The sequence below is a fragment of the Miscanthus floridulus genome, chromosome 16, assembly GCF_019320115.1.
Source record: "Miscanthus floridulus cultivar M001 chromosome 16, ASM1932011v1, whole genome shotgun sequence".
Taxonomy (NCBI): domain Eukaryota; kingdom Viridiplantae; phylum Streptophyta; class Magnoliopsida; order Poales; family Poaceae; genus Miscanthus; species Miscanthus floridulus.
The window spans coordinates 22,317,975-22,390,063 of NC_089595.1; the positions used below are offsets into that span (position 1 = coordinate 22,317,975).

The following is a 72,089-nucleotide window of genomic DNA, read 5'->3' on the forward strand; positions in this document are numbered from 1 at the left end:
ATTCCAGGAGCTTTCATGCAAAGCAAACAATACTACAGTTAGAACAGTACACTAGCAGTATAGAAAACAAATTAAAATGTTTATGAAAAGAATCTACGTCTCGCTACGATCACGGCAACGCGAAGTTCACGAAAAACGGAGCTAATACGCGAAAGTTATGATTTAAACGGGATTTCCTATAGCAATTTATTTAATTAAATCTAACCATGAAATTTAAAAGTTGCAAACATGATTAACAGTGGTACTAACACGTAGATTATGAAATTAGAAAACTAACGCAATTTGAACGGGTCAATTCAGAGCTAAAACGAAGTTTTTATGAGCAAAACAAATATAGTGGCATTTCTATAAATACTGAAAACGTATTTTGGACTAAAACAGTATACTTTACATTTTCAAAATGAGAAAGCGTACTCGGGGAACGTGCTTTGGACTGCAGGTTAGGACTTAGAAAAACTCAGGGTCTCTTAAGCAAAACTGCCAGGGCGAAAGGGTATCGGCCATCGGTGGCCGTTGGATCAAGAATGGACGGCTCGGATTAGAGACGGGAAGAGAGAGAAAGGGAGGCGCCGGCTAGAACAGTGCGGCAGCGGCGGCGCTCCATGGCCGGCGGTGAGGTGGTCACCGGTGTGCGTGGAACTCGGCCCACAGGCCACGGTTCGAAGAATCAAGGGCACCAGGAGAAAGAGGGGGAGCAGGGGAACTCGGCCAGGCCGACGCGGCGGCTAGAGGACGTGGCCGAGGCGACGGTCGCCATGGCCGGCGACATGAAGCTATCGGGTGCACGCGAATAGGGCTCAAACGGCCATGAAACATGAAATTGAGAGCACGGGGGGAAAGGAGGGGAGCAAGGGGTCTCACCGCAGAGCAAAACAGGGACGGAGGTGGCTCGTGGACGGCGGTTTGCGCGGAGGGGCGGACGGCGGATCGCGGCGCTCCTCTGTGCGGTGGTTATGGCTTCCTCTGCGCCTAGCGAATGCGAAGAAGGAGCGAGGAGGCAGTAGGGGTGCGCGCGGGGGTCACGGCTCGCTTTTAAATGACACCGAGGAGCGGGCGACGTGCCCATGTCGCGAGGAGCGGGCATGGGGCGGCGGTTCTGGCTAACGCGCATGGTGCGGTTGCGGGAGGAGGGGGACGGCGTGCTAGGCCGGGCAGGCCGAGGCAGTTGCGGCCGAGCTGGGCCAGCCCACGAAGGGAAGAGGGAAGGGTGAGCGGGCCACGGGGAGCTAGACCAGCAGGCCGAAATGAGAGAGGGGAGGGAGTGAGAAGGATTTTGCCTTTTCTTTTTCCAAATAGATTTTCCAAACTCATTTTCAATTTGAATTTGAATTCAATTCAAATTTTAGTCAAAGCTAATCATTACAAAAACAAATGTGCAGTAGCATGAATGCATCAACATGTTTCTATCCTTATATTTACTTTTAATTTCATAAAAATATTATTTCCTAAATTTGAAAATGCACATATAATTGCATAATTAAATCAATTTTTTCTTACTTCTAAAGACTGAAATTTTTGGGTGTTATAATTCTACCCCCCTTAAGATGAATCTTGTCCTCGAGATTCGGGTGATTGCTTACTCAAATAGTTGGGGATAAGACTTTCTCAGATCCTCTTCTCTTTCTCAAGTAGCCTCATCCTCTGAATATCGATTACATTGCACCTTGCACATCTTTATAGTTTGGCTTCTTGTAACTCTTTCTGTAGTTTCCAAGATCTTTATCGGATACTCTTCATATGTAAGATCTTCCTTAACAGTAAGATCTTCCAAAGGAATCTGCTCTTCTGGTACTCTCAAGCACTTTTTCAATTGAGAAACATGGAACACATCATGCACACCTGATAAACTTTCAGGCAGTTCCAATTGATAGGGCACTTCTCCACGTCTCTCTATAATCCGGAAAGGTCCAATATACCTCAGTGCTAGCTTACCCTTCATATTGAATCTTCTCACACTTCTCATTGGTGACACCTTTAGGTACACATAATCACCAACTTCGAAAGTCAGCTCTTTTCTGCGAGTATCAGCGTAACTCTTCTGTCAGGACTGAGCCACTCTCAAGTTGTCTCTAATCATTCTCACTTGTTCTTCTACGTCTCTAAGGACATCAGGTCCAAACACTTGAGTTTAACCAGCGTTCTACATTTACGTCCATACAACGCCTCAAAAGGTGCTATTTTGAGACTCTTCTGGTAACTGTTGTTGTACGAGAACTCTGCGTATGGCATACTCTTATCCCAACTATTACCATAATGTAGTGCACAAGCTCTCAACATATCTTCCAAAATCTGGTTAATCCTTTTAGTCTGTCCATTAGTTTGTGGGTGGTAAGCAGAACTGAAATTTAACTTTGTCTCTAAAGATCTATGTACTTTCTGCCAGAATTGCGATGTAAACTAAGTGCCTCTATCCGACACAATTTTCTTGGGAACACCATATAAGCACACTATTCTTTCCATGTACAACTCTGCTAGCCTTGGACCCGTATAGGTAGTCTTGACTGGTAAAAAGTGAGCAACCTTGGTGAGTCGATCCACTATTACCCATATTGAATCATAACCTCTTTGAGTGCGAGGCATACCTACGATAAAATCTATACCAACTTCTTCCCATTTCCATTCAAGAATCTTCATTGGTTGTAACAACCCTATAGGTCTTTGATGCTCAGCTTTCACTCTTTGACAAGTGTCACACAAAGCCACATACTCTACCATATCTCTCTTCAAGCCATACCACTAATACTTCTCCTTGAGATCCAAATACATCTTGGTACTTCCGGGATGTATGGAATAGGCAGATTCATGTGCCTCTTGTAGAATTGCATCACGGATAGCCTTCACTTTAGGTACACATATCCTTTTCCTGAACCAAAGAGTACCATTCTCATCCATCCTGAATCTTGGTGCCTTTCCAAGCACTACATTCTCCGCTATCTCTTTTAGTTTCTCATCCTCCAATTGACCTTTGCGTATCTCTTGCTCTAATGTAGGCTCTATCACCAATTCCATTGCATTAGTGACAAGACTCAAGTTGAGATACTCCATTTTAGCACACAACTCTACTAACATAAATGCCATTCCAAGTCCATTAGCATAACACTTCCTGCTAAGTGCATCAGTTACGACATTTGCCTTTCCCGGATGATAATGCACTTCCAAATCATAGTCTTTGATCAATTCTAACCAACGATGTTGTCTCAGATTCAGATCTGATTGGGTAAAGATATACTTCAAACTCTTGTGATCTATATAGATATCACTCTTATGCCCAATTAGATAATGTCTCAAGATTTTCAAAGCATGAACCACAGCTGCCAATTCCAAGTCATGAGTAGGGTAATTCAACTCATGTTTCCTCAATTGTCTAGATGCATATGCCACCACTCTTCCTTCTTGCATAAGCACACATCCAAGGCCCAAACGGGATGCATCACAATATATAGAGAAGTTCTTGCTTAAGTCGGGCAAAATCAATACTAGAGTTGTAGTCAATCTCTTCTTTAGCTCATCAAAGTTTGCCTGGCATTTATCCAACCATACATATTTAGCATTATTTTCCAACAGAGCTATCATAGGCTTAGCAAGTTTGGAAAAACCTTCAATGAATCTCCTGTAGTATCCAGCCAATCCCAAAAAACTACGGACCTCACTTACATTGGTTGGTGGTTTCCAATTCAATACATCTTGCACTTTGCCTGGATCCACTGCTATTCCACCATTGGAGACAACATGACCCAGAAAACAGACCTCCTTCAACCAAAACTCACACTTGCTCCGCTTAGCGTACAACTTATGTTCTCTAAGCTTTTGTAAGACCAACCTTATATGTTCAGCATGTTCTTCTTCAGTCTTGGAGAATATTAGTATGTCATCAATGAATACCACCACAAATTTATCAAAAAACTCCATGAACACCTTATTCATCAGATATATAAAGTATGCAGGTGCATTGGTCAATCCAAAAGACATAATGGTATACTCATACAAGCCATACCGTATAGTGAATGCTATCTTGGGTATGTCCGAGTTTCAAATCTTAAGCTGATGATAACCTGAGCGTAGATCAATCTTGGAGAACACATAGGCTCCTCTCAACTGATCAAACAAATCATCAATCCTAGGCAAAGGGTATTTATTCTTGATTGTAACCTCATTAAGTGAATGGTAATCCACACACATCCGTTGACTACCATTCTTCTTATCCACAAAGATCACAGGTGCCCCCCATGGGGAAGAACTGAGGCATATGAAACCTTTTTCTTGCAACTCTTTTAGTTGTTTCTTAAGCTCTTCTAATTCATTAACCCCCATTCTATATGGACGTTTAGCTATTGGTATAGTTCCAGGTAATAATTAAATAATGAATTCAATGTCTCAGTCAGGTGGCATACCTGGAAAGTCATCGGGGAAGACATCCAGGAACTCCTCCACAACATGATCTTGTTTATGGGTATCACCATCCAGCTGGTTCACTGTGGCTGTAGGCTGAGCTTGCACTATCACTTCTACACAGATTCTATTTTCATTGAGTGATGTCACAACCACAGATTTCTCCTGACACTGAATCACTACCCGGTGTTGTTTCATCCAATCCATTCCCAGAATAAGATCAATTCCCGCTGTTCTCAACACAATAGGTTTCACTTTGAAGTCTACCCCCTTAAGGAAATGCTAGTTGAGGGACTCCAATAAGAAGCAGGCATACTACCTCCTAGTGAATTTACTAGGATGGGGTTTTTCATGGCACACAAGGGTATGCTATGCATCCTAACAAAAGCTTGGGAAATAAATGAATGTGAAGCACCGGAATCAAAAAGTATTATAGCAGAGATAGAGTTGACACTGAACATACCCAACATGACCTTGGGCGTCTCCTGAGCTGCATCAGATGACACATAGTTCACCTTCGCAGTGTGAGGTGGTCGGGCATTGAACTTCTGATTGCTAGTCTGGTTCTGAGGAGTCTGCTGGTTCTGCTTCTTTGGACACTGATGAGCATAGTTACCTACTTCTCCACAGCGGTAGCATGCATTGGGGTTATTGGGTGCACCACTCTTCACAGGTGCATTGTTGGGCATTCCCTGGCGTGTTGCCGGATTGTCGGTCCGTTGCGGGGGACGCTGATTACCATACTGTTACTGGTACTGAGGGCATTGCTGGAACTGGTTACGCTGAGGATACTGACCACAGTTTCCCTAGTTAGATGGTCCTTGATTCCTCTACTGAAAACCCTGCTGGGGATAGGCACGTGGGCGGGTGTTGCTTCCAGAAGCTTGCCCTTGAAGCCTCCTCTCCTTGGCTTCCATCTCTTTGCGCTTATCATCAATCACAATAGCGTGGTTCACCAAGGACTAAAAGTTAGGGTAGGTGTTGGACATCAGCTGGAGCTGCAGGCCATCATAAAGTCCCTTGAGGAAATGATGTTGCTTCTCCTTATCCTCAACTACATCATTTGGAGCATAACGTGACAGTTGAGCAAACTTGTCATGATACTCCACCACAGTCATGGATCCTTGCTTAAGGGATCTGAATTCCTCTTGCTTCAATTCCACCAGTCCATCGGGGATATGATATGACCAAAAGTTATCCTTGAATTCTTGCCAGGTGATAGCAAGAGCATTGTTGGGGCGTCCATATCAGAAAGAATCCCACCAATCCTGAGCTGCTCCCTAGAGTTGACCAGAAGCATACAACACCTTCTCAAGATCATTGCATTGTGCTATGTTAAGTTGCTTCTCCACAGCACGCAACCAATCATCTGCCTCCATAGGGTCTGAGGCATGGGTTAACACTGGTGGGCAACCCTTCATAAACTCTCCACGCTTATCTCTGACTTGAACAGGCGGTGGTCCTCTTGCAGGTTCGTTATCCAAGCGTTGCATCATAGCTTGCATCAATTGCGCTTGCATTCCCATCAATTGTTCTATAGTCACTGGTGGAGGTGGTGGTGGATTTATGAGAGCATCACGTCCACGAACACGGCCTCTGCCTCTTCCTCCTCTTGCGGCCATCTACTTTCCAACAAATGCGCAAAATTTTAGAGATTTCCAATTTATAGAGAGCTTATAAAGATAAGGAACAATGCTGAAAATTTTTTGGACAAGATTCAAATACAGCAGTTCAGTAAATCTGTTATAACTCAAGTTTTATAGGTCCAACAGAGGTGTACCAAGAACGGTTGGAAAGCTTAGGAGATCAGCTACAACTTTTATTTAGATCACTTTTACAGATTCTGACATACACATGGTCATAAATAGAGCTAAACCAAATCTATTCTGGGTTCCAGTCAGCGTAGGAACATCAACTTGTTACAGCTAGATATCACAAACCTGAATAGATATTGATGTGATTCTAGAGACATTGGAAAGGTACAAAAGTCTAGATATCTCCACAAAAATTTCAGAATTTTTGACAGCCCAGATTTCGAGATACAAAATAAAGATCACAGGCTGCTCTAGAAAACAGTACAGCAGAGATAAGATAAAGCAAACTCATCTACATTAAGAACATCATCTAAACTTAAGGTTCAAACCTAAGGAAATTGTGGACATGCCCACAAACCTCCAGCAATCAAACAAACTCCAAATCATCCAAGTTCACAATTAAAATATCTAATCATTAAAGTTCATAAGACCAAATAAGACTAGACATGACTCACGAACTAGCAACGTTGTAACATTAAGCAAGGCACCTAACACCTATGGGGCGGTGTCAACCATGATGAACGACCGGCGCTTCTTCTTGTAGATCAGTGGCTGCCCAAGTTGAGCACGTAGTTTATCAACTTGCTTTTGGAGACGTCTCTCGGCCCTCTGTGATGCACGCAGCTCTCCCTTGACTTCTTCATCCACCCCCTACATGGCATGGACATGCTGCACTATTGCTTCCAGGGTTGGATCACTTTCTGGTGGTGCCAAGACCTACCAAACACCCTCATGATCATTGTGAGGAAGGAACCTAAAATGATCCTCCTTCATGGCCTCAAAACGACAACCATGGTAGTAGATGTAGGCGTCCTGCGCCGCATCTTCCATGCCATCCAATGCATGGGCCCTCCTGGTAGTGGTACGGTGGACAGTCTCCACCTCATGTCCATTCTTTATGTCATTCCAAGCAGTGACAACCAGCTCTACCTTCCAAAAGGTTGCCTCCAAAGGATGCTGGTACTCTGCACAATGATAGCTGATAGAGGCGTGTAGATTAGGATAGTAGTCATCCAGCACATGTGTACGGAGGGTGCGGTAGTAGGTCATCTCTGAAGCTGGCTTGAAGTAGTACTTGCACTTCTAGCCTACCTCCTCATCCACCATAGGGATAGCTGGGGATGGCACAGGTGTAGGTGAAGTAGCTGATGACTCCTCTGGGGTAGCTACAACAGGATAGATGGGTGCATCCACTAGAGTAGGGGCAGGTGCAGGTGTCGGGGTAGCCATCTCCTCATCATCGGAGATGATCATAATCTCCTTCTCCGCCTATGGAGCACGGGGGGTGAACAAGGCACGGTAGCCTGCAGTACTAAGGCAGGCGACCTTTGGGTTATGAGACATCTATAGATTTAAAGTGAGATAGAATTATAATCAACAATTTTATATAATAGATTAAGGTATGAAAAGCATAAATGTTTTAATAAAATAACAAGAATAAGACAGTAAACATGAAACCAGAGGAGCAAAGATGCTAAAACGACCATTTATAACTAGGCTTGCATCCTACAGTCAACACGGCTTTGATACCAATTTGTCACACCCAATTTTAAGGATAAAATTGAATGCATAAAGCTCATGTGTGCCCAGGGATCAGTCACACACATAAGTCAACAAATTAAATAAAGTATCATCACGGTGTATCTTACAACACGATTAATAACTACACATAGTCTTACACAATATAGTGGAAAATAAAATGATAACTCTCTCATGGAACTCCATCACAGGGAAGGTCAACTGGTTGACCACAAGCCTAATAATCCTCAGGAAACTCCTCGTACACGTTGTCATCTGTTACCCATCCATGATTTTTATCCGAAAATAGAAAGTAAACAAGCGTAAGTACTTCCCGTACTTAACAAGATAACATGGGGTTATGTAGCTCAAAAAGGATGACACTGGTTTACTGCAGTTAACACTTTTAGTAAGTCAAGATTTTATTATCAAGTTATGCTTAAGTTCCCATTTATACCCACATAATCAGATATCAGAATCATTTGCATCATATTATCATCGTATACCATCATATATGAACCACAATGAGTAACCAATTATTCTGTGAGTTTTCCAGGCCGCTCGTGACCGTGAGCACGGCTGTTATAATAGTTTGTAACCCTCTGCAGAGGTGGTGCACATTCACCGCGAGTTGTGATTCTCATATGCCCGAGTTAATTACTCCCATGTCACTGTCAAGGTGAGCGGGCAGGGTACACTATGAAGCCATTTCATAGGTTTCTCTAACAAGTTAGGGCCGCTAGGTTTCCTTGGCAGGCAGATGTAGGAACGCCCTTTCCTATGGCACATATCCATCGCGGCTATACACATAGGAACAGAGGTAGCCCTATACCCAACGTGGCAAGCCCCTTTTGTGCCATAAAGGTAACCTCTAACAAGCTAGAAAAGATCCTATTACTGAGCTAAAGTCAGAGCCATATGACTCTCACGGTTGCACTGTCAGTCCCAGCTTTTGCCGACAGATAAGTCCTTATGGAGGGCCGGGAGCAACATGATCAAAAGTCATTTGCACCTTCGCCCTATGGATCAGTTGTTATAAAGCATATTTTACTTTTAGTTCCATAGAACCATTAACCATTGCATAGATCATGTTCAGTTAGAGCGCTAGCAATCTACCCATATGCAATTAACCCATAGGAGTCAAGGAAACATGTCATCCAATAACTAGGATGTCCTTATGGTTATCAAATTTAGACACATGCACATGAGTGAATGATTAAAGTGAATAGGACATCTAGGTAGGCCCATGCTATACTTGCCTTGGTTAGCAAACTCCTGCTGATCCTGCTAGTCGTCAAAGTACTCCTGGTCACCAACATTCTCCTCACCGTCTGAACACGACTAACACGGCAACATACAACATTCCAGGAGCTTTCATGCAAAGCAAACAATACTACAGTTAGAACAGTACACTAGCAGTATAGAAAACAAATTAAAATGTTTATGAAAAGAATCTACGTCTCGCTACGATCACGGCAACGCGAAGTTCACGAAAAACGGAGCTAATACGCGAAAGTTATGATTTAAACGGGATTTCCTATAGCAATTTATTTAATTAAATCTAACCATGAAATTTAAAAGTTGCAAACATGATTAACAGTGGTACTAACACGTAGATTATGAAATTAGAAAACTAACGCAATTTGAACGGGTCAATTCAGAGCTAAAACGAAGTTTTTATGAGCAAAACAAATATAGTGGCATTTCTATAAATACTGAAAACGTATTTTGGACTAAAACAGTATACTTTACATTTTCAAAATGAGAAAGCGTACTCGGGGAACGTGCTTTGGACTGCAGGTTAGGACTTAGAAAAACTCAGGGTCTCTTAAGCAAAACTGCCAGGGCGAAAGGGTATCGGCCATCGGTGGCCGTTGGATCAAGAATGGACGGCTCGGATTAGAGACGGGAAGAGAGAGAAAGGGAGGCGCCGGCTAGAACAGTGCGGCAGCGGCGGCGCTCCATGGCCGGCGGCGAGGTGGTCACCGGTGTGCGTGGAACTCGGCCCACAGGCCACGGTTCGAAGAATCGAGGGCACCAGGAGAAAGAGGGGGAGCAGGGGAACTCGGCCAGGCCGACACGGCGGTCGCCATGGTCAGCGGCATGAAGCTATTGGGCGCACGCGAATAGGGCTCAAATGGCCATGAAACACGAAATTGAGAGCACGGGGGAAAGGAGGGGAGCAAGGGGTCTCACCACGGAGCAAAACAGGGATGGAGGCAGCTCAGGGAGGCGGTTCGCACGGAGGGGTGGACAGCGGATCGCGGCGCTCCTCCGTGTGGCAGTTACGGCTTCCTCTGCGCCTAGCGAACGTGAAGAAGGAGCGGGGAGGCAGCAGGGGTGCCCGCGGGGGTCACGGCTCGCTTTTAAACGAGACTGAGGAGCGGGCGACGTGCCCACGTCACGAGGAGCGAGCGCGGGGCGACAGTTCCGGCTGACGCGCGCGGTGCGGTTGCGGGAGGAGGGGGACGGCGCTGACGCGTGGGCCCGGGCTGGCAGCGGCTGAGGTCGGGCGACGGGCGTGCGGTGCTGGGCCGAGCAGGCCGAGGCAGTTGCGGCCGAGCTGGGCCGGCCCAGGAAGGGAAGTGGGGAGGGCGAGCGGGCCGCGGGGAGCTGGGCCAGCAGGCCGAAATGAGAGAGGGGAGGGAGTGAGAAGGATTTTGCCTTTTCTTTTTCCAAATAGATTTTCCAAACTCATTTTCAATTTGAATTTGAATTCAATTCAAATTTTAGTCATAGCTAATCATTACAAAAACAAATGTGCAGCAGCATGAATGCATCAACATGTTTCTATCCTTATATTTACTTTTAATTTCATAAAAATATTATTTCCTAAATTTGAAAATGCACATATAATTGCATAATTAAATCAAATTTTTCTTACTTCTAAAGACTGAAATTTTTGGGTGTCACAAGCCAACGGTGATGAGACGGTGATGAGTTGCTTTATGTTAGATAAAGTTTATCTGTTTGGTTACCCTATGAGATGAAGAGTTTGTATGCTCTGAATTCAATGGTGATGAGTAGCTTTATGTTAGATCAAAGTTCATTTGTTTGGTTGCCCTATGAGATGAAGAGTTTGTGTGCTTTGAATTAGTAAATTAATTCATCTTTTCTATCTAATGTCTATTGTACCGTTGAAAGATTATTCATGGTACTGATTTTCCATATTACAATTGTATTTTTAAAATCCTTATTTTTTTCTATATTTTCTGAATGTTTTTTGATTGGCCGGGATTTATATCCATGTGTTGCCCAAACGGTACCAGAGAATTTCACTCCGAGGGGTTTTTTGTTGCCCAGCGGGAGGGGGTGGCAATGCTCATGGAAGATAATCCCTTTGGGGAGCAAACGCCCGTGTCTTTTCCACCCCTGTATCCAAAGGAGCCCTGTACTAATGAGCAACCACATTACATCAGTGCAAGGATGAAAATGGTCGGGAATAGTCAGTAACAGCCTTTTAACTACTTTTAATTTCATATTTTTACGTGAAAACGCAAACGAAATGGAAATTCCGATTGAGAAACGGAAATGGTTATATCGGGAAATAAAAAACGAAATAATATGGTCAGAAATAATGGTTGAGAACTGATAATTATCCGGAACACTAAACAACGTGGTACTAACGACTTCATGTTTTTGGTGGCCACAAACCAACTATATATAATATATAGTACCACAAATCCACAAAGCATGAGGTATGGTAAACTTATCATCAACGCCTTTTTTTTAGAAAAATCAACTATAGAATATTTCTTTTAATTTTCATTATTTACTTTAGAATTCAAATTCTTTAAAAAAAGATGGAAAAGGGAAGAAATGCTAACGACCTGGACTCAACTGAATCTCTATTTGGTTCCTATAGATAATAGCTATCTGCTAATAGTTATATCTATTATATTGGATCCAAATAGGTACAGTTAGTAAAATAGCTAATTGTTAGCTAGACCCACTAGTAGAGAAACAACCTTTGACCCCATCTCAAAATTTGGCTTTAGTCCTGGTATTTTTCGCGCTCGGAACCAGTGTTTTCCTAAACGCTAAACGGTAAACAGTCGGTCACCTACCGTTTAGCTATTATTCGGGCTAAACGGTCAATTAAACGGGCTAAACGGTCAATTAAACGGGGTAAACGGACGATTAAACGGAAACGGACGGAAACGACACACCACCGTGTAGCGTGTACACGGCGTGTACACGGGCTACACGGCCGTGTAGGCGAACAGTGCTCGGAACTAGAGATACCTTTAGTCCCGGTTTGTAGCTCCAACTGGGACTAAAGGATGCCCAACGGCTACTGCGGCAGGCTTTTGCTGCAGGGGACCTTTAGTCCCGGTTGGAGCTACCAACTGGGACTAAAGGTTAACTTTTACTCCCGGTTGGTCCCTCCAACCGGGAGTAAAAGTCTACTCCCGGCTGGAGGCTCTGTCTGGGACTAGAAAGGGACCTTTAGTCCCGGTTTCTGTCTTCAACCGGGACTAAAGGTCCCCTCCTATATAGCCCTTGCTCCTCCCCGAGCTCGAGCCACTTCGAGCTCAGTGTTCTTGCTTCATCGCCGACCTCTCTTCTTCCTCATCACCGGTGTATCACAAGATTTGTTCCATTCCTCCATCGATTCTTCGGTTCCAAAGCTTACCAACTTTATACTCTTATGTTTCATCAGTAGCTTATTTCATTTTGTGGACTAGATATATATGAAGTTTTTTATGTTAGATTTTTTTTATTTGTAAGCCAATTAAGCTCAAAATCACTTTAAAGTTTGCGTATTTGGATGAAGGAAGGTTAAAGTAGTTATTCAAAACTAGTATTGAGTTTTCAAGCATGCATAGCACACTTCATGATTTGGAGATATAGAGAATTTTAGAGTTTTTTAATTTTATTTGTTTATAAAATGAGAAATTTATATTATATTAAAAATGAGTATAGAGAGTAGATGGCAACTGCTTCCGGGTCCTCGGTCTCTCATCGGGTTCCAAAGCGACTAAGGCCGGACCTTCCTCTCATTGCATGCGACAAGTGTGAGGAGAAGATTGTGATGGAGTATCGGGTGAGGAAGGAGTGTCCCAACAAGGGCCGTATCTTCTACAAGTGTCCGGATCGCAATATGAGTTATTTTGTCGCATTTGATGATTATGGTTAATTTATACTTATTTTCATGATGATTGTGATTACAGTTCTAATTTTTTGTTTTAATTTCAGTGGGATGGCACTAGATGTTTAGGCTGGTACTGGGAGGAAGAGTATGTTGAACACGTGCAAAACTCTCTTGCACAGGCGGCTACGGTGGCTGATGAGGCAGTGATCCTATGAAAGAAGCCCATAGATGTTGAACAAACGCATGATCTGTCTGTTTTAGTTGGGATTGGTCACGAAATCCTTATGCTACTGAAGTGCATTTTAGCTTTAGTTTTTTAGTGGTAGTTGGGATTATCTACATTGTAGCGAGACTTTCATAAATTAATACCTTGTGTGGTGGCATGCATGTCGTATAATTAACTGATTATGTTTTAGGTTTTAATATGGTATGTATGTCATGTAATGCAGATGAGCCGGCATTGGATGTACAATGCTGATCGCCACTCCCAAGAGCTCATTGAGGGCGTGCATTCTTTCTTACGTGTGGCCGAGGCAAACAAACACGATGGTTTCATGTGCTGCCCATGTGTCATATGTAAGAATTTGAAGGAATATGCTAGCTCAAGGAGTCTTCATTCACACTTGTTGAAGTCGGGTTTCATGCCAAACTATATTTGTTGGACGAAGCACGGACAAACTGGGGTTGTAATGGAAGAAGGTGAAGAAGAACATTGGGACGATGATGACATTATTGCTGAATATGGTGCCTTCAATGATACTGCAATGGGGGAAGCTGAAGAAGAGGTAGTGGCAGAAGATGAGCCCGCTGATGATCTTGGTCAGGCCATTCGTGACGCATAAAGAGAATGTGAAAGTGAAAAGGAGAAGATCAAGTTTGAGTGCATGCTAGAGGATCACAAGAAATTGCTATACCCAACTTGTGATGCGGGATAGAAAAAGTTGGGTACCACACTGGAATTGCTGCAATGGAAGGCAAAGAATGGTGTATCTGACAAGGGATTTGGGGAGTTACTAAAAATCCAAAAGAAGATGCTTCCAAAGGATAATGAATTGCCCGTCACTATGTATGAAGCAAAATAGATAGTCTGTCCTTTGGGATTAGAAATCCAGAAGATACATGCATGTCCTAATGACTGCATCCTCTACCGTGGCGAGGAGTACGAGAAGTTAGATGCATGCCCGGTATGTTATGCATCGCGGTATAAGATCAGGCGAGATGACTCTAGTGATGTTGAGGGCGAACGTTCCATGAAGAAAATCCCTGTCAAGATTATGTGGTATGCTCCTATAATACCATGCTTGAAACATCTATTTAGAAACAAAGACCATGCAAAGTTATTGCGATGGCACAAAGAAGACCATAAGGTAGACAATATGTTGAGACACCCTGCTGATGGGTCCCAGTGGAGAGCAATCGATAGAGAATTCCCAGAGTTTGCAAATGATGCAAGAAACTTAAGGTTTGCTTTAAGTACGGATGGTATGAATCATTTTGGGGAGCAGAGCAGTAGTCATAGCACTTGGCCTGTTACTCTATGTATCTACAACCTACCTCCCTGGTTATGCATGAAGCGTAAGTTTATTATGATGCCAGTGCTCATCCAAGGTCCAAGGCAACCTGGCAACGACATCGATGTGTACCTGAGTCCACTAGTTGAAGAACTTCTACTTTTGTGGAACAGACCAGGTGTATGTGTGTGGGATGAGCACAAACAGGAGCACTTTGACCTGCGAGCATTATTGTTCGTAACAATCAATGATTGGCCTGCTCTAAGTAATCTTTCGGGACAATCAAACACGGGATATAATGCATGCACGCACTGTTTCGATGACATTAAAGGTATATTCTTGAAAAAATGTCGAAAGGTCGTGTACCTTGGCCATCATCGATTTCTTCCTGCGAATCACCCCCTAAGAAAGAAAGGCAAGCATTTTAAAGGTAAGGCAGACCACCAGTCCAAGCTAGGCAACCAAACTGGTGAGGATGTACTCAATATGGTCAAGGATGTGAAAGTAGTATTTGGAAAGGCACATGGCAGCGAACCTGTTCCGAACGACACCGACGGTCACGCACCCATGTGGAAGAAGTCTATATTTTGGGAGCTACCCTATTGGCAAGTCCTAGAGGTCCATAGCGTGATTGACGTGATGCACCTAACGAAGAATCTTTGTGTGAACCTGCTAGGCTTCATGGGTGTGTATGGGAAGCCTAAGGACACACTTGAAGCATGACAGGACCTACGATGTTTGAAAGAACGAGACAACCTACATCCAGAGAAGACAGATGATGGACGCCATTACTTAAGTCCTGCCAGCTACACTCTTAGCAAAGAAGAGAAGGAAAGCATGTTTGAATGCCTAGCAAGCATCAAGGTACCATCTGGATTCTCCTCGAATATAAAGGGTATAATAAATATGCTAGAGAAGAAATTCCTAAACTTAAAGTCCCATGACTGCCACGTGCTCATGATGCAATTGCTTCCAGTTGCATTAAGAGGAATTCTACCTCCAAATGTACGTCTAGCCACCGTGAAGCTATATGCATTCCTCAATGCAATTTCTCAGAAGGCAATCGATCCAATGGATCTAGCTAAACTACAGAATGATGTGGTTCAATGTCTTGTCAGCTTTGAGTTGGTGTTCCCTCCTTCCTTCTTTAATATCATGACACACCTCCTAATTCACCTAGTCAAGGAGATTAGCATTCTCGGTCCTGTGTTCCTGCACAACATGTTCCCCTTTGAGAGGTTCATGGGAGTCCTAAAGAAATATGTTCACAATCGTGCTTGGCCAGAAGGAAGCATCGCCAAGGGCTATGGAACAGAGGAGGTCATTGTGTTTTGTGTTGACTTTATTCCTGACCTTAACCCGGTTGGTGTTCCTGAATCGCGACACGAGGGGAGACTAAGTGGAAAGGGGACACTAGGGAAGAAAACATATATTGGTACATAGGACAATTATTTTAATAAAGCACACTACACAGTTCTACAAAACTCCTCCTTGGTGGATCCGTATATCGAGACACATAAAGAGTAGCTCTGATCCGAGTTTCCAGGGAAGTCTGAAGCATGGATTACGCGTCAGCACATGGAAACTTTCAGCGATTGGTTGCGAAAAGAATGTCAGGGTGATGAGAGTATTGATGAGCAACTATATTTGTTGGCTAGGCAGCCATCGTGGCATATCCTCACATACAAAGGGTACGAGATAAATGGGAATATATTTTACACAGTAGCCCAAGATAAAAGGAGCACCAACCAAAATAGTGGTGTCCGCATAGATGCCGCCGACCCTAATAGAAATAAGCAAACATATTATGGCCGCATAGAGAAGATATGGGAACTAAACTATGCACCTACTTTTAAGGTACCTTTGTTCAAGTGCCAATGGGTAAAGGTGACTGGAGGCGGGGTAGCAGTCGACAACCAGTATGGAATGACAACCGTGGACCTCAACAATATTGGGTACAAAGACAAACCATTCATCCTTGCCAAGGATGTGAATCAGGTGTTTTATGTCAAGGACATGTCTACAAAACCGAAGAGAGAGAAAAACAACAACGACCCAATCTATGAGCCAAAGCGCCACATAGTTCTTTCAGGGAAAAGAAACATCGTCGGAATTGAAGACAAGTCAGACATATCAGAAGATTATGAAAAGGATGAACGAATTCCACCCTTCACAGTGAACAAAGACCCAAGCATCTAGCTAAATGATGAGGACGCTCTATGGTTACGACGCGATCATAACCAAGGGATATACGTTAAGAAGAAGTTCACTACTGTGCCCGCTTGATATATTTAGTGATGTATTAGACCTATTATGTAATAATTGTGACTTTAGATTTTTTTGTCGTGTTTTCATATTTTCTACGGTTTAAATGAATTTTCTGCTAGACGGTGGATTTCTCGTGGAGAATGTGTGATAAAAAACCAAATGATCAACGTTAATAAGATGTAAAAACTAATTTCCTGTCAAAAAGCAATAGTTTTAATGATTTTAATTAAGTAGTATATTTTTGCATGGTGCAAATTATAATTATTATTTACACTATGTCAAATATTCATACAGTAAATCAAAAGAGTTTAGGTTATAATTTTTTGTTGTGTATAATAATGCAAAACCAAGTCCTGGATTTTTTTTATAATTTTTTGGTAATATTTTATTTATTAGGCAATTAATAACTCTATGCTTTTTTATATAAAAGAAATATATAAAAAAGGAAAAAACTTATGGAAACCGGAGAAAGCCAACTGCAGACCACCTTTACTCCCGGGCCTAAAATGCCCTTTACTCCTGGGGCGTGGCTACACCCAGGACTAAAGGTGGGCTGCGTTTTCGCAGCCCACCAAAATAACCTTTACTCCCGGGCCGTGGAGACACCCAGGACTAAAGATCAGACCTTTAGTCCCGGTTCTAATCATCACCCGGGACTAAAGGTGGGCTGCGTTTTCACAGCCCGCCCAAATGACCTTTACTCCTGGGCCGTGGCTACACCCGGGACTAAAGATCAGACCTTTAGTCTCAGTTCTAATCATCACCTGGGACTAAAGGGTCTTTAGTCCTGGTTCGTAGCGGCAACCGGTACTAAAGGTCTCCCTTTATAAAACCTCCCTGTCTCCGCCAAGCCTCATCTTCTCCATCAGATCGATCCAGCAGCGCCGCCGCCCCTAGGCCACCCTAGCCTCGCCTCACGCACGCACGTTGTCACCGGCCTCGGCCCCAAGCAGTCTTCTCTAGGTTTTCTCCAAGATCTAGCAGCGTCGTCCTCGTCCCTAGCCCACCTCGCCCCCAAGCAGTCTTTGCCGGCTACTGCTGGACCCTGAAGCTCGGCAGCGCCGCCGACATCGTTTTCTTCTTCCTCAGCTAGCATTCCCTAGCTAGACAGGTCAGCAAATCAGTAGACTCCAGCCCCCCCCCCCCAGTCACATTTGAATCATTGTTTCCATTAATGACTTAGTTATAAGTTTTTCTATATGTACTTCCTTATAATTTTTGTTACATACATGCTTAATAAACCGTTCACCGCTCATTTCAGTAGAGTGTGTCAGACCATTTTTTCATCCATTAGTTGTATAATTAGAACTCCAAGACCGAACACGTCATTTTTATCTGTTATGCAGCCACTATTTTGAAATTCTGGTGGCATGTAGCCTCTGCATCATATGGATGGATCAGCATCAATAGGGTTACTGCAGTATAATGGAACCATGTGCTATGGAGCTACTACGAGATAGCTGTCATAAAACTATGTTGTTAGGCACTACAAAGAAACATGAGGCAGCAGCTTACTGTGTTCCTTTGGCATTTTCTGTTACCAAATTAGTTCGTGTTGCGAGTCTGGACAGGCCAAGATCTGAAATTTTGGCGTTCTTATTGTTGTCCAGCAAAATATTAGCAGGCTTTATATCCAGATGCAAAATAGGTTTCTCGTATGTAGTGTGAAGGTGATTGATACCCTCACATGTTCCTTTGATAATTTTGTAACATGTGGGCCACTCAAGATCACAGGAGTCATTCTTATATACCTACGCTGAGGTGCCATTCTTACAAAAGAGGAGCTTTTTTATTGTTAGTTTGCTAGGGCTATTTGATTAATGATACAAGCGGCTTCATGCTTATCTATTTCTCATAGTGTGTCATACTTGTTTATGTTGGGTACTTCTGTAACATGTTTTTTTAGTAAAGTCTAAGTCTCTAACATGTTTTTTGGCTGCAGGAGCTGGACCTCGCGTTTGACAGTTTGGATGTGAGCCACCGCCGTCACCATATATAATCTATTTATTATGGATTAATTGCTCCAACCTTTTGTAATCGGATGGATGCGTGTGCCGAGCCCTCGTGCCGGCAATCTTGTAATGCGACTAGTTAGAAAATTGTAGAAAATCCATACTAGTTAAACTTGCGGACCGTGTTCAGCTCGGCGAGCATGTTCTCTGCCGAGCGGTAACGGACGTCAAGGAGGAGCTTTAATTCTACGAGGGAGAGCAGCAACGGTCGTGGAAGACCGTGTTCCCTTCCTCGTAGAATCAGAGCTCTTTCGTAGCCAAGTACGGTGCCGTCCGGTGGAGAAATGCTCACCGAGATGATCACGTAAGCAAGGTCAACTAGTACGGATGGTTATTTATTCACACGTCCTGATATCATCGCAGTAGTCTGTCAATCACCGTACCCAAACGTAGTATATATATAAATATAAACGATAATCGATTGTTATGTGTGTACACTCCTATTCTTCTGCTAATTTGCGGAAATATCATGTGAATTACTTACCTGCCACAGTAAAAGACGAGAACACAATGACCATGGCCACGGCCATGAAAAATGCCAACGACACAACACTAGCAACTTTCTCGGCAAGCAGAGTAGTGTTAAACGCTCTGGAAACCTTTAAACTTTGTCAGTTAAGATTTCCCCTTCGAACAAGCTAGGCACTTAAATAAGGCTTATGCTAGATTCTATCACTAGTACAGATACAGAAATGATTTTTACAAATGTTACTATCCTTGAGGTGGCACGTCTTGCAGGAGTTCATTTTATAGATATAGTTTTTATTTTTTATAGATATATCTGGTGGTTTAAAAGCTAGATGGCTGCCCCGAGAGACAACATGGATGAAGAAATGATGAATATTATCAACACCGGCACTCAATTTGCCGATGGTGTCCAGCAGGATGTAGATGACGGGAGTCAATACCTGGCTCTTGAAGATAACCAAGAAAATATTGTGCAAGAAAATACAGGCGAGGTATATATATTTATATATATATTTGAATATTATATATATATATTTGAATATCTATCATCTATTATACGTAGCCCACTGGATCGACGACAACAACGATGAAAAGAAAAAAAATTCGAGGCCCGAAAAAACCATTGGAGGGGCGCTACATAATATCAGAATTCAATATCGAGACAGGCGAACCACTTGGTCCACATGCAAGGAAATTCGTGCAACACTGTGGGTGCCTTGTAAGGGACAGACTTCCGATCTGTGCCCGTGAATGGAAGCAAAAGATCAATGAGCCTCATGTTAGTTTTGTCTCTGATCTTGATAAGAATTTAATTTGGGATGATATGCTTCAACATTTTACGTTGCAAGCGGATGATTATGATGCTATCAATGATGATGAATTGAAGGAACTAGTTCGAAATTGGGCTATGAAGAAGATGGCCACACAATTTCAGACTTGGAAGAAATCCCTATACACGAAATACGTCAAGAAGAACATAACGCCCAATTTCAATACTAGTGGCCCGCTCGCGAAGTTGAGGCCCTACTGGAATAATTTTGTATAGTACAAGACATCGGAAGAGGGTGAGGAATGGGTGAGAAGGAACCAAGAGAATGCCCGACAGAAGGTATACCACCATGGCATGGGATCTGGTGGCTACGCGACTGCCATTCCCAAGTGGGAAAAAATGAAAGTGGACATTCTTGCCAAGGGTATCACACCAGAATCACTCAATTGGCCCAAACGCGTGAAGAAATGGTTTTTCGCTCATGGGGGAAGACTAGACCTAGAGACCGAGAAGCTGGTTCATGGCTCAAAACTCGAAAGAGCAACACAAAGATTATCTTATGCTCTACAAGCTAAAACTGTTGGTGCGTTCAGGCCCAATAGAGAGAAGGATGAACTGACGTATGCCCTCAAGATCGCTGAACATAGTGGCCGAACGAGAGGTTTAGGACAGAATATTTCTTGGGAGCATGGTTTCCCTAATGATAGAGATACCTACAGAAGCCGGTAGAGAAGGAAGGATGAGGATGCAGCGCGGATCAGCAGGTTGGAGGAATTGGTTCGTGAGTCACGGGAGGCGTTGCTTCAAGCACAGGAGCGCGAAAAAGACATGCAAGCTAGAATGCAGGACGAAATCATAAAGCAAGTGCAAATAGCAATGAGTGCCTAGAGGCAGGCATCAGATCCAGGAATGAACATTAATATTAGCCCCCCTGATCAGTTGAAAAGCAGCTGCGCTTCCATAGAGTTGCCAAATCAAGATGATGCAATGCTACGTTTCCTCATGGATGACATCACTGCACCGTTTACATCATGTGAGCTACATATTCCAAAAGAGAATGTACAATCATGGTGGCTCTCTCACCAAGTCATTTGAGGTGGCGCAGAAAAAGACTAGACCAGGAAAAGGTATTGCATAACTCAGACAACAATCGCAACAATCAGTCCCCCTCTTGTCGTTCATAATCAATATGGTTCGAACTTAGACTTAGACATCGATTTTGAGGAGCTGGCTCGGTTTTACGAGGAAACTGGTTTGGACCTTGCCCAAGTGCTCGCTGAAGGACCATCTGCTCCGAAAGTGGATCCTTGGAAGAAATTTGAACGTGGAAAGAGTCTATACAACCCTGAGGCCTTAGGTGAACTGGGTACGCAAATATACCTGCTAAACAAATGGTACATGGCGGCGTGTGAACGGGGAGAGGCCTTTGTTACTGTCAGAGTTAGAAACCAACATTACTTCTGTGGCGATGACGTTATATATGTTGAGTTTGAAGAATTACACCAACTATGCCACCTGGACCCTCTCGACAAAAGTCTCATTAGCTGCTATTGTCGGTAAGTGTGGTTATTTTCTACTATTAAAGTGTGTATATATAAAGCTACATGTATATATATACATTATATATCCTCACACTATATTTTTATATATGTAGATATGAGATGACAGAGCTCAGAAAGAGAAAGGATAATGATGTTGGTTTTGTTGATCCAAATGTCGTATTCAAACACCATAATCCCCTGCCTCAATGGAAAGCTGAACTCAAGAAAAATCTCATGAGGTTCTTAGTGAACCAACAAAACAAGGACATACTCTTCCCCTACAACTTCAAGTGAGTGTTAAATAATTAATGACGATCATATGGACATTTGTTCAATTATTTGCTTACTAGCTAAGCTATCTCCCATATATATATATATATACATATATGTTCACTCTAGTTAATGTCGATCATATTTGTATATAAAAACATATGCAGCAATCACTGAATATTGATGGTCATCGATATGGCCAATAGTCGGTTGAGAATCTTAGACTCGTTAAGAAAAGAGCAAACAGAGTACCAAAACATGATAGATATTATCCAAGGATAATATGGTCTCTCTAGCAACTATATATACCCCGATCTCTTAACTGCAACAATTATTAAAGACCAAATTAATGTTTTATTTTATTGGACGCAGTGTTTGGAAAAGTTTCATTGAGAATCACCACATGAAACATTGTAAAGCGCCACTGGATGTAATCGCACACAAAGTAAGTACTATCTACATTTATATATGTATAATTCAATTAACACCATGCATGCTTTTAATTCATCGGATCTTTTTTCTCGTAAAAGTGGGTTCTGAGGCAAGAACAGGGAACAACTACTGTGGATATTATGTTTGCGAGTTTATCGGGGCGTACACAAAAAGAACTCCTGAAGAGATCCTCAAAGTATATTATATAAATATATTCATATATTCACAAATTCTTTTGTTGCTCATATATATAAGTAATCAAGTGACCAACACACACACACACACACACACACACACACACACACACACATATATATATATATATATATATATATATATATATATATATATATATATATATATATATTAATACTTTTCCTTTAACTTTTATTGAAGACTCTATGGTTGAAGGAAAAAGTCATACGATATGACCAACTGAAAGCAATTCAAGAGACCATAGCAGGATTTCTTAATGACCAGGTCCTCAACCCCACCGGTGAGTTCTACAATGACGTCAACGAAACATGGAAGCCAAACTAGATGGAGTGATTTTGTTATCCCAAGGATATGATAGAATATGCAATACAACCTTTATTTGTAACATATATATACACACACACATACATACATATTATATGTACATAAAATAACGTACAATATATGTATATGCATGTAATATATACGTTAGTTTCATACTTTAGTTTGTATAATATGTTCGAACATTATAAACGTGTAGAATACGTATATTATTAGTAGCGTAGAATGCATATTCGAAAACCTATTCAAAAACCAAAACGAATCATCAATTGAAAATAGAAAGAAAAAAAAACCTTTAGTCCCGGTTGGTAATACCAACCGGGACTAAAGGGCCGCCCCACGTGGCCAGGCCGGGAGGCCCTTTAGTCCTGGGCGCGAAACTAGGACTAAAGGAGGGGACCTTTAGTCCCAATTTGGTACTCTTGGTTCCAAAACCGGGACTGAAGGCGGTTGAGAACCGGGAGTACAGCCCGTTTCTCCACTATTGACCTCTAGATAATAATTATCTCGCTAGTTGGACCAAATGAGATAATAGCAGCTAATAGTTATCTTATGCCATGTTTGGATTCAGTATCTACTAATAGTTAGTTATAGTTAGCTGGCTAATGCTAGTAATTAAGAACCTGTTTGGATTCATTATCTGCTAATAGTTAGCTGACTCATAGCCCATATCTAATATTAGCTAGCTAACTATTAGCTGCTTATTACCTGGAGGGTGTTTGAATGCATAGCTAATGAAAAACGTTACTAAGATAATTATTAGTTGCTACTATCTTTTTTGGTCCAATTAGTGAGATAGGTACTATATAGAGGTCTAGCTAACAATTTGCTATTTTATTAGTTGCACCTGTTTGGATTCAAAAGAGAGAACTAGTATTATCTAAAGGGATCCAAACATGACTTTAGTAGCATTTTTTAGTAGTTGTGCATCCAAACACCCTCATAGGTATGTAATACTTAGCTAACTAATATAAGATATGAGCTATTAGCTAGCTAACTATTAGCAGATAATTAATCAAATAGAGCATGAGTCAACATGAGATGAGAACATGAGCGAACTACCTTTGTTGGGAAAGAAAAATTTGGCTTATGCTGAAATGTTGGGAAAGAAATTTGGCTTATGCTGAAATGTTGGGAAAGAAAAACACTGTTCCATGGCTGAAAAGTAGTGGAGGGGGGATTTATCCGACGGCGTGGAATTACAACCTAGCGTGCGGCACTACCTTTGTCTACTGGATTTGTTTCCGTGCATGCGTATGCAGGGTGGTTGTAACCACCACATGTGATATCAGATATGTACCGAAATTTGGCTTATGCTGAAATGTTGGGAAAGAAAAACACTGTTCCATGGCTGAAAAGTAGTGGAGGGGGGGGGGGGGAATTTATGCGACGGCGTGGAATTACAACCTGGCGTGCGGCACTACCTTTGTCTACTGGATTTGTTTCCGTACATGCGTATGCAGGGTGGTTGTAACCACCACATGTGATATCAGATATGTACTGAAATTTGGCTTATGCTGAAATGTTGGGAAAGGAAAACACTGTTCCATGGCTGAAAAGTAGTGGGGGGGGGGAATTTATGCGACGACGTGGAATTACAACCTGGCGTGCGGCACTACCTTTGTCTACTGGATTTGTTTCCGTGCATGCGTATGCAGGGTGGTTGTAACCACCACATGTGATATCAGATATGTACCGAAATTTGGCTTATGCTGAAATGTTGGGAAAGAAAAACACTGTTCCATGGCTGAAAAATAGGGGGAGGGGAATTTATGTGACGGCGTGGAATTACAACCTGGCGTGCGGCACTACCTTTGTCTACTGGATTTGTTTCCGTGCATGCGTATGTAGGGTGGTTGTAACCACCACATGTGATATCAGATATATACTGAAATTTGGCTTATGCTGATTCTTATGCTGAAATGTTGGAAAAGAAAAATACTGTTTCATGGCTGAAAAGTAGTGCTGAATAAGCTCAAGTGAACAGGGCGGTGTCACACGCCGGACTCTGCCGGACTCCGTTGTGGCACCGCCGCATGGTTCCTTTTTTGACATAATTCGATGTGGCGCTGTTAGATTAGGTTGTTTTTAGTTTGTTTGACGTACCATGTGAACTGATGCCACGAAAATAGATCATGACCTTCATGGAGCCGTTCACGCCCAATCAACAACGGTAGCCGATGGCACTCGCATTGTCCAACGTTGGACCGAACAAAAAAGCACAATAGTTATTTCCCTTCCCGTTGCAGCTAGGTAGTTATTTCCTTAGCGTTATCGTTGCTGGTGGTGCAACCAAACAGCACCTAGGATAGTTTCCATAGTATTAAATAATATATCAAGTAAGTATTTTTTTTTTTTTTTGCTAATGTGATAAGTGAATTAAGGAGGAGAGAGAGTAAAATCTGTAGACAACGTTTCTCAGGTGAGAAACAGAGTCTTCTCGCGCACCTATGCACATAAAAGCGACGAATCTTGCGATGGGCAGACCCGGGTGGTTTCCATCTGGATTTTTTTTTATTTTTAACATTTTTTAAACTATTTTTAATTCTAACACTGTTTTTTTTCAAAACTAACATTTTTTGCCACGCCTATTCGCATGGCGTGGCAAAATCACGTTACCGCATCATGCATGGGGGCGCGGTAGGAGCGGTGACGTGGCAGCGACAGGGTTGCTGAACGCTGACGTGGCCGAGACTGCCGCGCCACGGAGCATGGCGCGGCGAGCCCGCGGCAAGACAGGCAAGCGAGCAGAGGTCAGGAGCGGAGCGAGGTCCGTCAAAGATTCAGTCTCGTGTTTTCGGGCGCGGCGTTGCGACGAGCCCCCCCCCCCCCCACGCCTGCATTCACACATACACGGTCAGCAACGCAGGACGTAATTTGACGCATGACGCTGACACGCCAGGCGAGCAGAGCTCAGGGCCTCATTATGATCCATCCATTAGTCCGGTTCGTATGCGGTTTAGACTTTCGAGGCCAAAGACATAGGAGCATGGGAGTAGAGTACATATTGCGTGAGTACTCTGTACACGCCTCGACCTGCTGGATACCCTATACGCTAGTACATAGGCCCGGCCCTAGGGCAGGGCTAGCGGGGCGGCCGCTCTAGGCCTTCGATGCCAAAGGGCCTCAACAGCCGTGTGTTGGACGTAGTAGGGCTTTGAGCAGCAGGTAACCAGTCAATGGCCATCCTGAATTGCTAATTCCTCCTGTTGTGCTAAATGGATGATCAACTTTGCATAAATAATGAATGTTAAAGTTCAAGTGTTTATTATTAGATCGGTGATAATTTTGCATAAATAAATATTAAAAAGGAATTTTAAGGTGATTTAATATGTACTCCCTTAGTTGCAATGTAAACTGTACTTCGTTCGTCCCAAATTAAAAAAAATCGACCCGCGGGGGTAAGACAGCCCCTAGGCATCGTGTTTAAAAAAAACTTCTCACGTAGGTCGAGAGAACCCTCAAACCTCTGCCCCGCTCATACATAACGGCACCGCAGCTCCCGTAAGACTGGACTGACCTTAGAACTGTGCTTTGACGTAGGGTAGACGAGAGGATTTTTTTTTCAACGCACAAATAAATTGCGCCTCCTCCGGGTTCGAACTCTGGCCGGCAGGGTGCAAAGCGCATAGTCAGACCAGGTGGTCTAGCGTTTGCGTGCCTACATCTCAAATTATAAGATGTTTTCTAAACGTACCATATATCTAGGTGCGTAGCAAATGCTATGAATCTAAAACAATTTTTTTATAATTTGAAATAGAAGCAGGAAATCATTTTTCTTTTGTCCTGAATTAAGCATGTCTATTTATATGCAGCATCAAACAAGATTTCGAATGATACTGAGTACAAATAAATTATTTCATAAAATATTGCTTATATATTTCAAGTGTTTATTTGTAACATTTAATATATAATCATATAGTATTATTTATTATTAAGATGACTGTATTATGGGGCCCTGATTGCGTGTGTCGCTCCCGGCCCTATAAAACACAGGACCGGCATTGCTAGCACAGCAGACGGGCACGAGGTAGTATGCACGCGTGTGTCTACATTGACACACGGTCACTGGCCTGCCTGTCAGCGTCATGCGTTAAATCACGTCTTGCGTTGCTGACCGTGTGTGTGAATGCAGGCGTGGGTGGAGGGGGTGCCACCAGCTCATCGCAACGCCACGCCCGAAAACAGGAGACCGAATCTTTGACCAACCTCGGCTCCGCTCTTGACCTCTGCTCGCCTGCCTGTCTTGCCGTGGGCTTGCCGCGCCATGCTCCGTTCTAAGGCGCGGCAGCCTCGGCCACATCAGCGTTCATCGACCCTGTCGTTGCCATGTCACCGCTTTTACCGCGTCTCCATGCATGGCGCGGCAATGTGATTTCGCCGCGTCATGCGAATAGGCGCGGCCAAAAGTGTTAGTTTTGAAAAATAAAATAAAATAGTGTTAGAATTAAAAATAGTTTAAAAAAGAGTTAAAAAAAAATCTCCATCTGCACCGTGTCCCCATAGAAGCGGATCGGCTGCGTCTGCGCCCTTGTGGCCCTGGTTTGGTGCATCCGCCTCTTCTACCAAGGGAACTTCCAAGCGAGGCTTTGGAACTCAAATCGTCGCTGTTCTTGCCCGTTGCGTGAACTCTGACTCCCTTAATAGCTAGATGCGCATGCTCAGGATGGATAGTGGCACACCCGACACGCCTATTGCCTTCCTCCTCTATTCCCCATCGCCTCCTCCTCCCTCCCTCCGTACCCATCTTCCTCCTCCCTCCCATCGCCTCAACCACCGCCCCTGCCGCCGACGATCTCCTCGCCCGGCGCCCACCCACATCGGACCATCCCGCCTTCCTTTAACCCCAATCGAAGAGTTTGCCAGCGACTCCTCGCCCCTGCCCCCAGCACCACCCATCTGGTTGTCTCCCACCGCCCGCTCGGCAGCGCCGTCGTCGTCTGGTTCGCCATCCCTCCGCCACCATCACTTGTCTGGTCGCCTCCGTCGGACCCATCCCTTTCTAATCCCGCTAGCCATGGAAGACTCCCCTAAAAATCCAAAACCCTAACCACTACCGCCGCTGCCTCCTCCACCGCCCCCGCCGCAGCGACCTCACCGTCGGCTGTCCCGCCCACCGCCCGCCTCCCCCCCCCTTCGGATTTCACCAGCGGCATCCTCGCGCATGTGTTGTTGGGGATAGCGACACACGGGTGCCAAATAAGAATTTGGGCAGCGCACCTGCTCCTATTTGAGATCCAAACCTGTTGTCAAATACCACGTCATTCGTGTGTGATTCGTCCCTAGCAGAATGGATTGGTATGGCCCCCTTGTTTTCTTCCAAAGCTAGTTCCTCGAAGAGATTTGATAGTTTATGAGAAACTAATTTCATTGTCGATGATCTTGTGAAATCACTGAGTCAGTAGTATTTTGTTGGTCGCTTGTCACAACTGATCAACCTCTTTTTTTGTGCACTTATGTTTTGCTCTATATAGAAACTGTTATGTAAATCATGGGTTAGAAAGAATAGTTTCTACTAGAAAATAATTCCTCTATTTCTTCTGTGCAAAACTATCTATGAAAACTATACGTTAAGACTGCCCTTATGCTATGCCCTTATGTATGCATTATGTCTAGATAAAAAAAATACATCTAGAAAACTAAAACGCCTTATAATTTAGAATGGAGTGATACGTTTTTAGATTCACCAGGAAACATATTTTCTTAGTATTTCTATCCAGAATCATAATTATCAATACTGTTTTCATAAACTTAGTTAAATTTAAAATAATTTGGCTTGGACCAAATCTAGAAGAACACTCTTTTTGGACAAAGGGAGTATGATTCTTCGGTTATGGAATTTTATTTTCAAATTTAGAATAGAATTGGTTCCTGAATATTACCTCAAATAAGTGTGAAATTACCTGTCCTATGTTTACTCGATACCATAAAAATCAACAACAACGGCTAGTAAAACTGGAACCAGTTCATAACAATAAACACTGTGCTTTTTGGCAAAAGAATTACAATTATATATACAAGAGAAATGCTCTCTTCCAAATTGGAACACTCTCTCTCTCTCTCTCGCTCGCTCGCTCGCTTTTTTTCCGCACACATGTCGAATTCTGTCGATAGCTGAAGGAAAACCTCTGCTCGTCGAGCGAGCCGTTTGGTCGCGTCTCCACCCATCAGAGAAACCCTAATCCTCGTCCCCTCCCCTCCCCCCGAAGCCGCCATCGCCATGGCGACCCCGTTCCGCCCGTCCGCGGCCGCCCCGTCCGCCAAGGGCGGCTGCGGCGGCGACCGCTGCGCCTCCGGCGGCGACGCGTGGCCGCTCCACCACTTCCGCCACGAGGGGGTCTTCTGCCTCCTCTGCTCCTCCTGCGTGCTCCTCTACAGCCCGTCCGCCTTCTGCGCCGCCTGCCTCCACATCCTCTCCTCCTCCCCCGCCGCTCCCCCGGGCGACCCCGCCGTCGCCGCGCCCGGGCCCACCGCGCCCTGCTCCGCCTGCGGCGTCTCCGTCGCGCACCTCTCCTGCGTCCCGGGGGCGGACCGTCACCCCTTCGTCTGCCCGCCCTGCGCCGCCGCCGCCGAGGGCAGGGCCTTCTCCTTCGCGCCGGCGCCCGGCCGCCGCCCGCTCCAGGAGCGCGACGCGCGGGTCCTCCTCGTGGCCGCGCGCCTCGCGCACGACTCCGTCAGCCGCGCCGCGGCCGCCGCCCGCGAGGAGGCGGAGCGCCGCGTCGCCGCGGCCGCCGCGGCAAGGAAGCGCTCCCGCGAGATGCTCGACGCCGCCTTCCGCGCGCTCGAGGCGGAGGCCAGGGACGCCAAGATGAAGCCCGCCCAGCCGCCAGCCCCCAAGAAGAAGCCCGAAGCCACCCTGCCCCCGCCCCCGCCCCCGCCTCCCAAGAAGAAGCCCGAGGCCAATAGGGACAAGGACAAGCTGCTCAAGCTCAACGCCATGCAGCAGCCTGCACTGGCGTTCGCCGCGGCAGCGGCTGCTGCAGCGGCAGCCACCTCGGTGCCATTGCCGACGCCCTCATACAGGGAGGAGAAGAAGCCTGTCGTGAAACAGGAAGCGCAAGGTGAGCGATTTTGTTACATTGAACCACTGCAGCTGGGAAGCCAATCTGTCACTCTCTGTTCACTGATTGCTGTGAAATTCCTGCAGGTTCTGCGCCACCACCGAGGGAGGATAAGGATCGCCCCCCGCTGTTTGGGACCTTGCAATAGTAGATTGTTGGTGCTGTAATCTGCTTCTTCATCCCCCCTATTCCATTGCGCTTCTGTGCAGCGAAACAATCCGAGGAGAAACTGAAATTTCGAGTGTAGTGGTCTTGCAGAGTGTTAGGATCCCCATTTCAGAGTCTCCTTACCGTAAATCCTATTCTTGACATGCTAGATGATCCTTCCATCCTATGGATGCTGGTCTGCATCCTGTATTCCGATTTGTTCTCATATTCGTAGTGATGAAATGTTTTGCTGGTGGATAAATTTTGCGAGATGAAATGCAACCAGGTTCTCCAGCTTCCAAATTGTGTCGCAGATGGCTTTGGTTGTTTATCGACGGAGCTAGGCTCAGAAGACTAGTGCTATGCCCTAGTCGGACAGCAGGGTTTTAGAACGACGATCATTCCTATTGCTCATCTGTTCTTGCGCTGTGGATTTGTACTTAAGTGCTTGGTTGATTGGTTCATGGTGCTGTCTGCACGCGCATCTCCTTCATAAGAAGTGAATTCTAAAGCTCATTGCATTGTTAAAATTGCTAAGAAAAGGGAGATTGATCGTATTCATGGAATACAATTGTGTGTGATGCAGATCTCCCACCCCATTCGGTATAATGCCTCTTGTACGTTTTGTTCGAGCTCATTGACAGAGATTGATGGTGTTCATGGGATGCAATTGTGTAGTCATACAGATCTCCCATTTCAATGTGTCACTTATATATTTTGTTCTGTCGAAAATTTATGTTCTTAACCCAAAGCTTGCAATCTTATACGACAGATAGAATTTACATCAGAATGGCTCCTGTCTCGTTAACCACATTCTACATGTCAATCGTTTACCAAGTTTCATTAAGAAACTTGATGGTTCATTGGCAAATCATCACACTTGGAAAATTCCATTTTCCAACAGAACTCAAGTGTCAACATATCATGTATATCCCAGAACATCTTACTGAAGCTGAAGTGAGGATCACTTATAAACATGTTTGCCCATAGATAAGTCAGGCACACCATGTTCATGAATAACAAAACTATGCCAGCACAACTGTAGTTTGGAAAGAATGAACCAAACATTGCCGGCACAGCTGTAGTTTGGAAAGAATTGGATGAGCGACACATTATGGGCTACAACTACAACATATGCCTACATTAAAATTCAGCATTATGAAAAACTAGCAGATGCCAAAAGAGGACACGATGCACAGGCAAATCCGGAAGTTTATCTTGTCTTCACTTGTGGACTGCTCAGTATTGTTTTCATTGATCTCTATTTTGTTCATGACATGGTTCACTGTTGCAAGGTTTATAATCTAGTTATGCGCCAAATGAAGCAATGGCGTCCATCTCTTCTTGAAGCACGAGTGCATCAACGAATACGTCCAGGCTCACCCCCTCCATGACATCTGCTATGGAGTGGTGTGTGATTCCAACACGATGATCGGTGACACGGCCCTGTGGAAAGTTGTATGTTCTGATTCGCTCAGACCTGTCACCACTTCCAATCTGCTAAAAAGTTAGGCCCAGGAAGGCAGTAGTTAACAACTTAACATGCGAGATAGAAATTTCGATTTTAGATTACCTGTTCTGATCGAAGCTTTGATCGGTCCATATGGAGTCTATGCCTCTCCAACTCATACAGTCGCGCTCGGAGAACTTTTAGAGCTTTGGCCTTGTTCTATAGGGATAAATTAGCATGTTAGTTTCTTTATAATGGGCAGGACTTGCGCAGACTCAGTTCATTGGACTTGAAAGCTACGAATAATGCGATTGTACTAATGACAACAAGGCTATGAATAAACTAGTAAATATGGATGAAACATGAGTGAAAAAGCATGAAATTGAGCACTAGGAACTACTGCTTTCCAGGTTTTAAAAGGGAAACCCAAAGATATGGCATTTAATGTGCACATAAAAAAAAATTCTTTCATGAATTTTGTAAAACCGAGACCCTTACCATGTGCTGTGATCTATCATCTTGGATTGCAACCACTGTTCCGGTTGGAATATGAGTTATCCTAACAGCACTATCGGTTGTATTAACAGACTGACCTCCAGAGCCACCTGATCTGTAGGTATCAATTCTCAGGTCCTCATTCCGCAGCTGGACATCAACCTGCATTTTCAGAAGAAACGATTTTATAACTGTTAGTCATGCCATAACTTGTCCAGATGAACAAACTTGAGAGGAACATGCCAAAAAAAAAGCTATATCGAATCGCAACCTCATCAGCTTGCGGAAGAACAGCAACTGATACAGCACTAGTGTGAACTCGTCCAGATTTCTCAGTCACTGGCACACGCTGCCATGAGTAGACAGGTCAAATTATAAAATGTCTAAGTAGGTTAATATGATTGATATGGTAAGTGGGTCCGTTATTGTACCTGAACTCTATGAATGCCACTCTCAAACTTTAGTTTGCCAAACGCCCCAGGACCTGATATAGTTCCACTAGCTTCCTTCATAAATGAATAACGATAGGAAATATATGAATTAAGAGTTTGAGAGCTTCCAAATCTTAAAATGGTGACGATATTTTCGCTACATTGAAAAACCATGTGCACGTATCCAAACAAAAGTTGGGAAACACTAACAAAGGTTGTACCTTGTATCCTTTCACAGCAGACTCCATTATGTCAATGACATCAAATTTCCACCCATTCTTCTGGGCATATTTCTCGTACCTATAACATAGAAGAATCTGAGTTTAGCAACATTGATTGAGGATCACATACATTAGCTGCAGAGCAAGATAACCGACATTCTAAATATATCCATTGCAAACAAAGATGCCTCTTCTCCTCCAGTTCCTGCAAATACGACACCACGTCAATCACTTGTAGCCCAATAACAGAGTGAAACTGAAAGGTGAATTGTGCTCATGTGTATGCAAGGCAAGATCTGGTTTACCTGCCCGCACCTCCAATATACAATCCCTTTCATCTGCTTCATCTTTTGGAAGCAATGATATAAACAGCTCATTCTGCAGCCGTTTCTCCTCCTCAACAGCCTCAAGAAGCTCCTCTGCTGCCATCTCACGCATGTCTTTCTCTTCACGAGCATTTGTCACCAAAGATTTAAGACCCTCAATTTCCTACAATACAAACATATATAGACTCCTCTGGATCCTCAATAGTTCATACAATAGGTTGCATCTTGCAAAAATGTAACCGGATCACAACCTCCTGTTTTGACCTCAGCTCCTTGATCAACTCCATGGTGCTCTCCAGCTTGCGGAACTCCTTGTTAGCCCTCGAGTACTCTTCGGGCGAGGTGGCTGGCTGTCTTCATTAACACCAACTCACATCAAGGCTATTGCAGCTAGTCTATCTTAAAATTCTTGCACAGTGATAAGCCGTTCCGCTCTTGTTCATAACTGAAATCATCAAAGAGAAGCTTGCCCATCTGAAATTACCTGGTTGATTTGTTCCTGGAGGTACGCGCTCCTCTGCTCGATCAACTTCATTCTCTGCTCCATGATCCCCACTAGGTTCGCAGGCAACTGCTGGCTCATCTCTGATGCAAAAAAAAAAAAAAAAAAAAAAAAAAAAACAAGGGGACTGAAACAAGATTTCCAGAGCGTTCTGCTCTTCTTGAAGCATTTTTTTTTAAAAAAATAGCCAAGTTATCAAGTGATACACAGCAAACCATACTATCGCGCGCGAACTCGAAGCTGAAGGAGGGGACGAAGCAAGGAGGGGGAGGAGAGGTGCTCAGTGCTCACCGGCGGTGGAGTAGAGTCGTGGAGGAGGGCAGGGGCGAATCCAGGCCGCAGGAGGCGACGCTGCGGCAGAGGAAGCGTTGTGGCGGAGCCGTCGTAGGGCCGCGAGGGCGCCGCCGCCGCATCGGCGTAGGTGATGCTGCATCGCGGCGGCGGGCAGGCGGCGGCGGAAGTGTGACTACCAGTGCTTGTTGCCTTCGGGTTCGGTCGTTTGAGTAAAAGAACTAGAAAGCGCCTCTTACATGATGTTTACGTACTTCACAAATTCCGCCTTCTGTTGAGCTTACGACGTATATGGAGGTATTTCTAGTGTTATAGTCATGGTTTTTGTGTTAAATAAAAGGGAAAATTCATTTTATGGCCCAAATAGTATAATTTGCCGTTTGACTAACAAACCTTTGGCTCATTTTACTCAATTGTTTGAAACTAATCTCTCGAATGAAATTAGTCCCATTTTTTTTTTTGCTTGTCCTCGTATAGTTGAAGTTTAAGTTCAATTTTACGATGATAGATGGCATATTGTCATTATTACAAAAATATACACATGTTCTTTTTTTATTTTTATATGTTAGGAGCAGTGTTATCTGGTCATTCGATTAATCACGATAATCGCCCTGATCGGTATCTAGCACTTTAGAAACCTGGTTATCCGATTAATCGTCGACTGGTTGCGATTAATCGTCCGACTAGGTGCCCTGATCGACTAGACATCAAATAGGCAGGTGGGCTGCTTCAGCTTACTAGGCTAGCTCTATCAGTCCAAGTCCATTAGGGGTTCTCATCTATACCTCTCCCACTCTTTCACTCACCTCAGTCCTCACCCTGTAGCTTGTAGCCTTTAGTTGTTGACTGCAAAGTTGTTACGTGTGCAGCTGGATCTCTTCCCGTCCTCCATCCTCCCTCCCCTCCTCCCTTTCGGTTCTTAGCTGTCTGTCCCTACATCTTCCATGCTACTTCCTCATCCCTCCTATTGTCCTTTTGCTTCCTCCTCCCTCATGCAGTCCTGTTGCCTTCTCCTACCTCCTGCTGCAGGGTCAAGGGAAGGTCGTGGGCGCATGTCCAAGGGAGCACAAAAATGAGCTCCTCCTCTGAAGCTGAGTCATTACTAGGTCACACTCACACCTCTATCGTCTCTTGTCCTCTGCACTATGCTTAAAGTTTGATGTTCTGTTTCTTCATAGAACTTGTGTAGATGAAAATTGAATGCATCAACATGTAGCGGAAGTCATCATGCCTGAGCCTAACCTTGAAGGAGTAGGAGGTGCTGGTGCAAGCTCATCAGTTGCATGAATCTCCAGATGTTGCATCCCTTGTAGAAAAGGCTATAGCAGCACTGCCTCCAGAACTTGCTGCCCAAGACCAAGATCCCAAGAGGAAGGCTCAATCTCAAGACCCAGGATGGAAGTATGGGTGGTAGCCAGATCCGACAAATAAGGACTTTTTAGTGCATTTTTAGAAGGTGGTCCCTGCAGAAATCATACGGTTCAAGCAGCACCTTGCTAGGGTTATGGGGATGTAGAGAAGTGAAAACAACCTGAGATAGTTGGGCAAGAGATGGTTATTTGCTTGAAGAAGCATACAAGGACTATATTCGTGGGACTTCCTGAAGATGGTGAACAAGCTGCTGAACAAGAACAAGAAACAAATGAAGAAGATCAAGTTACTGAAGGGTTTTTTTTTGCGATTCAAGTTACTGAAGTTGAACTAGCAAAAGTACCAAGTTCTAGGACAAGAATCAAGAAAGCACAATCACAAGCAAAGAAGAGAACAGCTCAAGCTACCATCACTTCCTTTGTGGTTGCTGGTCAAACTAACGCAGCAACTCAAAAGAACACCAACACCAAGCCATTAGTTCCAAGCTTTGTAGGGCATCAAAACAAGTAGTTGCAGAAATGCATAAATCCAAGACTTCTCAGCCCACTATAGAGCATTGCACAAAGAAAGATAAGGAGCCTAAACAAATTGTCGATGACCATGTTGGCCTTGTTCGCTTCACTGAAAAAACAAGTCAAAACACTGTTCCGGCTGATTTGTTGTGAGAGAAAAACACTGTTCCGGCTGAAAAAAGAAACTGAAAAGTACGGATTATAAGAGAAGCGAACAGGGCCGTTGTTGATTTCTTCTATGAAAATGGTATACCGTTCAATGTCATTAACTTGAGAAACTACGAGCTAATGCTTGAGTCCATTAGACAGTATGGACCTAGGTACTGCTCACTATCCTTCCATGATATTAGGGAACCACTGCTTGAAAGGGCTGGCAATAGGACAATAGAACTAAGAAAGAAACATGAGGAGAGTTGGAAAGAATATGGCCGCACCCTCATGTCTGATAATTGAATGGATATGAGCCATCACCAATAATCAACTTTCTTGCCAACAGTCCAGCAGGGACCTTCTTCCTAGGTTCAGTGGATGCTTCAAGTAAGATAGCTAATGCATAAATGCTAGTCGAATTGTTAGAGCATCAAGTTGACAAGATTGGGAAGGAATATGTGGTGCAGGTTGTCATAGACAATTGGGACAACTTCAAGGCAGCTGGAAGGATTCTAATAGAGAGTATACAACTTTTGTTTTGGACACCTTATGTTGCCCTTTGTCCAAATTTGTTACTGCAAGACATTAGCGGGATAAATGAGTTCAACACTGCCATCAATTGGGGCAGTGTGCAGATTTTTGTACAAGCATGGGAGGATACCTGATCTAATGAGAGAGAAGATAGGTGGAGATCTTGTCAGACCAGCTATGACTCGATTTGCTACATCTTACCTGTAACACCCCCACTTTTTTCCTAACCTTAATGAACAATGATAAGGCTAATAATCATTAATTAACAAATAGCTAAGAACAAACCGTTTATTTTTTCTCCATCTCATATGACACTCACCAACTACCCAGGTTAGTACAAAGATTATATGAGTCACATGTTCAACTATATTGATAACAAACAAATATATTACAGTATTGTACAAGCACATAATAAAAACCTCTTGGTGTTTGGCAAGAAACACATACACATGCACTTCTTATACAACAATACAATATCCAATTTTTCCTGCTCACGGAACGGAAATCAATAACTGATCATGTAAGCTAAGCATAACTTAGTTATAGTTTTGCCGTCAGACCCAAGAGTATTATCACTTCACATAGCTCACTAAGATACCAGGACCGGCTAGAGCTGACCGGCACCTCTAGCTTTTGGGTTTCGTCATCTAGCTAATTACCATCCATCACATCTAATTTCACTTCTACACAATCCCACTTGCAATCACCACGTTCCAGCCATTTCAAAGCCACATAAGGGCCACAAAAGAACCCAGACATAATCTTCCAATGCCAGCATGGGCAAATACACTGAATGGAGTACCAACAGGAGTCTCCATCCCTGTCACAACTCCTGGTCAATCCACGGTTGAGCCATAACATCACGGGCATCTAGCTTCTAGGCACATCATAACCCCATCAATATCATGGCACTATCTCAGTAGCACACCATCACAGCAGACCCAACTTGTAGGAACAGAGTCCGCGACACAGCTCAGAAGCTAGACAGGAGAGAGGACATGGCATGCTAGGGAGGAGATGCCAGGCTAGGAACTCACCTTGCTCACCTGAACACATCCGGCGTTGGCCTTGTACCACCACACGACTAAGGGCGACGACCATGCACCCGAGCATAGGCACAAATCGCGTACGCCTTAAGGGGTGTTTATTTCCTTGGACCCGATTTTAGTCCATGTCCCATCGAATGTTTGGACACATGTATGGAGTATTAAATATAGATAAAAAAATAACTAATTACACAGATTGCGACTAATTTGCGAGACGAATTTTTTAAGCCTAATTAGTCCATGATTTGACAATGTGGTGCTACAGTAAATATGTGCTAATGATGGTTAATTAGGCTTAATAGATTCGTCTCGTAAATTAGTCTATATCTATGTAATTAGTTTTTTAATTAACTCATGTTTAGCCCTCCTAATTAGCATCCGAACATCCGATGTGACACAGACTAAACTTTAGTCCCTGGATCCAAACACCCCCTTAGCGGCCAGAGCATTAGAGCTAGGGTCCCCAAATAGACAACACTAGAAGGCCAGATCGGAGGGGGGAAACAGCATGCGTAGCTTCGGGGTAGTCAGGAGAGCAGCAGAGAGGTGATTAGTGGCGAGATTCCCCACCCTCGTTCGCTTGAACTTAATAACCTGGCTTATCAGCCAAAAGAATAAAAACATCATCCGAACAGCTCGGCGATGGTGGGAGTTGCTGCAACTGACGGCATCAGCTGGCTTGTCCGCCGGAAAAATAAAAACATCAACCGAAACAGCTCAGCGGCGGCGGGAGTTGCTGCAGCTGTGCGACATGAAGAACCGAGGGGGTGGGGAATGAAGCAGAGTTGGAAAGAAGACTGTAGAGTGGAGTGTGTGTGTGTTTTTTACTGTGCAGAGTGGAGACTGTTGCCTTGCTAGTTCTTTGGGCCTTCACAAGTATGCACGTGCTAGTATTGTGGTGGACTCCTACTGGATGGAGGGAGACGCGGAGGGCCTTGTCGCAAGGCATTTCATTACGCGTTTAGGAGCTACTATTTTTTTTTAAGGGAAAATTGGATCTATACCATTGAAAGAACCAGAGTTTAGAAAAATAGCATCTAAAGATTTAGCTTTAGAAATTTAGTATCAAAAGATAGGTTTGGTGTTGCCTTCTACCATTTCCGTTAAATGGACGTTCACGGGAACGCTGCGCTGCTCTCTCCTGCCGTCCTGCGACCACCACCGCTCACAATGGTGCTGCTACTGCAAGCTCCGGCGGTCGGGAGCACCTCCACGACCTCGATGCGCTTGTGCTTGCCCGCGAGGCTGAACGCCCACACTTGCGTCTCCCCCTCCAGGTCCACGGCATAGTATACGGTGTTGGGCCTTAGCGCGGGGCACACCCTGGTGGACGCGGCCATGGCGCCCGCCACGTCCACGAGCACGGCGGCGTCGCCGATGTATTCCGTATCCTCCCACAGTCCCACGTCTCCGTGCACTCGTCCAGCACGCGCAACATGAAACCCTTCTCCTCCCGCGGCCGTCACGGGGCGGAGCAGCTCCACCTGCATCAGCTCGCCGTGGGGGGACTCCACCAGGAGGCCATGACGCCGCCGTCGGGGGTGGGCACCGGGATGGCCTTGGATTACAGCCTCGATTGGGAGGACGCCGCCACCGAGGCGCTGGACCTGGAGGCCTTGCGGTCGACAAGGGGGAGCGTGGCGATGGCTGGGAGCGGCTTGCGCGCGCCTGAAACGAGGTCGAGTAGGTGCATGGGCATCTCGCCACGCTCGTCCGCGGCGACTATCGACCCGCGCACGGAGCCGAGGGGCACGAACCTGGCGCGGGTCCACGTGGCCCAGGCGCGCTGGGAGGGTGTCCACGCCTCCACGGAGACCTCGCGGTCGGGGCACACGATTAGGCGGCCGCGGTCGAGGGTGAGGTCGGCGCTGACATCCGTGGGGAGGAGCAACCAGGGGCAGTCGGGTCGCGGGCAGCCGCGGCGGGCGGTGAAGGTAGCCGCGGCGGTGCACCAGGAGCCGCAGACGGGAGGCGCGCGACGACGAGGTCAAGCAGGTCCTCGTGGAGCCCCGCTCAGTCGGCCATGGGGATCGTGCGAGACGTCGTCCTTGCGTCGGCCATGCTGCGTGCGTGTGTTCTGTTGTTGTGTGGTGTGTGTGTTAACGGGAAGTTAACAGAGATGCTAGGAAGCTATAACGGAGAGAGCTTTCAATGCTATTTTTCTAAAGCTGAATCTTTGGATGCTATTTTTCTAAACTCTGGTCCTTTCAATGGTATAGATCTAATTTTCCCTTTTTTTAACATGGGAGACTCAGTTACGAAATCACCCGACCAAATCTTTGGTCAACAGTGCTCCATCCGTTTCTAAATAAATGTCGCTTTTAGTTGAATTTGTAGAAAATACTTGTAACAGTTGTATCTCCAAATAAATTTATTTGAAAATAGATTCAACGATCTCTCTAACGATATTATTTTGTACCATAAATATAAATATTTTTTTACATATATTTAGTGAAAGTTGTTTCTCGGGAACAAAAACGATAATTATTTAGAGACGGAGGGAGTCCTTCGTCCAAGTTGAAAAGCTGTCTCTAACGGAATCAGCTCAAATCAGCTCACCGGACTGAGACCTGCCCCAAGCGCAGCTACAGAACGAGCAACTAGCAGCATGTTCGTTTCGCCGTAAACGATTATGGATTATTTACTGTTTGCTAGTTTGGTATGAAAAAAAAAATATTATTCTAGCTTATAATCCACAATTGTATACGAGCAAGTGAACATGCCGTAGATTACATGACCGGGGATTATACGCCACATCCCTAGAAACAAAATTACACATAAGTGGTCTTGAGCTCCCAAATGAGGCCGCTTGCCGAGCTCCGGTCCCACTCTGTTGAAGCCGCGGCCAGGATCAAGGTCATAGCCGGACTCACGTACTAGTATTCATAGCTGTACTACTAAATCCGTTAGTTCTAAATTACAGTTCGTTTGACTTTTTTATTTTAAATTTGACTACTCGTTTTATTTAAAAATTTTATGGTAAATATTACTTCTTTTATTGTGGCTTGTTTTATTAACAAAAGTTCTTCAAACATGACTTAAATTTGACTATATTTATATAAATTTTTTGAATAAGACAAACAGTTAAATTTGGAGTCAAAAAAATCAAACGAATTATAATTTAGAATGGAGAGAGTAGTATACAGCACGGCTCACGTGTAAAACGGGGGAAGGAATCTTACCCAATACATTTCCTATAAATCATAGCAAAGCTAAAATTCGAGACTAATGAAATACTCTATCCGTTTCAAATTATAAGTCGCTTTGACTTTTTTGGTTCATCTATTTTACTATGTATCTAAACATATTATTATATCTAAATGCATAGCAAAATGGATGTACTAAAAAAGTCAAAACGACTTATAATTTGAAGCAGAGGGAGTATATATCTTGACTGTATGTAGAATAAGGCACACGGCTACGTAGACATAATGTATAAATTTGTTTTTTTTTGGCTAAATTCCAATATATATATAAAATATTATAATTACAGGAAGCAAGTTAAAACATTGAAGGACAGGGGAGACATTTTGAGGAACAGGCAAGTCATGTAGATAATACATCATTTTTTTTATAAACAAACTCATTTCCAAAACACTTGCATCAAACACTATTTTCTAAATTAAACTAAAAGAACATGATGATTATGATGGATAATGGATGATAATCGAATATTCAGTGTAGAGAGAGCTCATGGAATGCGATGATGAATTATGGTGGGTCATGCTCTCTCAGCATGCGAGTATGAACATATAAGGACTACACCCCTCTCACTCATTATGTGTGTCATATGAAACCGTGTCACCATGAACTCGTTTGGGACGAGCCGAGTCTGGTACCCATGAATATTGTTATATACTCCCTATGGTAAGTGATGAGAGGCTTGGGTAATGAAATCCTCATTCAGGTGTCGATGAAGTACACCTAGGCGCATATATTAGCGCATGTGGAAAGATGTGGATGTATAATATATGGAAATGGGGAAAGTTCGATATTTTGGCTATGAGCCGCACCAAAGGAAGTGTGATGCAAAATTGGTTAGGGTAATCATGGGTAAGGTAAAGTGATACAAACCTGCGTAGGATTAGATCGTGAATTTACGTCATGTCTCTTGGAATGGAGGCTACGGGAGTCTATAGTTGGCTCTATCTCACTATATGGGTGATAATAGATTTGTTAACTTATTTTCTAAATATACACCTTTTTGATAAATGATCTAGTTGAGAATGGATATGACAAATGGCTAAGCATGTATTTGATTTGGTTTATTATATGCTTGCTGAGTACTTTGCACTTGCTCTTGCTATTAACCCTCCCCTGTTCAGATGAAAAGAGACAACTTGTGATGATACAATGTACCAAACACGCGATCCACATAAGTCATGGGAGAAATACAATATACACATAATTTCTAGTATGATGTGATGGAGTTGTTATTATAATTGTTATAGGTAATGTTTATTAAGTGTTTTTCCATTAAATATAACAAATTTTGTAAGATCCTAACTATTGTTCTATTGCAATGCTTTGACTTAGTGTCATTACACGAGAAGATATCGCTTTGTCGGGTAATAATTAATCTCTAAGCCGACATTTTTATCTTAGTAGTGAAGATGCAGGGTGTGACAGAACCGCCTAATCTAATGCCTCCCAGGTGTACTGTTTTTCATTAGACACTAAGTACTCCAGAGAGTGCACTAAATCATGCCATTCTGTCGAGCACACCCTAAGAGAAAACTCGAAATTCCACATTTTTCCGTCAGGATCATAAATGAGAGTATAAAGCTTACAACCTCTTTAGCCATTTCTTACATTGTTTAATACAATAGCGGAATTAAACATGTGATCAGAGTTTTAGCGGAAATAAAAATTCATACACTACAAGGTTAAAGCTACACGAGGAACATTTACATACAAGGAATAGTAACAGATTATAAGTTTTTCCTTTACAAAACATTTTAAAGAAAATTTTGAATAAACTCTACGTCAGCAACGTCAGAAAATGCTCGCTGAGCCCACCAGAAGGTTTCCACACACAAGTGTAGTTCAACCGTACATGTCGCCTACAACAGGGGGAATAAAACCTTGAGTACTCAATTGTACTCAGCAAGACTTACCCGACGAGAGAAAATCAAAGACTCCAAGAATATGCAAGGCTTTTTGGCTTGTTGGTTTATTGCCTTTGCAGAAAGTATTACTAATAGTGCATCCTTATGATCCAAGTTTTAAGCAGTTGTTTTTAGTTAATTAGCTAATCATTCTAGGTAAGCTCCTATGCTACTTTCGAGCACGTGAGTAAGCATTTAGAACCATTTTATCACCTTTCAAGTTATAGTTCTTACTACGGTGCTAGACCATAGTCAAGTCGATACCATTTCAGAGAAACAACGATTTGCGAATCAATGTATCCCAGCTGGGTACCCCGAAATACATGCCCTGCTTGCATCCTAGGCACAAACGGAACCAACTCGTCTCCCTCCTATCAAGGGGTCCAGGTCCCCGTCCAAACTTGGACTTCAAGCCTCCTACAGCTGAGACCCGGTCTCAGTATGGTGCTTAGACCTCCACCTAATACCCACCCCTAAAAGTCAATCCGAAAAGAGCCAGAACCCAAGACAAGAGAATGACAAGTCTTCCCGCTCCCATAAGCAAGTATGTGCTCAAGATAATAAGTCTATGACCTGACTACCATCCATAGCAACTAACGGTCCTCGATCAACACAGGCGGAACAAGTGCAATCCGAGCCTCACTCGAATGCCTAACCAAGTCCAGATCCAAAGTACCATTCCGCCCGGTCTCCAATTATCCTCCATATATATTCCATGTGATAGTAATATAATAACAACAATAATATCTTTCCTATCTCTCGTGAGTGACAGATAATCACTCGACTTCTATCGGATCCTGTAGCATAGCAATCTACACGATCCTATCATACTAGTAAGACTCATGGGATAAGGATATATGTATATGTAAGTGGGTTTCATTCAACTCCTCAAAACTTAATGCACAACATGAAAGAAAGTGTAGAATATTAGAGGTTATGCACCGGGGCTTGCCTGGGCAAGATGTAACCAAGGATTAGCATTCCATCATGGTGACACGATCATCGAGGCACCATCTCTTCTGTTTTCCTAGTCGACTCCATGACCCATCATTGTTCCTATTATGATATGCGTGGATGCAATACAGAAAACGTAATTAACCAACGACAACTGCAACTCTAAAAATACGATTACGCTCCGCAAGCTAACGAGCTAGCTCTAATGACTAACACACTAGGCTATGTATCCACATCGTCAAGTAAGGCTTTGTCTCCGAAAAAATGTTTTAGTTCTACAACCCCAAAGTGTTTTGACATTTTATTTATTAAATACATACTAGGGCTCATTTAACTACTTTAGCAAACTAATCCCTATGGAGCTACAAAAATTACAGTGAGCACCTAATAATGTTAGGAATTTTTTGTAAAAATCTCAGAGCCAACACTACTACCAATTCCTCACAATAATTCTTACAAGTTGATGTTTGAACAATATTAAGTATTTCAATTTAATTAGATTACTCTTGAAAATACTATGAAACCATGCGAATAAAATATACTAGCAGATAGATCATGATTTTAGGAACTGAACAAAATTGATTTCACAATTTTTGGTCAACTACACAAATTTCTATTGAATTTACAAGTTTATCTTAGAAACTAATTAGAAAATGCTTTAGAAAAAAGGGCCGGCAATAACCCATTCTAGCCCAGCAACCCAACGCGGGTCGCGGCCGCATGCGCATCGCGATAGCCCAGTGCGGCCCAAGGCCGGGACCCTCGCGCGCGCTCGTGTTTTGCAAAATAGGGCTCGGGTTTTTGGATAATCACGTGGGGCAACAGAGCACTATTACTATAGACTTACGCTTTGCATTAAAGACCCTAGAATGTGTTGCCTTTGCAACGGGGCGGTCCTCGAGGTACCTGCGCGCGGCGGCGTGGCACACCGGGCGGCAATGGCGGTTACACAGGGCAAGCTAGACCCACTATGATAGTAATAACGGGCCGACCACCATCGACGGCTAAACCCGCACGCATGGGTGGCAGTTAGGGACTCAACGGCACACTACCACGAGTGGCAGCGGCGAGCGGCTAACTGCGACGGTGGCGCGTCTGTTCTAATGAACCTATGTACGCTCAGCAGAGTAGAGGTGGCAGATAAGCATCAGTGGCTCACCGTGGTGCATGCCCCACTGACGGTTGAAGCAGGGGAGCGTTGTGGTGGTCTGGTCACGTGCACCCGCACCGCACGGCGGCGCTCCGAGCGTGGCACCGACGAGTCCACACTACGTCGTCGAGCATCTTGGCCAAAGTAATGCGAGCACCGGATGGAGAAAAGTCAAGGCGAGCTCAGGGTTACGCGTAATTGAATTGCTACCATTCCTACTTGCCTTACCTCCCAACCCACCGGTTCAGCGGCGCACAAGGCCGGCGGTGGCAAAAAATGCAAAATTGGTCGTAGGCGGGCAACGACTGGACTTGGTGGGAACGGGGTGCCTAGCTGACTCCCTTTGCTACCTGCTGACGTGAGGAATTGGACTGGGAAGCTTTGAGCTATAGGTTATGAAGGGGAAAGGATAGCGGTGCACCGCCACCGCCACGTTGCAAGGAACGGCCCTAGTAGAAATGGTCCGGCCATGACCCGATGAGGCACGACAACGGGGATATGACCACACGATTGAGTGGCGCGTCATTTAGCGCTTGGACGTAGCCATTGAAGGTGTGCCCGAGTATGACCACGCGCGCGCAGCAGCACGAGGTCATGATGTAGCAGGAGGCGGTGCGAGCAGGAGCGAGGTAGGTGAGGTGAGCGGCTATGAACGCGCGCTATAGGGCGGGGCAAGGTGATAGGAAAGGCAGAGTGCAGCCCTATGAGTGATTTGGCAGTATGTGTGCATGGCGCGGGGCAGTGGTGGCCAAGCCTGGCCTACCGCACAGCCGGTCGACCACCAGGGCTGGCCCATGGGACTCGGCCATGACGAGGCTAAGGCGTTGCGTGGCACCAAGCGACACGCGACAACGGCACGCGGACTGACCAGCGGCAGCCACCCGGCCATGGCCCGAGCTCGTCACCGGTAGCACACTCGTGCGCGTGGTGACCGCGGCCTCAGGTCAAGAAACTAGAAACGATGCTATGCACGCTTTTTAAAGCAGGCCTAAAACTGCTCATTGATTCGATGAAGGCTCAACCAATTCCATGATCCTAAGGTCAACACTACCAGCTAGCTAGCAAAGCAATCATCATCATCAGGGAGCAACCAGAGAGGGAGTGAGCGGAATGCCAACATGAGCTCCTCACGCTAAACGTCAGTTCGCGAATAGAGCGCCAATGACACGACTTTGATACGTTTTAACGAAGTTTGGGAAATTTTACGAAGGTATCGTGACACCCAACACCACTACCACTTAAGCCATGCTCAAGTACTCACCTAGAGGCAACCAACGGTACAAGAACATGAAGTCGGTGTTTAAACAATTTTGTTAGAATTTGAATGTCAAAACTGCATTGTCTATTATCATTTTTAGATTTAGAAAAGGGCAAGGCCTGGTTAGGACTAACAACCATTTGCGCTTTTGTCACAATTTTTAATGTCTTAACCTTATTAATTTCATCCAATAAACATTTCATGCAATAGTCCATACTTTATACTAAACCATAGGAGCAAAACATTTAAGCACCCTTTTACTATTTTGCTCAATATAAATCACCAAAAATGGCATTTGAAACATAAGTTCAATTTCTTGTCGATTCAACGAAACGTTCTAGTTTGAATTTTGGATTTGATTTTTGAGCTCCCAAAAACCCTAGTTAACAATACTCACTTCCGAAAAATTAAAGTTGTATTCTTATCTACACTATTTGCTCACCATTTTTACATAAACACTATACACAAGTTATATCTTGTTTTTGTTCGTAGAAATTGTTTCATGTGTGTTTTAAATTGTTAAAGTTCGAAAACTCGTTCGGCTTGATTTCTCCCAGGCCTTAACCTAGGCACTAAGCAAGTTCGTAACACCAGAGGTGTTACAATGTGCGAGGTATTTATACCCGTCCATCTTGTGCAAGAGAGCTCTCTTGCCATTCATATTAGTGCCATACCCCCACTGGAGTGCAAGGGGGAGTTCATGCCTAGTGGAGCAATTGAGATTTGCTAATTGCAAGATTAAGGACTTCCTAGTGCATAGGGAGTAGCAAGTGTGCATCTACCTTGCTCATTTGGCTTGTTTAGGTCAAGTCAGAGTTTGTGCTTGTTTCTCTTGGTGATCGGCATCACCTAGACGGCTTTGTGGTGATCTCTTGATGGAGCTTGTGAGAGACCCAACTCATGGTGTAACAGTTGTGGGCGATTAATCATGCCGGAGTGGCGAAGAATCAACCCATATAAAGCACTTGGTCCTTGCGTGGATCAAGGGGGAGCTATACCCTTGAGCGGGTGCTCCAACTAGAACTAGTGGGGAGTGCCGACTCTCCGATACCTCGAGTAAACACCATCATGTTTCTAACCCTTCTCCTTTACATTTGAGCATTTTACTTTCATGTATTTACATTACTAGAATTGTCGTGCTAGTACAGGGTTGGAACTAGGTTGTAAAACTTTGTGTTGTCGGATAGAAAACTCTATTAGGCACAAGAGGTGAAAGGGGTGAATTGTCATGCTAGTATAGGGTTAGAACGAGTACAAGTGGATCAGAGCTCAATAAAAGGGGATCAAATTCTTGAACAAGTGAAGCACGCAAGTAGGGGGAGCAAGCTCATGAATATTTGATTAATTGCATAAGTTTTAAATTTCTATATGCTTGTGTGCAAGTATTTGCTAGAACTAAGACTTGGATGATGATTCATTTAATGGTATATATATAGCCTAGTCTTAGTGTAGCAGGTGGTAACTAGAACCTTGTTTATAATGTTGATCTCATGTGGTATCTAGTTTCACTTGTTTCTAGCAAGGTTTGATGCTAAGGATGATTTGAAAAGTAATATACACGCTACAAAGGTACTCCCTCCGTCTCAGGATAGTAGGCGTAACTACTTTTTTTAAATTGTCCCAGGAAACAAGGCCCTGTACTCTTCGGCTCTGCATGCGCCGTTGCTCCACGTGCTTATTTAGGGCATGATTGTTTGCACTTTGGTGGGTTATCCAGGATGGAGGCCCTGTAAAGGCTCTTTGTAGGCAGGATGACATTGTGCACTTGGGTATGTTTGGTTGCAACTTATTCTAGGATACTGGATCACAATCATCTTGTTTGGTTGCCTGCTTGTACAGCTTTCATGAATGAACCAGTGATCCCAATTATGTTTGGTTTGCACGCATGGAATGAGTTGTGATCACCCATGTATCAATATGGTGAGCTTACCACCGTTTGTAGCACAACTAGAGAAAGCACATTATAGCCTTAGATTAAATTGCCTAGCCATTGCACTTGACCTTGGAGCATCAGCGAAAATTAAAACGATACAAGAGTATAAGCTCATACTTGTCTACCCTAAAGGTTTGCAGTACCTCACAAGGTCAAGGACATCAGCCCATTACATAGCAATTTGGAGTCATCACAAGCATTTCTTCCCACTGAAAACGATGAACAAGAGGAGTACCACCAACACAAAAGACTGAACCATGAAACAACAAATAAGCAAGGTGTTTTGGTAATGACCGGTGCAGGATGCTTCACTAGAACTTTATCTTCTTCACAACCCTTGAACTCCATGTATGATGCTACTGCCTCTTCTTCACTAGGGAAGCTCTTATAGCAACAGTTTGCAAAACCAGTTACCCGGGCATGGCATTTAGTCCAGGTTCCATAGACCCCACGTTTCGTGCCGCGGTAGACAACATACCAAGCTATGTGTCCTTTGAAACAACAAAGACAAACGAGTATAAAATGGTTTTCAAATGAAATAGTGGGAAACAAATTGGCCTCAGATAACATTTCATCCTCAACTGACCTTGAGCTTGGAGCATAAGAAACCAATTAGAATAAGAGAAAAGTTCTAGTACCTCACAACCTCAGGGTAATAAGGTTTTTGTAATCCATGGTAACATGGTAGGTTTGTTATCGTCATAGGCATCACAAGAATACCAAAGTTCCAGCAACCTCAACATGTCATGGAACCAGAAACAACACATGAGTGCGGCATTGAAAATCTTCGGTTTCGATGGGACCAAATCGATGATCTACAATATTGCACCAATGAGACTTATCAGTACACATGCCACAAATGCAACCACATTCCAACATCTAAGGTTACACTCTAGAAGATCCCCTATTGTGCCACATTTGTGCAGCCCATGCATCCCTCTGCTATGCCTAGGTGCCATTGTCAGGGACATGGTCTGGCTGTTAGGCATTGTCATTGTTATTAGGAGTCCAAGTGGATTTAGAAGGCACATGTTCATCCAGCCCATGCCTAAGGATCCAATTGTGCAGAATACAACAAGCCAGAACAAGTTTTACTTGGGTTTTGTAAGGGTGGAAAGGTTTGTTGTCTAGTATCCTGAACCTATTTTTCAAGGCACCAAAAGCCCTCTCAACGGTGACTCTAAGAGAGAAATGTCGTAGATTGAATAGCTCTCTTGGGTTTTGAGGTCTGTTTGAACCAAACTCCCTCAAGTGATACTGGTTGCACGAAATGGTGGCATGAACCCAGGCCTCATAGCATATCTAGCATCCACAAGATAAAATTTTCTTAAAAACGTCAACATAGGGATATGTTTTAGAAGTTTGCTTTAACAAATTGTAATTGGATTGGCTTGTTGTGGGTTTATATGGTACCTTGTGGGACTCTACGGGCGTCCACAATGGCAATTTACAAATAGCTAGCTAGAAGAGACATAGAAATAATAAAAAATGAACACTGTAGTGGAGAGTTATGTGAACTGTGAGAGAGGTGTTTCTGACAGATCGTGTTAGACTAGCTATTTGAGAGTCGCTAGCTATTTGATCTCTCTCTTTGATAGCCAATAGAATTCTTCCTATACTAGCTATTTGAGAACCACTGGGGATGCCCTAAGGCCATCAGGTCTTTCCAGAGCATCGAACAAGATTAAAGCATCATGTGCAAATCCCTCCCAACCAGCAAGAACATAGGTGAACCTAAGATCAAAGTCCACTGTAGCCAACACATTCTGTGTGATGGTGTGCTTCCTGCCTCTAAAGGCAGGTTGCATCTTCAAAGGCACTCTAGCTAAAACATGTGTGCCATTAGTAGCTCCTATGCAATCCTAGACGAACAAGCTATTTGGAACCATTGGGGACGCCCTAAGGCCATCAGGTCTTTCTAGAGCATCGGACAAAATTAAAGCATCATGTGCAGATCCCTCCCAACCAGCAAGAACATAGGTGAACCTCAGATCAAAGTCCACTACAACCAACACATTCTGTGTGATGGTGTGCTTCCTGCCTCTAAAGGTAGATTACATCTTCAGAGACACTCTAACTAAAACATGTGGGCCATCGGTAGCTCCTCTACAATCCTAGAAGAACAAAACAACAGGAGTGGTGACAAATTGGCACCCGAGTAGTACTTGCATGCATCTCACCCGAGTAGTACTTGCATGCATCTCCCGTGACTACCACCTCCCCTCTCTCTCTCTCTCTCGCCCTTTCCTTGCATGTGGTGGTGATGGAAGAAATCGCGCCGGAGAAGACTTAAGGACAGGCGCGAAGCAGAAGATCGCGATCATGAGTGCCTGAGATCAAATTTCCACAAGGTTGGGCTTCTTATTGGGAGTCCCTGTGGCGGAGGCGTCGAAGCACGTCGACTGAATAATTCAATGTGACATTTGACTAGAAAAAATTTCTTGTTGCTTCTCGAATAATTTTTCTCTATATATTTTGTTTCTCCTCATACAATTGGAAAATTAAATTCATTTTTATGATTATATAATATACTAGAAAAAATACATGTGCGTTGCAACGGATAGTTATTTTCATTCTTATTAAGATGTTAACATCTTTCTCATAGTTCTTGTATCTTTGCATCCGTCGACGACAATACGTATACCCTTGATGCACCTACAAACACACTATTTAGTTGTTCACCTTCACCAGAGTAGTCATGTACGGGTAGGTCTCTATTACGCGCGCTAGCAGCTTCATTGATGGCGGCTCAATGTTCGTCGTCTTTCTTAGCGTACAACAAATCTGCCTCTTCTTGTGTATCAGTTATTTTTTATTTATATTTAGTTGAACAGGTTTGGAACAGGAGAAAAAAAAAGCAACGAAATTAGCAAAAAGAAGACATCCGAATAGAAAAAGAGAATGGAGAAGAAATAGCATATATAGACAATGGATGGTACCCCTATGCAAGATGGATGAGGACTCACGTACGGTACCCGTGTGCGTGACGGACAACTCTCTCTCTCTCTCTTGCTCCTAACAGAAATTAGAACATTCACGTGGAAAAAACAGACAAAGAAAAAGATAAAAAAACAAAAATAAAAAGACCAAAAATAATAAGATAAGGTTGCCTAATTTCTGCTTGTTCCTTTTCTATCTGGATTAGGATTAGGATTCCTATTCAACTTGCTTAGGATCCGAGAATATATTTAGAAAAGGATTCCTAGCTATCGAAGTTATTTTAAGAACGTGTGCCAAGCTGTTGTCATATAAATCAAGAGAGTTTTAAAAATAGATAGACGGCTTCCATATTCACAGAGTTAGTTAGGGGACGATGGACCGAAGAAAATGGCCAAAATTTTTGTTTCTTTATTATTAAGTATAGATGACATATATAATGCATAAATTGCAATGTTTAGTATGGACCTTTTTTTTGTTATTTTCTTATGTCAGGAGCATCCAAGCAAGGGAGGTAGACTGCATGAAAAAAATCTTAAACACAAATTTAAATAGCGGTAGATGAAGCAATTTAAATATTTCAAGGAAGTAAAATGATTCAAAATTTTGTTAATGGATCAAGGGACAAAGAGATTTTTTTTATAAGGTAGAGACAAAGAGATTATTCAGGTACTAAAATATAATTTTTTAGACAAGGATTTCTTTGGAACCTATGATTCTAAAAAAACACATAGATAGGAAAAACAAAGGATTGGATCTAATGAAAATGGAAAACACAAGGAAAATTATAGAAACAACCGAACAAATGGTTAGCAAGAGACAGACACAAAGAGAAGTTTCTAGAGGTTGGGCCACTTGTTAGGAATCCTATAAAATTCTATGAAACAAGTCACTAAATAGAAATTTCATAGGAATTTAACAGCCGCGTTCATGTGTTCCAAATGGCTCTTTATCTTTTAAGGAAAAAGTTCTTAAGGATTAGAATTCTCCAAAATGCCATTGAGAATCCTACTATCCAAAGGAGTCCTAAAGGCAGTTTTTTGTGAGGTGTGCACTGACCATTCATTATATCAATTAATGAAATACGTTAAGTTCGTTTTATTGTTGAATTCCACCTTAATAAAATGCGTGCATTGCAGGCACGTTAAAATGAAATCAGCCACCAGTAAATAGTGAATGTGGAGATTGTGTAGGACACGGGAAACAATTTATTTCTTAGATTTTACATACTGTTTTACGTCCGTGACTACTGGCTACTTTATTTACATTGGAGTATAATCCTACACGGCTACACTCTTTTATCTTCTCTATTTCTGAGGGATTATGATCCTACTTAGACTGTCTCCAATAACTATTACCCAAAATACAAGATCCATTCCACATTTGGGTAGCGCTACAGGCAAAGGGTTCAATATCCTTTTTTTTTTTCTTCTCCAACAACAAGACCTAAAAAAGAACCCTTTCTGCAAATGGATCTCCATAAGAGAGGATACTCAAATTTGGGTTATACCTCTCCTGACACCTAAAATGGGTCTTCCATATATGTACTCTTTTAGAGGCTATAGGTATTGTGTTGGAGAGGTATTTTGAGTTTGTGTCTCCTGACGAGTCTCCGGTTGGAGACAGACTTACAATACAACCGTTCCTAGCTGCGTTGCAGCTGAACTGCTTCGTTGTCACTAAATCTCACGCTACATCACGTCAGGGGGACAGCCTTCGTCACAATGCAACCAAAGGCGTCGCAGATCGTTTGTCCAAGCTTGCAAGATCATCGGCGATCGGTCTCGTCCCAAAGATCTGATCCATCTTGAGCACACCCAGGTCACTGCAGATCCTCTCACAGAGCTGCAGACACATTTCAGGAAGCAGGATCACTTAGTCATTTGAACTGTTGATGTTTGTTCGGTTATGAAGTCATGACAGTGACAAGTGCAGCTGTTAGTAGCTGTTTTTACCTGTCTGTACAATGCAGGATCACCATGGGACTTCGTGAGCTCTACGACGTACAAAGAGGGGCTAAGCTCAAATACCTGGGATCACAAATAGCACAACACTTCATTGTTAGCCGACCTGTAAGAGCCTTTTCCTGACAACAGGGGTGCAGTTTGTTGCACTTTACCTCGGTCCAGACTAGAAACGACACAGGATTCTTTTGATTCACTGATCCGTTGCAGTTTCGCGTCAACTTAAGCTGAAAAATCACACACATCAACGTTCAATGTAATGTCAGTATGTTTATAGTGTTGTGGTTGATGGAAAGTCTGTACTGACCTTACTGTGGCCTCTGTGAACATGGAAGCCCATTTCACTTGCAGAATTTTCGATCTTGTCAAACAAATCCTCAGGTGGGTGTGTTGATGTGAACCTGATCTTCCTTAGAGACACGTCCTGCAGCAAGTTAAAAAAATTACTCTGAGCTCATGAGGTAGAATTCAGTGTGTGTATCATCATTACTGGAGTTGTGAGGATGAAACTTCTTTTTTAGCCTTTCAGATTAAATTGTTTTGAGCAAGGCAATCACTGTGCTGGAAAAAAAAATCCAAGATGTTTTCCATACCTCTTCCTCAAAAAAACCTGAAAGATCTAGGGATGATGCCATTCCAATCAACTGAAACGCGTTGATCTGATGAGTAGTTTTATCCTCAGGTGCTTCACTGATTTTCTTCAGGTGGAAAAAAAGGGAAACCGTATGAATGATGTGTGTTTACTTTCACGACATACATACTCCTACTCTCCAGGCAGTTTGTCCATATGTATGTACCTCTTTGACCTGATGAGCTATATAAAGCTCTGAATCTTCATCATCGTTGTCGTACGGAAGAGCAGGTACATAGTCCTCCAGGAACCATTCGTGTGCCTTGATCTCTGCCATGGTGATCCGCTTCATCGGGTTGGGTTCAAGAATCCTCCGAAGAAGATTTTGTACACCAGGAGAAAGCCACTCTGGGATCTGAGTATCACCCTTAAAAATCTAGACCCAGCAAGGTAAAAAGTAGCATAATTAAAACGGTATCAGAGAAGTACTGGAACTGAACTATAAAGATCCACTTCACTTTTATCTGAATGAGTACCTTCTGATAAAGAACAACGATGTTTCGATCATCAAACGGAAGATATCCCACGAGCATTATATAAAGAATCACTCCACAAGACCAGATATCCGATAATGATCCATCGTATCCTCTGTTCTGCAGAACCTGCAGGCATTTGGCACAGGAAGTTAACAACTGTACAACAGGAGTTGTTTGGCCAGGGAGTAGTCAGGCTTTCACCTCAGGGGCAATGTAATTGGGGCTACCACAGGTTGTATGCAGCAATCCATCATTCTGAAAGTAAGATATCATGCAATACGGTGAGCGATCAACTTGCGGAAATCATTTGAGAGAACCCAGTTTAAAGAACTACTACATCATACCCCAAGATGTTGCGGTAAAGCACTGAGACCAAAATCAGAGATCTTGATGTTTCCTTTTCGGTCAACAAGAACGTTCTCAGGCTGTAACAATGGAGCCGGTTAGAAAAACAAGGTCACAAAATTGATAGGAGTTGCATCACGTGAACAGAATGAGAAACATTTGGCACCTTGAGGTCTCTATGATAGACGCCCTTCTCGTGGCAATAGCTGACACCATCAATCAGCTGCTGAAAGAGCCTCCTTGCTTCTTGCTCCGGGAGTTTTCCCTTACTGGCCTGTTCAGTTGCAGCAAAGAAAGCAACAGGGGGAATAAGATGCCTATTATAGAAGTAACGGCATCGGAAAAGGAATCTATCCTGAACACGGGAGGTAGAACGAATGGATGGGAAGAATAGAAAGAGTCTCATTCGTGGGCTTACAATCCTGTCGAACAGTTCGCCCCCATTGACGAACTCAAGCACCATGTAAATCTTGGTCTTGCTAGCAGCGATCTGAATCAGGAGGTAGTAGTAAATATATGATCAGGAACATCACCATATCATAGATTAACAAGTTGGGTTCTAAAGGCATGCGCATCAGGAAATCCCATTGGAAAACTAGAGGATTCTATTCCACTTCCGGAGGAAAGAAAAATGGGGCCACGGATGGGGTAAAGACAGGGGAACTGCTACGGCTAGTCGGCACTAAATGTCGCAGTCACCGATAGCAACGCATGGCATGCAAGCTACGGCGTTGCAAGACGGGATCACAGACGAAGGCCCCATACCAGATACACTCGTTGCAAGCCGGATCATATGACTTTCTGAAAAGATCATTCTTTCCAGAAACCAACAAAGATGCAGAAACGGCCGGAGTTAAGAGATGAAATAACAAGGTAGATCTCGTTTTCATTCCGAACAAGCAATCGCTGTCACTGCTGACTACTGAGGCGAGGGCGCCAGGCCGTTCACCTCAGCCTCACATGCAGATGCAGGTAGAAGAAGCTGGGGGGGGGGGGGGGGGGGGGGGGGGGGGGGGGGGGCGGGGGGGCCACGGCGGTAGTGGGCATCGTGGTTTTTTTTTTCGTATATGTAGGGCACGTTGGTTTCTACATTAGCTCTTAAAATTCCTGTAACATCGAATATTTAGACACATGCGTAGAGTATTAAATATAGAATAATTACAAAACTAATTGCATAATTTGCGATTAATTTGCGAGACGAATCTTTTAAGCCTAATTAGTCCATGATTTGACAACGTGGTGCTACAGTAAACATATACTAATAACGGATTAGTTAGGCTTAAAAAATTTGTCTCGCAAATTAGGCTCTATCTATGTAATTGGTTTTGTAATTAATCTATATTTAATGCTCCTTATTAAATATTCGATGTGACGTGAATTCAGGAGAGACCGAACAACCAAACACCCCCGTATATCATCGTGTTGGGTACTTGGGTCGTGCCAATAATTGGTGGACCCGGAGCAGCGCGACATGGAGCACCGTGTCCACCAGCTCAGCTTCTTTTCTCGGAGCGACACGCTATGGGCTAGGCCAAGGCGGACCCACATGCCTGTCTCTGCCGTGTGCATGGGTATGGGCCCATGCGTAGGGAGAATATACCAGTAGTATTATTTTGACTACTCCCTCCTTCCAAAATACAGTACTACAGTAGTTAGTATTAATATTTTTGGTTTAACAAAAAATATAATAGTTATAATACTAATAAGTATCATTAGGTTAACCATGGGATATACTTTACCAATAAATTTATTTGGTGTACTATTTCGTTGTATATGAATTAAATTCTAAAAAGACCGTGTAGTTATTTTGAGACAGAGAGAAAGGCTTTGAAAATTTTAGTTTAAATCGAACTACTAAAATATTTGTAAATCTTGATTTATCAGTCTCGAGATGTACCTGCTCAATCTTTCGTTAATAGAGTGTACAGGTTGTGTAGTACCGATTACTCCCTTCGTCCCTAAATAACTGTCACTGTTGGTGTGCGTGCCACAAGTTTGACTCGATTTAAAGAAAATACGTGCAACATTTATATCTCCAAATAAATTTATTAGAAAACTAGATTAAAAAATCTTTCCAATGAATTATATACCATAAATATGAATATTTTTTAATATATATTTAGTCAAAGTTGTTTGTCTGAAACGAAAACGACTGATATTTAGGGACATAGGGTGAGGCATCTCGTGCACATATTTTTATTACTAAAATCAGAGGAAAATACAATTATGATGGAAACACAGTTACATTTCATAGAAAAACTGATTACAATCCTAGTACAAGATAAAACGCATAGGTAAAAATATAAAATCGTGCAGGTAAACTATACCCCGCTTTGAAATGCGCAAATTTAACATATTACCTACGCTTTCCCTTGAAAATAAACAGATTTCTATGAAACTTGTGTACAGTTTTCACGTTCCAAACTCCGTAGCGGTGAAAATGGTGCGTGTGACGGTGGTACACCGTGCACGTGCGGTAGATCAAGACAAGTGAACCAATAGAGGGGGCAGCGGCAAGTGGGCAAGTTGCAGCTGTGGCCAGGCAAATCGAGGAATCACGGCCAACAGGCACTTACGATGAGCTGGTCTTGTTTATGAGTGTATTTTTTCAGTTAACCAATAATATTACACTAAAGGAAAAAGTTTACTTGAACCCCTAACTATCATACTTGGTCTACTTCATCCCCTTAACTATGAAACCGTCTGTTTTACCCCCCTGAACTTTCCAAAACCGTCTATTTTACCTCTGGGCGGTTTTTCAGCGGCTGTTTTGCTACAGTAACAGCATGTTGCTACAGTACCGGTGCTTTTGAATTTCCTTTTTTTTTATTTATTTTCGATGAATTTTTGAAAAATCATAGTAAATCATAGAAAAATAATAAAATGAAAAATCTAATTTTATTGGACTCCGCATGAGTAGATCTACACAGTGAATATATAATACGGTATGCTTTAGTACAATTTTTTTTGTAGCTTTAGATTAATTGGAAAATCTAATTTTGTCTGTAATTAATTGGAATAATTCATAGTTGCAGCTTCTATGGTCCAATTGTGGTGAAATTTTTATGGTACGCTAATTATTGTATGCTTGAACTATAGTAAAAATTTCGTATTCATTGAACTATGTATAACTTAGTTATAGATAAATTCTAATTAATTACAGATAAAATTAGATTTTCCAATTAATCTAAAGCTAAAAAAAATTTGTACTAAAGCATACCGTATTATATATTCACTGTGTAGATCTACTCATCTGTAGTCTAATAAAATTAGATTTTTTATTTTATGATTTTTCTATGATTTTTCAAAAATTCACCGAAAATAAAAAAATTCAAAACCACCGGTACTGTAGCAAATCCGCCGTTACTATAGCAAACCCGCCGTTACTGTAGCACAACCACCGCTGAAAACCGCCCAGAGGTAGAATAGACGGTTTTGAAAAGTTCAGGGGGTAAAATAGACGGTTTCATAGTTGAGGGGATGAAGTAGATCAAGTATAATAGTTGAGGGTCAAGTAGACTTTTTCCTTACACTAAATAATCGTCAACGATACTTTCAGCCCTGAATTAATCACCGTCGATGTCAATAGTACTTTAAGTCAGCCAAACAAGCCGATCAAACTGCAGTCAGAAATGAGTGGAAAATTTGGAGAAGGGAATCAAGAAAGTACCAGTGCGTTTGAACACGCAACATAATCTATGGTTATCCTTGCAAGTAAAAGTAATTAATGCGGCTGCAAATTACGCGCGCATCTAGTAAATACGGAGTAGCTTCTGGAAGAAAATCCCATTTTTCATTCCCGGAGGAGAAACGCTCAGCTCGGAAGTGGGAACTGAACCGAATCATCTAGAGATGGAAGAAGAAAACCCGAATCGACGAGCTGAGGAGCAGGCAGGGGGTGGGAGAGGGTGACGGACGGACGGACCTCGTGGAGGCGGACGACGTTGGGGTGCGCGAGCAGCTTGAGCGTGGCGATCTCGCGGCGTATCTGGTCGTCGACGCGCTGCGACTCGACGCGTGCGCGGTCCAGGATCTTGACGGCGAACTGCGCGCCGCTGCCGCGGTGCCGCGCCTGCTTCACCTTCCCGAAGTTGCCCTCCCCGAGCGTCCGCCCGAGCTCGTACGCGCCCAGCAGCCCGCGCGCGCCGCCGCGGCTCACCATGTCCGGCGGCCGGTCGGGATCGGACTCGAGCCGCCTCCGCGGACACCTCGCCCGCCGGGATTCCTGGACCTCGATACTTCCGTCCGACGGTTGGAATACAGGGCAGGGAATCTCTGGAATGGTCGATCAGTTGATCTCTGGAATGGTGGAATACAGGGCAGGGAATCTGCCGCGCCGCGCGCCGGGCGGGTCGGAGGTCGGAGGTGGAGCCGTGGAGGGGAGGCGGGGAAGGGGATTGGGAAACGGAGACCCCATCGTACTTATAGCTCCTGCAGGTTGCAGCCGTCGTGCACTCGTGCTCGCTCCTCTTCTCTGCGTTTTTTTTTGGGGTTCCCCATCCACTCCACTTGTGCAGTTGCGCGATGTGCACCCAAGGACATGCCAATGCGGCCATGCCTCACTTCTGTATCTGAGTATTTTTCTTTTTGAAATATTATTGCATTACAGTGCATCTCCTTGTACTCCGTCCATCCCAAAATAAGTTTACATCTCACACCTTGAGAAGTCAAATATCCTCAAGTTTAACTAGACTTTTAAAAAATAAATTTTAATATTTATATCTTTAAATAGATTTACTATAAAAATATATGATGTGATTCATCTGATGATGTTTATTTGGGATCACATTCGTTCACGGTGCATGTGCCCATCCACATAGGAAACTTTTCTAGACCTAATGTGCCTCTCAAACTTGGATGGAGGGAGTATTAGGGAGGATAGATAGAATCGGGCTCCACACCGTATGTACTTGGATAAGGTACTCTAACTTGTAGAGGCATGAGAAAGGTTGAATGTGTCAAATCCCTAGCTATCGTACGGTTGTGAGTGATGTAATACGAAGGAACTTTTCGCTCTTTAATATCAATATATAGGTTTTTGCTTCATCGATAGAGGTCCTCCTATACCCGCGCGCATCAAGAGAGACAGAGAGAGAGAGTCATTGGATTTCTAAGATTTATTGGTCCAATCCCATGGTCTTATAGGCAGGTTCAATACGGTACTCCCTCTGTCAAAGAATGCAATTCTCGCATTCGAGAAACTAAATACTTTGGTTCGGCCAAACCAGACAACCTTCATCAGAGGTCACTGCATACATGACAATTTTCAGCTTGTGCACCTCGCCTGTAAGGCGATTCATGAAAAACGTGTTCCCTGTGTCCTGCTCAAGATTGATATAGCCAAGGCTTTTGACTCAGTTGCATGGAACTTCTTGCTCGAGGTGCTGGTGCATTTGGGCTTCGGCCAACGGTGGAGGGACTGGGTCTCCAGCATGCTGTCAACTGCTAGCACAAAAATACTTCTGAATGGTAGGCCTAGGAGAAGAATATGCCATGCGAGGGGACTACGCCAGGGTGATCCACTGTCACTGATGCTTTTTGTGCTCATCATGGAGGTTCTGTTCTCAACCATCTGATCTGCTAGCTGGATGTCCAGGGTTTCTTGTCACCCTTGGGGGTCGCTGTGCTGCCTTTCAGGGTCAGCTTGTACGCTGACGACGTCGTCATGTTTGTAAAACCAAAATTGGATGATCTGCTTGTCCTAAAGGGGGCGGTGGAGCTCTTTGGCCTGGCGTCTGGGCTGTTCTCCAACTTGGATAAGAGTGTGGCTACTCCGATTGGTTGCTCGGAGCAGGAGGCATAACTCGTGCGTGACACTTTATTATGCAAGATCGAGGCCTTCCCATGTCGCTACCTGGGTATTCCACTATCAATTTTTAAGCTGAGGAAGAGCGCTGAGCAGAGCCTGGTAGACGCCGTCGCCTCCAGGATACCTCAGTGGAAAGGAAGATTGCTGAACATGGCCAGGAGGACAGCATTAGCCAGAGCCACGCTCTCGGCAATACCGATCCACATGTCCACAGCGTTGTGCCTTACGCAGTGGGCCATTGAGCAAATTGATAGGCGGCGACGCGCTTTTCATTTGGTGTGGCGAGCAGACGGTCACTGCAGGCAAATGCAAAGTGGCCTAGAAGTCATGCTGCAAACCAAAGGATCTTGGAGGGCTGGGCGTCATTGATATGCGGCGTGCTGGGGTGGCACTAAGGGTCCGATGGGAGTGGAAATGTCGGGTAGATCAAAGACTGAATTGGTCCAGCTTGCATAGAAAAAAAGAAAAGATGGTGACTACAGTTTTCAAGGCAGCCACAGTGTCCATTGTTGGCTCCGAGGAATCGACTTTCTTCTGGATGAACAACTAGATTGATGGTACAAGCATTCACTCAATGGCGCCGGCGCTCTTTCAGGCTGTTGCAGCAAGGCGTCGGGGGGGCGCTGGTATGTGATGCACTGTCGGGTAATGCTTGGGTGCGCCACATCACCAGAGCACATACGGTTCAGGTCATCAATGAGTTCATGTTTGTGTGGCAGCAAGTTCGGCGATTTCTGCCCTTGCAGGGAACACCTGATGTGTTTCGGTGGAGGCTCACACCAGATGGAGCCTACTCTTCGGCCTCGGCTTATGGAGCCATGTTCTTTGGTGCTTCGAGGACTCTTGGGGCAAGGGAGATTTGGAAGACCTCGGCGCCGCCAAGAGTTCGTGCCTTCTTCTGGTTGGTTTTGCACAGGAGATGCTGGACCGCAGAACGGCGGTTTCGCCATGGCTTGCAAGACAGTAGCATCTGCATCACTTGTGACCAACTGACGCAGAGTATGGGTCATATCATCTTGGGTTGTGTCTACAGCAGGGAGGTCTGGCCCATTCTACTGGCCAAACTCCATCTCCTGGATGTTGTGCTCGTCAATGAGGAGGATGTCATGGAGTGGTGGCTGTGCAATAGAAAGCTCGTTGTAAAACCGGCGAGAAAGGGGTTCGATTCGCTCTTCTTCCTAGTTGGCTGGAGACTGTGGAAGGAAATGAACTCGCACACTTTTGATGGAGCTTCTACTGACGCGGCTGGGCTGGCTTGCTCGATCTGGGACGAGGCCGAGGAATGGTGTTTGGCAGGATACAAGCACCCCCTATCTTTGCTAACACTGATGTAGTTTTCAGGGGTCATTCCCGTCGCAAGCATAGTACTATGTAAATTAATTTCACTCGTTGCCCGTGGCGTAGTGCTTTGGTAATCGGTGGATTACCATAGCGTTTAGTTGTAATTTCGTGTAAACTCTCTTCTCCTGCTTAATGAAAACCGTGCCTGAGGCACGTTCGAGAAAAAAAATTTTGATCAAACTTATACAAAAAATACTAACATTTATGATACAAAATTAATATCATTAGATTCGTTATGAAATATACTTTCGTAATAAACCGATTTGGAGACAAATGTGAATACTGTTCATTGTAAACTTAGGGCCCGTTTGGCACAGCTTATACCGGCTCCGGCTTATCTGACAAAAACACTGTAGCATCACTGTAGCAAAAAGCCAGTTTTCTCTCTCCTACTTTTTCGCCTCACTGTAGCACGTGTACTGTAGCAAAGCGGGGGAAAGCCAGAAAAAACGGCTTCTCCGGCTTCAATAAACAGTGCCGATGTCAGTGAGAGGGGAGGGGGAGGAGAGAGAAAACCGACTTTTGCTACAGTGTTGCTACAGTGTTTTCGTCAGATAAGCCGGAGCCGGTATAAGCTGTGCCAAACGGGCCCTTAGTAAAAATTGAACAACTTTAGCTGATACGGATATCATAGTTGCATTCTTTCGTGGACGGAGAGAGTAGCACGTGGAGTCAACTTGACATGCATGTAGTAACTCCTAGTTGTCTTTTAGATTCTCCTAAAAAAAGTTATCTTTGAGATTGTCTCATGGTAATTGTAGGATCATTAATTTGTGTATACAACAAAAGAAGATTTATGGGTTGCATGGTCTGAAAATAACAACCTATGTACTTTTCCGCAAACGGATAGTGTTTCTCTCTCACGATAAATCAGCATTATCATCAGCATAAGCCCAATGTATAAATTGTCTTGTAATCTTAAACTTTATATTATAATGATCGTTTACCTCAAACAAATATGAAACTATTTACGTGTAGCCATATATTTGCCCTTATATGCGGCACCAGATTCGTGTAGAATGCTCGAAAACTTGGATAAAATTATATTCCTGCGTGTGTTGAGGAAGGAACACGCTAGTGCTCCTGGGTAGCCATACCAAAGCGGGCAAAGCCTCCCTTTCGCGATCCGGGGTGAAAAGGAAGGCAAAAAAACAACAGATGGACTGGGCCCTGTTCGCTTCAGCTTATCCGTCAAAATTAATTCTACTTTTTAATTATAGATATAATATTTTTTTTTCGACAAATCAGCGTAGCAGCGATGAGTCCCGCTCGCTGAACAGGACCGACGTCACCGGCAGGGCCCAGCAACCGTCCAGGCCCACATGCCACGTGGCCGAATCAGATGCCCCCCAAGCGGGCCCTTAAGGACGGTGGGGAAAAAGGTGGGCTTTCCCGTGTGACCAGCAAGGCGGTCCGTCCACTCCACCCATCTCGTCACCGACTAGCCCCGGTAACGCAGGGATAAGAATGCGTGTACTGCGGGGTAGTTTAGGCAAACAAATTCCTGTGGCTGGGGATGATTACGTTTTATACCGCCGATGGATAAGAATGCGTGCACGGCCAAGCACACGTCGCAAGAGCAAGTTGCCGTGTTGTCAGCCGTTGGTGAGCTACTACTAGCCAGTTGCCGCTGCCTTTTGCATGCCTCTCCTTAGTTCTCACAAAATTTCTTAAAAGAGTGCTACGGTAGTCATTACATCGAATCTTAGGGTACATGTATGGAGCATTAAATATAGATAAAAAAAAATAATTGCACAGTTTGGTTGAAAATTACGAGATAAACGTTTTGAGCCTAATTAGTCCATGATTGAACACTAATTACCAAATAAAAACGAAAGTGCTACAGTAGCCAAATTCCCAAAATTCGCGAACTAAACACGCACTTTGTCTCTGCATCTGCACAGGTCGGTCTTCGCTAAAAAAACAAGTCGAAACATTATTCCAGCTGATTTATTAGGAGAGAAAAATACTGTTCCATTAAAATACACAAGAAAAATACGGATTATAAAAGAAGCGAAGAGACATCCACCACTAGCTAGTAATCCTGCGGCCACTTGGTCGGCTCGAGATGAGCGGCGGATTAGTCTAATGGATGATGGGTCAGGGTGGTACAAGTGCTCGTACCGCTTGGTCGCCACGTAGGACGATCCACTTTAATTAGTACAATACAAGCCCTCTCTTCTATTTGGGTGCGCGCAAGTCGTGAGTCCTGACGCGTGACGCGCCATTGTGGAAATCGCGCGTCCGACAGGTAAATCAAATACCGTACCTGTCGGTACACGACAGAGTACTATTATTATCTTTTTAATTTGACCAACGATCGTGTCAGGCTCGAAGAACATCGAATAGCCGGTGAGAATCAAAAGGTGACAGAGACTCAATCAAATTTACTTCGGCCCTTGTTTAGTTCTCCAAAAATGCATTATGCAAAAAAAAAAAGATTTATGTTACATCAAATTTACGGTACATGCATAGAGTACTAAATATAGATGAAATCAAAAACTAATTGTACAGTGTACTTTAACTTTGCGAGACGAATCTTTTGAGCCTAATTAGTCAATGTTTGGACAATAATTCATAAATACAAACGAAATGCTACAGTGGAGAATCGTGTACTATACAAGGTTTGCAGGTGCAGACTTTGCCGAACTAAACGCGCCCTCATATGAATCTCTTCGTACGAGAACGTTTAATTCCACGTCACCTGTCAAACCTAATTTAATAAGCCAAGGTGCGTGGTTAGTTCATCCAGAAATTAAACAATATAAATCCAAGGTGCGTGGTTAGTTCATCCAGACGTTAATAACACACGTGATGAGTGTAATGCTTTACGGTACCCGGTACTGAACTTGTCCTCAGGTACCATTTCAGTCCTTCGACTCGCCACTCCGGATGAGTTTTCTCCCGTCGGCTGGGAGGACTCCCTACATCTGCGCATCCTCCGTCAGAGGCGCATAAGCATCCCTTGCGTTGCCGCTGTGGACCGTGCTTATATATCCAGGTAAAGAAAATATGGAGTATAAATGTTTAGTTATTCCATTTGTTCTAGATTGTAAATCGTTTTGGCTTTTCTAAATACATTGATTTTACTATATGTTTAGAGACATAATGTATATCTAGGTGCATAGCAAAAGTTATATATCTAGAATAGTCATGATGACTTAAGCGAGTAATTGCATCCACTTCTAGAATTTAAAGTGGTGGCGACTCCCATATGCGTTGTAAAACCATCTAGCTACGACCAGCCGGCCAAGCAAGCGAGGCAATGGATCACCACTCCTCCTTGTTGGACGAAATGGTACATTGATACCTTGGGCAATTTATGGATGATTTCTAGTTGATACATATCTTGGAGTCATGTGGTTTGAGAAGGAGCCACGTCCTAATCAGGATCATGCAAGTGATGGATCAAGCAATATCGAGCTTCTCGTATTAAATGAAAGCACGCTAGAAGCGTCAGCTGACCGAGCGAGCGAGCTAGCTAGCCGTCCATACGTGCAGAACCACTACCTCCGGATCGTCGGCGACGACGAGGCAATGACGACGGTGACCATTAATTCCGTCTGATATGATTGACGTGACAGTATTTCATTACCATGCACAGTGACGGCCAGCAGTTACCGGCGGGTTAAGTTACAGTTAAACGGACGCCCATGCTAGAATCCGCGCATCAATCAAGTCTCTAAGATGCTGTCGACCAGCAGATGTTACACGTGGAAGGGGAGAGAGAATTCTTCAAGGTTTGGCGTGTCATGTCACACTGCCTATAAGGCCGGGATCAGTAGGAGCATTTCACGTCCCACTCTCTAAAGACTTAACGTGTTTTATTCTCATAAAATTTGTTTTATCTCACGGAATTTTTATCATCTCTTTTTATCTATTCTATACCATACCAGCTTATTTAATGTCATGAAAAACTCCTATTAAAATTGGCCGAAGATCCTGTCCACCAGCATTTGGGCACACTGTATTTGTCTCGAACTGCCGAACTGGAGTTGTCGATATACAAATCATCCATGCAAGATTCAAGCACAGACAACAAGACATCTCCATTCACATGTCACTACGTACTGCTCGTAGGACTACACAAATATACAGTGGGCTACTCTCGTGCTTCCTGTGCCTGTGCTAACAAGTCTCAAACTATCCTAAAGTTAACTTACTAATTTGGTGTTTATAAATACTAGTATACATTTTTTTAGAAAATTTAGTTAAACTTATAATGGTCAAGGTTTTTTTTGACGGAGAATACCTAGTAGAATATATATTATTTTATAAAAAAATTCAAAAATAGATGTCGTTGTTTCTTTTGTAGGGAAATAGATGTCGTTGTTGTCTGCCAAGAGGTTGTTAAGCGCCTCCTTTTGCTCCTACACTGCTATGTTCAAGTCCTCACTGTCGGCCATGGCATCCATGCATGCGTGTATTGGTAGAACAATCAAGATAGGGCCGCGTTTAGTTTCGGCCGGAATCGGCATTTGCACGGTGTTTGATGTGACGGCAAACACTGTAGCAATTTCGCTTGTATTTATGAATTATTGTACAAACATTGACTAATTAGGCTCAAAAGATTCGTCTCGCAAAGTTCAACCAAACTGTGCAATTAGTTTTTGATTTCACCTACATTTAGTACTCCATACATGTACCACAAGTTTGATGTGATGTGGAATCTTCTTTTTGCATAGTGCCAAAGTTGAGAGTTTGGGGGAACTAAACAAGGTCTAGATTTCGACAGCCCTGGCGGCTCGGACGGAACCTCCAGCCCCATGCGCTGCCATCAACAACCCCTACCTCGCCGCCGCTCGAGCGGGTCTCTGATCTGGAGGCCATGCATGCGACCATGAGGATGGTGGTGGCAGAGCCCTCCCATCCAGCTGGAGGTTAGGGTGAAAGCTCGGCCACCGCTGCCAGGGGCGGATCTACATGTATGCCAGGTAGCCAGCAGACCTAGCAACTATGGCACATATGCTATATGTATTTTTGTAAAAGAATAAAAGAGAACGGGATTTGAAAATATAAGAACGGACGTTCTGCGAGACTGCGACTCAGCGCTAGCAATTCCGTCCAGCCAAGTGCGGTGACGCACCCGCCCCGTTCGGCTTACCCCATATTTAGCCTGTTCGGCTTATTTTTTCAGCCAAAACAGTATTTTTCTCTCACAATAATTCAGTCAAAATAATATTTTTCAGCCGGTTTCAATCAAGTTTCAGATCCGCGAACGGGGGCAGACGCGGCCTGCGGCCACGTGACATGATGACAGGACCGACTATACAGATTCAACCGAGCAAGCACTAGTCCAGTCAAGGCTCATCCATGTGAGAACTTAGATTTAAGCAAGTGCAATTTGTTTATTTATTGGCACTGTATTTTTTAACAATTTATATATACGTAGTTGTAAAGAGACGTGAGGACATTGCATCTCTTTTTCTAAAGGACGGTATAGCCAAAGGTCATCTAGTCCAACTGGTTAGAGTGTCCCGACGACACTCCTCAGGTCCTGGGTTCGACTCTCTGTGGGAGCGAATTTCAGGCTGAGGTTAAAAAAATCCCCTCGTCTGTCCCACACCAAAGCACAGGTCTAAGGACCGACCCGTTCTCACAGGGTGACGGTGCCGCTATGTAAGGCTGGGGCAGAGGTTCGGGGGTTTTCTAGGCCTGCGTGAGAAGATCTTCTTCTTAATGCAATGCCTGAGATGATCATACCCTCGCAGGTCTAGTTTTTTTTCTCTAAAGGATGGTATAATCGAGATATTCATTTTCTTTATAAAACTTTGGTTGAAGAAATCATATAAATAGTATTGTAAGTCTCGTCCACTGATATACCTATATATTTTGAAACTGTCACCACGGTGTTTGAACTATTAATATTGTAATTTGTGGGTTTTTAGCTTAATCTTTAAATTTAAGATTAATTTTGTTATTCAGTGTATATATACCAAATCACTATGCAAAATTCTTACCGAATTACTAAATAGTTTTACCGAACTATATGTAAAATGTTTCGGACAGCATACCCTAAGATAAGGTGCCGCTTCCTCCTTGAAGGCATTTACCACATCCTACCTTGTTGGTTTTCCATGGGTGATAACCTAGCCCATTCGTGGGATGATGGTGGCGCCATCATCGGCATCGTAACCTTTCTAAAGGCATAACCATTTAAGTCCTGCATCATGCTTAGAGCAAGTATAATAGCAGGCTGTAAGCCGACTAAATGCTGAGGTGGAGGAGAGAGGGGAGGAGAGAGAGGAGAAGCGGGCTGTAAGCTTACAGCCGGCTTGGGCACAAGAACCAAGAAAGTCTGTGAGAGAGACAAGTGGGCCATGTATTAACTGTAAAGAGCTAACTACTGTATGAGTGGGCTGAGAGAAGGCTGCAAAGAACCTTACAGCCAGCAAGCCGGCTATATTATTAGCCTTGCTCTTAGTTCCTCTCCGTAGTTGGCGACACCTAATTGAAACTTTATGAGAAGTCGAAGAACGAGCTTGGCAACGATCACTAATATTTGTGATTGATCTATGACAGTGGTTGACAGCGAGGACTATGGTGTACACTTCGTATTTGGCCATGTCCGATTTGGTATCCGCTTGGTGCTTAATGAGGCTTTTATCTCATGGTTGCTCTACACTTTGAGACAAGGCCGAGGTCCTTCGTTGTGAAGTCAGGGCAACATATCATTTGGCAAAGGTTGGCAACGATGACACATGTTGTGCTCCATTATTTGTTGTGATAGTTGTAGACCTCGGTTGCGGTTGTGCGATAGATTCAAGTTGTCGACTTCATGCGAGTGTTCGCACTTTCCTAGATTTAGACAACATGTCTATTGACAACGAGACGATTGTTATGACTTTATCAATTTAAGTATTTACCGACTCAATATCTCTGTACTGCTCAAATGGGTAGAATGTGTTTGCGTGTGGTCATAGGAGTGAGTGCATATCCATATGTAAATACCCGTGTATGTACTGTGAGTAGTAATAAAAACAAAAAAAGACATAATTGGAGAACCTTTTTTTAGATAATACCGAATAACGACATAATTGGAGAACCTGGGCCAAATAGCCTCTGAAGTCCAGATCTCGCAACAGCCACGAGAACCCGTCAGGATATCAGCCCACTACCAGGTAGGCAGGTATGTTTCCTTTTCCTGTTTGTTTAGGCTGCAAAACGATTGCATAATTATGCTCAAGCTTTGATGCCAGAAATATTATCAGCCACGTCCTTTTTTTTTGTTTTCGTTGGTTACCGTACCATCGCCGAGAACCAAGAGATTGCCATTGCCGTTTATTTGCTGCTGGCTGGTATTTCTCATTTCATCATTTCACTTTTTTTTTCCCGAAACAGTAGGGAAACCCCCTATGGAACTCATTTTACAGATTAAGTCTGTACAAAAGAAAAAGATTGTACAAAAAACTAAAATAAAGAAAGTTGGTCCTTAAGAAGAGATTTCTTTTTTTTTATTTTTCTTATTTGCCCAATGGAGGTTTAATGGTTTAGTGTTTAGGATTAATCCATTGATATCTAAGTCCTCATTTTTTGTGCTTCTAGGTACATTTATTGGTTTGATCTATAAATTAGTTCAACGACTTATGTGGAAATGTATAAAGTACATATGTCTAAAATGTTCCTCGCAAAAATAAAAAATAAAAAATGTTGAAATAACACATTCCAAATCTTTTGAGGTTTAAAATAATTAATCACCTACCCCAACCCTATAATAATCAAATGATGTCACATGTTATGCAATCTGATCCATTGTGTAATAATCTGCTAAAAAATCTAATTGTGATCCAAAGAGGCTAGATCAAAAGGTGGATTAATATAGTTAAACCTATAATTATAATAATCCTATAATCTACTCCCTCCGTCCTGTAATATAGTACATTCCAAACATTTTAAAACAACTTAAGGGAATCCTAAAATGACGCAATTAATACCAATTAAGGTGTTTCTCCTCAAATTATGGTTTTCTTTTTAATAAACTTTTGCCAAATCTAGGCATTGACACATATAGAATGCGCTATATTTTGGTACTCCCTCCATACTAAAAAAATAAAGCCGTTTTGGACAAGGCTTGGGTCAAACATTGGGAATATAAATCATGAATAACTTTTAAGCTGTTGAGTTTAGAAATGTGAAAACCATATGTATAGATTTGTCTTGAAAAATACTTTCACAAAAATTTACATATATCACCTTTTGATAAATATCTTTTAAAAAAAAATAAGTAGTCAAAGTTATGCTTTGAAGACCGTGTCGCTGTCCAAAACGACTTCATTTTTTTAGTATGGAGGGAGTACAAATTTTAGAAGTCACAATGCACTATATTTCAGGATGGAGAGAGTAGATGAGACCTGTTTTATTTTTGTGATTATAGTTATTTCTCACTTTAACCAACAATAATCCACCGTAATAATCTAAGGATCCAAACACTTTGATTGTTAAAATCTGTAAACTCAATTATAATTCCTGCACATAATCTAGATTGGCCCTGTTCACTTCTCTTATAATTCGTACTTTTCAGCTTGTTTTTTCCAGCTGGAATAGTGTTTTTCTCTCACAACAAATCAGTCGGAACAATATTTCGATTTGTTTTTTTTCAGCGAAGCGAACAGAGCCATTATAATAATCTGGTCATAATCCAAACAGCCCCTTAGCCGTCCATCTTCTAGTGTCCGTAATCTCGAACGCTAGAGGCTTTGTAAGCCCATGACATGTAGTAGTATATAGGGATTCTGCTTTTAACAATCTCCTTACAACTACGGACTCACGAGGGAGAGATTCACGTTTCAAATTCAAATATAATATGTGTTTAGTTTCACCTTCTAAACTTTAGTCGTTGTCCCATCAAATATTTAGACACATGCATAGAGTATTAAATATAGACTATTTACAAAACTAAATGCACAAATTGAGACTAATTTACGAGACGAATTTATTAAGCCTAATGAGTCCATAATTTGACAATGTTGTGCTACAGTAAACATGTTCTGATGACGGATTAATTAGGCTTAATAAATTCGTCTCGTGACATCCGAACACCCCATGCGATATCCATGTGACATCTGATGTGACACCTTTTAAACTTTAGTTCCTGCATCTAAAAACCCCCCAAGGCTCTGTTTGGAGCGTGAGAATTTTTTCTCTATTTTTACGTTATTCCTGTAAAGTTATTGTACAATTTGGGATTTCTGCATTTCAAAAAGTATTTTACATGGACCAGAATCCTGAATCATTGTTCTTAATTTGTTTGTTTAAGGATTGGGCTTCATCAATTACAATTTATCCACAGCCCACCTACATGCTTGGTAGTTTGAGTTGGAAACGTGGGCCGGTATGTAAGTGCTACTGGCTGCAGATCGCGGCCCGTCACACACATTTCTTCTCGCGCGCAGATGAACGGGCCAAGTCCATAGCTTCCTAGCACAATCACGGTGAGAAGGCCGTAGCCCATAGGGATCACGAGCATATTAATGGCCCTGCTCTAAGACATTTACGAGAGATTGCCGGCCCAATCATGCACATTGCCATGGGCACTATAGAAGGGCCTGTGTTGTTTCTAGGCTGGAAACAAAAGAAATGAGAGAGTGCACTGAAACCGACAGGAGGGCACTCACTGCTACAGAGTATAGATAATTTAGAGGTGGTTAGAAATAATTTGCAAAGGCAGATATTCCAGCTGCCTATACCTATGCATCTCTAGAGATCGATCTTTTGAGGTAGGCCGTCCGATTTCTAGAGGCCGTTCGGATCCTAGAAGTCTCTAAAAATCATTTATAGAATTTATAAATTGGAATAGAAAAGTTTGTTCAAGACTCACCAGTAAGCCCACACTGTCACGTGTCGCAAGTTTTTTTTTTTTGACACAAATACTTGTGCGTGCGGTTGCTGGAGATCAAGCCCACAACCTCGGTCTCGTGTGTTACTTCCCTTACCACTGCACCTAGAGTCAGTTATGACAGAGTACATGTGTGTTCCTTTTGTATTCACTTTAGTGAACATTGTAATGCATATTTAAGATGCTAAATAAATTAAAATAAAAGAACTTTAAAACCGGAAAGGTTTAGATCTCTTTGAAAACTACAACTTTGGTTTCACAACAGGAAACGACTGATTTGCCGAGAGCAAAAAAATTTGCCGGGTGCTTTTTATCGGGCACCCGGCAAAGGAATTCTTTGCCGGGTGCCAGGCCTGGAGGCACCTGACAAATAAAGGCCTCCGGCAAAGCAGCCTTTGCCGGGTGCTGGGCACTCGGCAAATTCCAGCCGTCGGCAAAAATTGGTCTTTGCCGGGTGCCGGCCACTCGGCAAAATATGGCCGCCGGCAAAGGTGACCGGCTTGACGGCGGCCAGCTGCCGTCATCCTTTGCCGGGTGCCACCCCGTTAAGCACCCGGCAAAGAATTTTTTTTTAAATTTCTTTGCCGGGTGCCCCATGACCTGGCACCCGGCAAAGGCTCCGGGCACCCGGCAAATTATTATTATTATTTTGTTTTTTTTTGACCCCATTTTTTTTGTGGGGACTAGCTACAGTAAATATATCCCTATTTCAAAATTTGGGACAATTATGAGTTTTTTAACTATATTTTCTTAATTTTTTCCGTTTCATTGAATTTTTCCGACTATTCCAAATTTGAACTGCAGGTACATGAAATAATGGAATTTGGTCATTCAAAAAATAGTATTCATGATATTTAGGTTATGTCGAGGCCGTATGCAGGAAGTGGCATGAAATGTCGCGCATCATGTTGTCGTAACATGACGATGTACTCGCGGGGGAAGTTTATTTAAATTATATAAAATCCAAACGATGTCCGAAAATCATGAAACTTGTCGATGTGTCTTGTTATCACATGTGGAGGCCCTGGTAAAAAATTGAGAAAGTTTTGAGCAAGTTGCGACGTCGGCTGCCTAAAACCCAGACATCTCTACATGTGATCACGGACTCCTCGGAGGACGAGCAGGTTCTGGCGACGGACGAGGTTCGGGCGACGGACAGCGAGGGAGAGGCACAGGAGGGCGGCGAGGCC

The 72,089-nt window shown here is 43.4% G+C and overlaps 2 protein-coding genes and 1 pseudogene across 3 annotated transcripts; all 3 read right to left on the bottom strand.

Moving 5' to 3' along the window:
* Positions 1-30,779: 30,779 nt before the first annotated feature.
* On the bottom strand, positions 30,780-33,768 carry LOC136511849 (peptide chain release factor 1, mitochondrial-like). 2 transcript variants are annotated; one of them, XM_066505879.1, is made up of 11 exons: positions 33,549-33,768; positions 33,240-33,340; positions 33,007-33,105; positions 32,735-32,918; positions 32,586-32,634; positions 32,430-32,508; positions 32,209-32,283; positions 32,049-32,126; positions 31,781-31,939; positions 31,406-31,501; positions 30,780-31,329 (listed from the first exon to the last, which is right to left on the bottom strand). In XM_066505879.1, the coding sequence occupies exons 1-11, from the start codon at positions 33,688-33,690 to the stop codon at positions 31,141-31,143; spliced, it is 1,251 nt and encodes a 416-aa protein (XP_066361976.1). In that variant the 5' UTR covers positions 33,691-33,768; the 3' UTR covers positions 30,780-31,140. The 2 variants fall into 2 exon arrangements, with proteins under 2 accessions (XP_066361976.1, XP_066361977.1); XM_066505880.1 differs by having other exon boundaries at positions 33,007-33,109; positions 33,549-33,568.
* Positions 33,769-38,216: 4,448 nt separating this feature from the next.
* Positions 38,217-39,183, bottom strand: LOC136510145 (uncharacterized; annotated as a pseudogene).
* Positions 39,184-51,642: 12,459 nt separating this feature from the next.
* On the bottom strand, positions 51,643-58,333 carry LOC136511472 (CBL-interacting protein kinase 17-like). The gene is made up of 12 exons (XM_066505534.1): positions 57,840-58,333; positions 54,333-54,404; positions 54,081-54,188; positions 53,914-53,994; positions 53,771-53,824; positions 53,570-53,695; positions 53,260-53,469; positions 53,056-53,160; positions 52,770-52,886; positions 52,618-52,689; positions 52,454-52,528; positions 51,643-52,343 (listed from the first exon to the last, which is right to left on the bottom strand). Exons 1-12 carry the CDS (start codon positions 58,074-58,076, stop codon positions 52,218-52,220), a joined length of 1,383 nt encoding a protein of 460 aa, XP_066361631.1. The 5' UTR covers positions 58,077-58,333; the 3' UTR covers positions 51,643-52,217.
* Positions 58,334-72,089: the final 13,756 nt, after the last annotated feature.

Bases quoted from the DNA above. Each gene is read 5' to 3' on its own strand.
- LOC136511849 (XM_066505879.1), bottom strand. From the start codon at position 33,690: ATGCAGCATCACCTACGCCGATGCGGCGGCGGCGCCCTCGCGGCCCTA. The intron at 33,106-33,239 runs GTAATTTCAGAT...TAATGAAGACAG, and splicing joins TCCAGGAACAAATCAACCAG to CCAGCCACCTCGCCCGAAGA. The intron at 32,919-33,006 runs GTTGTGATCCGG...TTTGTATTGTAG, and splicing joins AGCTGAGGTCAAAACAGGAG to GAAATTGAGGGTCTTAAATC.
- LOC136511472 (XM_066505534.1), bottom strand. From the start codon at position 58,076: ATGGTGAGCCGCGGCGGCGCGCGCGGGCTGCTGGGCGCGTACGAGCTC. The intron at 53,995-54,080 runs GTGCCAAATGTT...CCATTGTTACAG, and splicing joins TCTATCATAGAGACCTCAAG to CCTGAGAACGTTCTTGTTGA. The intron at 52,344-52,453 runs GTAAAAACAGCT...ATGTGTCTGCAG, and splicing joins ATCCTGCATTGTACAGACAG to CTCTGTGAGAGGATCTGCAG.